This window comes from Gigantopelta aegis, chromosome 6 (genome assembly GCF_016097555.1).
Source record: "Gigantopelta aegis isolate Gae_Host chromosome 6, Gae_host_genome, whole genome shotgun sequence".
Lineage (NCBI taxonomy): Eukaryota > Metazoa > Mollusca > Gastropoda > Neomphalida > Peltospiridae > Gigantopelta > Gigantopelta aegis.
In genome coordinates, this window is record NC_054704.1 from 56892810 (window position 1) to 56964898 (window position 72089).

Consider the following 72089-nt stretch of genomic DNA (forward strand, 5'->3'; position numbering starts at 1 on the left):
GACGTAGCAAAGGGTTGACGACGTACGAGCCGAAGCAGGGCCCTGTCCGCGCGCTGTGACGTCATGCGCGGTCTCCCTGACCGTGGGAGATTCTTTACAGCATTGGTATGCCCGTGTTTTCGTATCAGTCTGCTGATTACAGTGTAATGATACCCCAGTTGACGTCCTATACTTTTGAAGGTCATGCCGGTCGCATGCATACCAATAATACGCCATCTTTGGGCCTCTGATAACCGTCGACGTGTCATATTCAATGATTAAACTTCAACAATGCAACACAGTGACGTTAAATGTCAACAATTGCAGTGTATTGATACTGCATTTTGAGCAAAGCATGGGTGGCAGGATGCACGTGCATGTCGTTCTGTTGTGGGATGTCACAGTTTTCATTGTACTCTCCTATTATTTTGATGGAACACCATTCTTGACATATTCGTCACGTAATTTGCAGTTTTTACGAATGGGGCTATTTCAGTACTGATTATATCTAGGGGTGCTTAACTTTTTTCTTTGTGTACATGTTATACATGTCAGATAATTACAAGGATTCCTCCCACAAACCGATGGTATTTGTCTTTTCTCCAGAAAGGATCGAACCACCTTGGTAGATCCATTCAACTGATTGGGGTTTTTTTCTCGTTCCAAACAGTGCACCACAACTGGTCAAAGACCGTGGTATGTGCTTTCCTGTCTGTGAAAAGTGGATATAAAAGATTGCTGCATTAAGAACAAATGTGTCAGAATTACCAAATGTCTGACATCCAATGTGCTCTAGTGGTGTCGTTAAACAGCACAGAGGCCTGATGCCAGTGTGACATTGTGTTAATCTACTCTCAGTACCACACTTACACATTATCAAACTTACACAGTGCATACTCCAAGCTATACCATTCATAATAATTGCGTTTTTGTCATTAGCATATTCATAAGCACAAGACAGAGTCCAACAGTTGTTATGACATAGTCGTGGGTATAAGCAGCTATAAATCACTGTCGGGAGTCAATAGGAAAACTCCGGTCCATCCACAATACAGTTTCTCAAGAATGATTGTCAATTTAACAAAAACACAACTTTTTATAGCTTTCATAAACGTCTGAATGGGCGTAGAATAATGTGTCAATAATTGGACAGAGTATTAGATTTAGAGAGGCCTTTTTGTTGGTTTCTTTTTTCATTTTCATTTATACTTATTTCCGTGCTTATATCCACTTACGGTTCAAGCATGCTGGCCTGGACAGATACCTCAACTATTTGGGCTGTCTGTGCAGGGTAGTGTGTTAATGGTTGGGTAGGACCTAGTACCGAGATGCGATACCACTGGCTACCAGACTAAAGTCCGATAGCATAATCACTATACCACTGAGGCCGATATATTGGTAGCATCTTGAAGTTTCTGTAGTAATATAATTAAACATAAAATAACACTTTTATAGTCATTAGCTTAAGTTGGAGTTGTTTTAAATCATTAGGTCTCCAAGTGCCTAACGGCGGAGACCTATTATAATCGTTAGTTTAATTATTGTTTTTATATCATGACCATATTTTTTTTTAATAAGGACGTTGTGGACGAAGATCACCAAAACAAGGGAAATCTCTCAGTGTCTCACATTTCACGACGACTAGGACGTTCCCAAAGAAATATTATGTGTATGAAAACGATATTGTTCGTCGTGTTTCTCACCAGATAATGGACAAAACAAACAACCCATCTTTAGACCATCTCCCCTCGTCACGGCGGGAACCCTCGAACCCAGACAGTTCCGATAAGCCGCCAGGGGTCGCATTTCATCTTGCACGCCAGCAGACCCAACCTGCTACAAATACTCAGTAGCCAATATGTAAACAGTTTGCTCGTTTTGTTGAGTGTTTCTTTTGTTTCCCATGTCTTCCGTGTAGGCAAGAAATTGACTGTAACTAGCGTTTGTTGATAGAGGCCGAGTATTTCACTTAACGTGCAATGCGAGCCATGTCGGTTTCCCTCGCCTCCGCGCGCGTGTGGCAAGCCTCTGCGTTTCATGTCAGCTGATCGCTGTAATAGACAACTCTGAAATCTCAATTATTATCAATAAACGGCTTTTTCGATTATTGTTGTGTTCGCGGTCTATATTAGGTGGCTCTCAGATGTTTTATTTAAATACACTGCTCAAATAACCTGTAAATCAGTCGAGGTATTGGTGTTGTAGCTACCGTGGGAAGTGTACGGAATAGCTAAACATAATTACGGTGCTATCCAACTGATTCTCCTCTGGATCAAAGCGTTGGCCATGCGATGGGTAGGATCCGGGGGAGATATGCCTGAACCTTGGAACGATATAGGCATGTACAACAAGTTTTAAGTTCAAGTACTTCCAAAACTGATCCACAAATGATCCGTTCTAAATAAAGTTAAAGTTTGTTTTGATTAACGACAGAACTAGAGCACATTGTTTAATTAATCATCGGCTATTGGATGTCAAACACTTGGTAACTGACACATAGTCTTTTTCCTAATGCAACAAGGGATCTTTTATATGCACTTTCGAACAAACAGGAAAGCACACACCACGGCATTTGTCCAGTTGTGGTGCACTGGTTGGAACGAGAAAAAAACTATCAGTTGAATGGATCCACCGAGGTGGTTCGATCCTGCGATGCAAGCACCTCGGGCGAGCACTCAACTGACTGAGCCAAATCGCGCCCCATAGTTCTAAATAAGACCGTCTGAACCGATACTGGGTAGGAGACAATGAGTCAGTCAGACTTGGGACGGGACGTAGCCCAGTGGTAAAGCGCTCGCTTGATGCGCGGTCGGTTTGGGATCGATCCCCGTCGGTGGGCCCATTGGGCTATTTTTCATTCCAGCCAGTGCACCACGACTGGTGTATCAAAGGCCGTGGTATGTGCTATCCTGTCTGTGGGAAAGTGCATATAAAAGATCCCTTGCTGCATTATAAAAAATGTAGCAGGTTTCCTCTCTATGACTGAGTCAAAATGACCATGTGTTTGGCATCCAATAGCCGATGATTAATAAATCAATGTGCTCTAATGGTGTCGTTAAACAAAACAAACTTTCAATGAGTCTTGTGCTTTGATCAACCGAGCCATACTCAAGGACACATTGATTTATTAATCATCGGCTATATTGTCTTTTTAACACATAGAGAGGAAAAACGCTACATTGTTCCATTAGCAGCTAGGGATCTTTTATATGCACCATCCCACAAATAGGATAGCACACACCACGGCCTTTGATATACCAGTCGTGGTGCACTGGCTGTGCCGGAAAAAAAAGTAAAGTTTGCTTTATTTAACGACGCCGCTAGAGCACAATGATTTTTTATCTTATCATCGGCTATTGGACGTCAAACATATGGTCATTCTGACACTGTTTTTAGAGGAAAACCGCTGTCGCCACATAGGCTACTCTTTTTACGACAGGCAGCAAGGGATCTTTATTTGCGCTTCCCACAGGCAGGATAGCACAAACCATGGCCTTTGTTGAACCAGTTATGGATCACTGGTCGGTGCAAGTGGTTTACACCTACCCATTGAGCCTTGCGGAGCACTCACTCAGGGTTTGGAGTCGGTATCTCGATTAAAAATCCCATGCCTCGACTGGGATCCGAACCCAGTACCTACCAGCCTGTAGACCGATGGCCTGCCACGACGCCACCGAGGCCGGTCTGGCTGTGACGAGAAATAGTCTAATGTGCCCACCGACGGGGATCGATCCCAGACCGACCGCGCATCAAGCGAGCGCTTTAACATTGGGCTACGTCCCGCCCTCAATTTTGGACCACCTAGAAATCCTTTTAGATATTATTAGCTAGAACACAGATGTCCATTTATCAATAATGCAATATATACATGTGTAGTTAACTTCAGAGTGCACAAATGTATATGAAAATAAATTAATATGAGTTTATATATAGTATATATATATATATATATATATATATATATATATATATATATATATATATATATATATATTTCACTGATACAATAATCAAGCATACGTAATCTGATTGGTTCATTCAAATGGACTAAAACAAGTAGTTATAAATAAGCTAACTGACTTCAGTCAGATTGCATACATATGGTTATTAATGCATTTTGACATCAATTATTAATAATGAATTTGATTTCAGAAACCGACTCCACCCCACCCCCAACCCCAAACCCCACATTCCACACCCACACCTCACCCCCTCCTACCACCCCACCACCCATTTTTTAAAAACAAATTGTTAGTAAATTAAAGAAACATCAATGAAAATATAATTTGTGACTTTTATATCTATATTTTCCATTCATTCATTCATTCCATATCTATATTATGTACATATTTCGTCTGAATACCAAACGTTCAATATCCATCACTACTTTAAAAGAAAACGTTTTAACACATGTGCTTAATTATTTTTTGTAAAACAAATTCTTGTAGGAAAGTTCATGTAAAAGATCCCTTGATGGTAATGAAAAAACGTAGCGGGTTTCCTGTGAAGTATATTTGTCAGAATTATCAATTGTTTGACATCCAATAACCGATGATTAAGAAATCAATATCCTCTAGTAGTGTCGTTAAACAAAGCAAACTTTAACATTTTGTATATACATCTATGATGTTTAACATATAGTTTTTTTATTTCTTTGTTTGCAAGCCACTCCAGTCTAGTCTAGCACACCCTGCTTAAAGATTTATTTGGAAAGAAAGAAAGAAATGTTTTATTTAGCGACGCACTCAACACATTTTATTTACGGTTATATGGCGTCAGACAAATGGTTAAGGACCACACAGATTTTGAGAGGAAACCCGCTGTCGCCACTTCATGGGCTACACTTTCCGATTAGCAGCAAGGGATCTTTTATTTGCGCTTCCCACATGCAGGATAGCACAAACCATGGCCTTTGTTGAACCAGTTATGGATCAATGGTCGGTGCAAGTGGTTTACACCTACCCATTGAGCCTTGCGGACCACTCACTCAGGGTTTGGAGCCGGTATCTGGATTAAAAATCCTATGCCTCGACTGGGATCCGAACCCAGTACCTACCAGCCTGTTGACCGATGGCCTAACCACGACGCCACCGAGGCCGGTAAAGATTTATTTAGGGTGATCCCAAAGAAATGTAAGGCTAGATATTTATTTATAGTGAGTTTGCTGGGAATGTTCTAACTTTATTTCATTGCTTGTCAGGTGTTGCCTAAACAAAACAACAACTATTATTGTTGTTGCCTTTTTCGTCTATTGTTTCGTTCATTTATTTACTCATTCATTCATTCATTCATTTAATCATTCATTCATTAATTTGCTATTTCTCGTTCCAGCCAGTGCTCCACAACTGGTGGAACAAAGGCTGTGGTATGTACTATCCTGTCTGTGGGATGGTGCATATAAAAGATTCCTTACTGCTAATCGAAGTGGCGACAGCGGGTTTCGTCTCTATATATATATGTGTGCTATATAACCATGTCTGACGCCATATAACTGTAAATAAAATGTGTTGAGTGCTTCGTTAAATAAAACATTCCCTTCCTTCATTTTTTTCTTCTATTTGTGACACCCAATAGCCGATGTGTATTTTTATGCTGGGGTGTCGTTAAACATGCATTCATTCATTCATTCATTCATTCGTTCGTTCGTTCGTTCGTTCGTTCGTTCATTTATTCATTCATTCATTCTATGTTTAGCATATGGTAGTACTAGTAATAGAATCAGTAGTAGTTGTTGTAACATTAGTAGTAGTAGTAATAGTAGAAGTCAATAAAAAGTTTCTTCGGTGTGAAAGCGATAACATCATTCTTATAACATAACGATATGTGTATTCAAACTGGAAATAAAATGTTTATCTTTTGACAAGGAAAGCACGACTGTGATTTCTTTTAACTTCACTACTACATGTAACTTAATTGCATTTACAGCTGACACAACATCGAGCACTTTCTGCGTGGTTTTAACAGATTCTACAGTCCCTGCTTCTTCTAACATGCATGTATATTAAGTTGTAACTTTTTTCCGCCCGTTTGACACAAAGCTCCGGTAAATATGTGAGATATCTCACTCTTGACTACGGGTGGTGATACAGGAGTTTGTTTTTCCATTAGCCAACACGCCTGACGTGTGTCAGTTTAACGCTGTTCAGAGTGCTGGGGATTTGTCAGTCGGGACTTGACGAGCGCATATCATTCCAGAGATACATGTATGTCCGTAGTTTATCAGATGGGGAAATATCAAACATGTTAATAGTGTCAAAACAATATCGATTGACACATTTGAGGGGAGAAGTGTCATGGAGGTAATTTATCAATTAAAGATAGTCTTTCAGTTTCATATATGTTTTATAATAAAACTGGTCACCCAGATGTGCAATGGGAATATTTGTGTGAAAACCAAAACACGTTCAGTTAATAGATCAGACTACATGAGCGGACGTTAGATACCATTCATCTTACAAAGAGTTGTTTTAAAACGAATCTAACGAGCGAAAGCGAGATGGATACATTTGTAAACAACGAGTTGAAAGATAAATGGTATTTAACTGACACTAGTGTAGTATATTTTGTAAAATGTAAAACTTATGAATGGCCCTAAAGCCTACGCTTATAGTTAACAAAAGAAAGAAAGAAATGTTTTATTTAACGACGCACTCAACACATTTTATTTACGGTTATATGGCGTCAGACATACCTGTATGGTTAAGGACCACACAGATATTGAGAAAGGAAACCCGCTGTCGCCACTTCATGGGCTACCCTTTTCGATTAGCAGCAAGGGATCTTTTATATGCACCATTCCACAGACAGGGTAGTACATACCACGGCCTTTGATATACCAGTCGTGATGCACTGGCTGGAACGAGAAATAGCCTAATGGGCCCACCGACGGGGATCGACCCCAGACCGACCGCGCATCGAGCGAGCGCTTTACCACTGGGCTACGTCCCCCCCCCCCCCCCCCCCCATAGTTAACAAGTCAATTTCAGGTTAACTTGTACGTCACAGAGTGATCGATTTCGACCGTCCTTTTTTTTTTCATTGAATGGTATGGCATTGATAACCTGGTGATCACCTGGGAGCACCCAATCGTATGTCTTTAAAATGTTATCGCACGTATCTGTATTAAAGGGACATTCCTGAGTTTGCTGCATTGTAAGATGTTTCCGACTAATAAAATATTTCTACGATTAAACTTACATATTAAATATATTTTCTTTTTTAGAATATCAGTGTCTGTATATTCAATGTGTTTCTGGTCGTCTTAATATTTGTAAGAAGCCCAAACTGGAATGAAATTTAACCTAATACAAATATTAGAATGATCAGAAACACATTTAATATACAGCCTCTAATATTTTATGTAGAAAAATATATTTGATATGTAATTACAATCGTTAAAAAGTCTCTGTTAGTCGATAACATCTTTAAAATTGCAGCAAACTCAAGAATGTCCCTTTAATAAATATGTGTTATCAAAAATAACGAATGATGTGTACCAACGGGTGTGTAAAATGTAAGTTATAACACCCAAGAAGACACTACGCGTAATTAAAAAAAATATATATATTCCCTTGTTCACCCTAATTTCTAGGAGAGTCCTTATTCTAACAGTACTGGGAAAATGAGAATCCAATATATTATTCATATCACCATATAATAAAACATTTAATACATTAATTAACTATGCAATGTGGAAATATTACCAATAGTTTTACATGAAAATACTTGGTGGCTTAATTACTTTTTTTCACATTTCATTTAGAAATAGTAGACTTACTTTATTCTTTAATCATTAAAGTTTTAAATAGGATACATGAGATTAATTAACATTGGAAAAACGAACTTTAAAAGTTTATAAACACAGCAGAATGTTTTAATGCGGTGTGAGCTTTTAAATAATTTACATATGTTAATTTCTGTAGTAAGACTGAAACCTAATTAGGCACATAGACAATAATTATGGTCACAGCAAAAAAAAAAAAAAGGTTGTAGAAAACGTCTTCTTAGTATATCGCAAATTAGTTTTGTGGTTAATGTGTTAACGATGTGTTTATTTTGTCAGTTTTGCACACAAAAAAAAATACAGTGACATAGAAAATGTCATGGCAAAATAAATGCCGAAGAAAACTGAACTTTTCCCGCGGCAGTCTTCACAGTATTGACTCGTCGCAGTTGGTGCGACAAGACAGAGTTGTGGATTTGGACATAGAAAAACAATAAAGTTTTCCTTTGTTTTGTTTTGATATTGTTGTGTTGGTGGTGGGGTTTTTTTTATTGTTATTGTTTGTTTGTTTGCTTGTTTGAGATTTGTTTGTTGGGTTTTTTTACTCCCTCTTTTAATTCGACAAAATTATTATTTTTAACCTTAGGTCAGGGAAAAGAACGGAGATGAGGCGGCTTGTTTGGGGTGGAACATTTTACACACAATACAAAATAAAGTTTACTTTTCTTGTCCGAGTTCGGGTCGGGACGTAGCCCAGTGGTAAAGCACTGGGATCTATCACCGTCAGTGGGATCATTGGGTTGTTTCTCGTTCCAGCCAGTGTACCACGACTGGTATATCAAAGGCCGTGGTATGTACTACCTTGTCTGAGGAATGGTACATATAAAGGATCCCTTGCTACTAATGGAAAATTGTAGCGGGTTTCCTCTCTAAGACTATATATCAAAATTTCCAAATATTTTACATCCAATAGCCGATGATGAATAAATCAATATGCTCTAGTGGTGTTGTTAAACAAAACAAACTCTAACTTTGTCAGAGTTCTTTCGTACGACATTCACCAGACTAAATGCGAATATTAGGCATTTTTGGTCCTGTCGCCTTAAAGCGAGGCATTTTAATCATTGTGTATCGATACATTGGTGTGTTGATACGCGCCTTGACGGCTCCTCTTCGTGGCGGGGCCGCTGGCATGTAGTTAGACGAGACCCGACAGGGTGGAAGTCGGTTACCGGGCACCCCGCCGTCCTGCCGCAATCCGTCGCCTTAGATACACGACTATTTATTAGCTGAAGACATTGAGTAATGATCTCCACCCTAGTGGACTGGTTCCGTCTGACAATGTACGCCTTGTTGACACTGGGCCGACCACCGAGCGGGCTGTTAGCGTGTTACCAGTCCAAGTTGTCACCCTTGACAGAACCGTGTTTCCGTGTAATGGATTGAGGAGACAGGGCGTCCTTACGCTTTCAAGTACTCTTGTTGCTAGAAGTGCAGATTTTGTTTTGGCAGTTAGGTGGATTAGATACCCGCCAATACGTGACCTCTTGCCTCTGGACATAATGCTATAGTGGTTTTCACGTGCATGGACACACGCTCTCACGCACACAACACAATACATGCACACATATAGACACACGTTTAATGGATTAAATCCTATTGATTTGTAATGTCAAATATATATATATGCATATATGTATGTATATGTATGTATGTATGTATGTATGTATGTATGTATGTATGTATGTATGTATGTATGTCTGTCTGTCTGTCTGTCTGTCTGTGTGTGTGTGTGTATGTTTGTGTGTGTGTGTGTGTGTGTGTGTGTGTGTGTGTGACATCTTATTTCAGTACATATTGTCTTGATTAGGGGTAGCGCCCTGTCAGAGGACCTATTGGATTATTTCTTGTCGCTGTCAATGCTCCACAGATGCTATATCAAAGAATGTGTTTTAATCCTCCGAAAATCTATACTTTTACATATTATGTTTCTGTTGGTGGACTGCTTTGAGTGTGCAAGTCTTGTTGCAATTTAACTATTGTGGATTTCTACTATTAAATAGAAACGAGTGTTTAGCAGAATAGAATCAGTGCACTATATATATTTGAATCCGGCCAACAGCCACTTTCTGTCTGTGGAAAAATGGCTGTAAAAGATTCCTTGCTGCAAAGAGTAGTCTGTGTTGCGGAAGTGGGATTTTTCTGAAATTGTTTAGATCAATATTGTCTTGCCATTATCATAATTAAGTTTCAAGTTTCAAGCAACTGCCCCCCCCCCCCCCCACACACACACACCGTCCACCTGCTAGATACAGTCCTGACTTGCAATAATACATACTTCAAACCTGAATCAATCACCTTTCCATGATGATGATGACGTACTATGATACAAATATGTTTTGCGTCTTAGCAATCTTGTCCGACCTCATCCCTTATCTTTGTAACAGTTGCTGTATTATCGCCATAACCACTGTTCCCACTGTTTAAGAAGAGCAACATATAAAGCAACAGAAACCGAAATCTGATAATATTACCCTTCCAGCTCGGAAAATACACTACGATCGCTTTGGCATCGCTTGGTAACATATCTGTAAGAATTCTGACATGCAGCGCCCTCTTGCAGCTGTTCTTTCAGCGGAAATGGCGCAGAATTGCCCATATTTTCTATATGCAGTAACCTATCGTGCTATTATCAAACCAGGCAGCTGTTTCGGGCCGGTGTCTTGAGACATTGGCGCATTCAGTATGGTACTTTGCGAGTTTGTTGGTTGGAATTCAAAAGTCCCGGTGGCTGGCCAAAGTGTATAATGAACTGTATTGGATGGCGAAGTTAATCCAAACGTATACTAATGAGAACCGTTCGTGGGATTTGTGGACGACATTTAGAGGCATATAAATACTCGTACATGTATTTTAGTTGAACACTGTTTAATCAAAGTACAACTATTTTCATGATAGTGTGTGTCAATATACAATATATGTGACAGTGGTTTCGCAAATAGTAATAATACGCTACTCATGCCATATAATGCAACCTTATTGTGTATACAATAGATACGACTGAACAAGCAATACCAAATACATCCGTCATTAGCTTAGCTTTTATCTGTTACATCCATTGTTCTCATCAATGATATGAAAAAGTATGACGTCAAATAAGGTATCTTGTCAAACGATTGTTTTAATCAGTGATATGTCATATCGTGAAATGACCTCTAGACGTCTGCCATTAAACTTTTAACGACTAATTAAACTGAATATTGTGTTTGTTGAGTTTGTAATATGTGAAAGTGTTTTTGGGTGGGGTTTTTTACTACTGTATGTGCATTCTTACTGTATCGTGGAACCTTTCTAAAGCTGTAATATTTTGAATTAAACAATATTAGAAAATAAGAAAATAACAGAAACAGATTAACATTTCATTAAGAATATGTGTATTGTATTTATTTGATGTGTTCTGCAATAACATGAAAAGAACCGACGTACCAATCGATAGACAGACAGATAATGGACAAATACAGACCGACACAATAGATACTATCGTCAGGTTTAGCGAAGTCAATGCATAGAAGCACCTTGTTTGATGCAGATCACAGATCTTATACAATGCGAAGAAAAGGACAACAAATGATGTTTGGGTTGTTTGTTTTAATTGCCAATCTGTAAACAATGATACCTGTGACACAAAGGAGCGCGTACCTGGCCACACCTGAGATAGAAGACCTGTGGGCACATCAAAAGTCCTGGCAATCACTTTGAAACACGAATTTCACAATGCGTCGGCCGATTCTCTTTTTTCTCCATTGGCTCGTGTTTGCAATAAAAGGAGTGCATTTCGCAAAGTAACGATAAGTGCCCACTTAAATGCGTATTGTGTCTAACTTTGCAAAGGTGTATAGTGTTACAGTCAAGTTAAACACTGACAAAAGCGTGGATCTATTTTCCCTGCTTACACTTGAATCGGCACATCCTCGTGGTTTTACCAGTAAAAATGATATTAGGCTATTGGCAACGTCCCGCCCAGGCGACTTCGTGCCGGCAGCCTGTTTACCAACATATTGTTAGGCGGAGACAGCGACCCAGCTTCCAGTCTCGAGCCCCGTTATCCGAACCACTAGAGTTCAACTCTTGCAATGAGGGGCTCGCAGCGACACACTGAACGTGTAAACACAGCCCGTCTACCGTGTGCTTGGACAGTGTGACAACTCGGAGAAACTGGGGTGTCAGGCGGTACCGCGCCCCAGACACCTACTTCGCCCCGCACACACGGCCCGGTTCGACTGTGTCAGGGAGTTCACGGGGAAAGACAGCGAACGTGATACGTGTGCTAATCCGGCCAGGAGGTATTGCACAACCCGCGGTGACGCCAGATGGAACGCAGAGACAAAGTTAGCCACCATGTCAAACGTGGGTCGGGTATCGGCAGAGTCTCGCTTAGTCTTTTTGTCACGAACGTATCTCAGTGACAGTGCCCGTGTTTGTGCTGGTTCTTTGTGTGCAGGCCCTCGATGTGAACACCATAGTCTGGTGTCGCGCAACACTATTCATAAATACATTATACACAATAACAATATTTATACAGCCATGTATGTACATGCTGTGTCCAATATACATTCATAATAGATATAAGGTTCTGGGACACGAGTCCACAACACTTTACTGTGTAATACCATTACGTGTTGAATGCTTTAAATGGAGCCTTAGTCTTCCTCCAGCTTTGTTGTACCTACACATCATCAACAAAGAATGAGCAATAATGATGTCTGTAGTATCTGTCCATCCAACACTTAAAGTGTTTAAACTTCTAAACGAGGTTCGGGCACGTATGTTCTGTGCACAACTTGTGAAATGGACAAGGAGTATCCATCTGGGACAGATAGTCCAGTTCTTGTCATACATCGCATTCAGCTCATCGTGAATTATACTGGTGCTTCGTCTGATAGGTCTCAAGTATAACAATTATTGGTTGTCCCATTCCTTCGGTAAACACCAGACTGTTACATTATTACATTATATGCATTAATAAACACAACACTGAGGAACAGATCTTGTATCTGTCAGTCGATGAGGAGTCTCCATACGAGCTGTCAGATGTGTGATCCAAGTCGGTTACACGGGTCTCAGATACCATTAACTGTGTCTTGCTTTACGAACTCACGACCCTGCTCCACCATTACCTTATTAATGGATGACACAATGAAGACAAGTATTTGTGATTTGTTTCCTCAATCTCCCTCTTTGACATCTTTAGGTGACGAGCCTTCGTCCCAGCTGTCAGATACATGATCCGAGTCAGTGAGGCCTGATTTCTCACTGTTTTTATCCGGGGTGCGACGAGCGGACGCTGGAACCATATCGGGAAACAAGCGGTACGGCTGGAACGAGAAGGGCGATGCCATCATGCCAGACAGACCGGCGGGGGAGATCCCCGCGAACCCGTTGTAAGGGAAATGATGTCCTAGACCTATGAGGTCACTTGTCCGAGAATGGTGCGGGAAGATGGGTCCTCTCAGACCGTCTGCCGGAAATGACGACAGGTGAGGGGTGAAGGCCGAGTGAAGCCCCTGGCTGATCGGCGGCGGCGGCAGTGGCGTGAACGCCGACTTGAGTCCACCGTACGACAGTTTGTTAGACGACGTAACGGGTCGTGCCGAGCTGAGGCTGGACATTCCTCCGTTCAGCCTGCCCAGGTATGGACTCGCCTTGCATCCTCCAGCCCTCGACTGGGCGTGGATCACCGCCTGCTGCTGGGCCATCACGGTGTCCTGGGCCGACAGGAAGTGTTCGATTGCCTTCACCAAGTCCCCGTTACAGCCCTGGAGAACAAGCTCCAGGACTGACTTCCTCTGCAGTGGGAAGACTCGCTCGAGGATCTCCAGCGGGGACAGCCTGCCTGGCCTGTAGGCGGTAGGTGTGTCCGCAACGTGGTGGGAGTCCTTGTGTCTGGTTTCTTGCCGTTCCTCGCGGGTCATCGTCACCGGGGTGGGTCGCTGGTCTCTGTGGCTGTCCGAGGCGGGACAGTCGCTGTCGCTGTCGTTAGAACTGTCCACGTCCAGTTTGTCGTTGCTGTCTGTAAAACAGAAATAGTTTAGGATTACGTTTTTCCTTGGTACGTATTATAAATGTATCAGATTTCGAATCAACTACGGAATGTTCAAGACAAACATATTTTTGTTTGGATGATGTTTCAAACACCAACTATCCATTTTAAAAATATATTCAAAGAAATAAAACAAATAAATAATTTTTTGTTAAATATAAGCACACATAATTGCATTAGAAATTTTTTGGACACAAAATTATCACCAATAGCCTATTCTACCCCTTGTGTTAACATCGTTAAATAAAACCAAACTTCAATTTTAACTTTATTCTTGAGCGGAAATATGTAGATATACTACTTGTATAAACATTGGTAATCCAAAAAAATTAAATATATATTTTACCAATATATCTCATCTGTACTGGGGGTTTTTCACAGACGAGGTCGGGTTTTCGACTGCATTGTTCGTACGTTAACTAGGTTTACTTCTTGTAATAGCATTTTACAACTGATTTCGTTTTAGAAAGTAGATGTCATTTTAGTATGTACAAAATGAAACATTATTTAAATCAAAATATTTACATGACATATTACTAATATTTAGTTTATTGCATTTTACAAGTAACAAATGTCTGGTTAAGGCACGAAGTCAGCAACCAAAACATAAAGGTAGTAGGAACTCGAGCGTCAAGCTGATTGTCATCGTCAGTTTAGAAACATATATTATTAGGTAACCACGTAATATTATACAAGTGAAGCGAAACTGCTAATTTTATCAGCTCGTGCGATACCAAGCAATGTATTCATATGGTAGTACAATACCAAATAACTTCCGGCTGGGTCAAAGTTCGAGGTGCACCGAACTTTTGATAGAGAAGTGAACACCACAAGTCCTGTGATTGGTTATAAATGTGAGTGTGTTGGTTGTAAAAAATAATAGTTTCATCTGGGTAAAATAAATGTGCAATTTTATTTCATCTAGTACCAATGTGTCAAGTAGCCTTGTGCTTGAAACATGTATGGGGTACCTGTAAAAAAAAGTACTCAAATTTTGTGCGAAACTAGGGTAGTCATAGACGCTACCCGTTATCTCAGAAACGAGCAGCTTGACCCCCATTTTTTTCTGATTCACTTTAAGTGTAAGGGGTGGTAGTATTTATATCCGTGGCGTTTATGTCGGTTGATACGTTGCAGGTAGGAGTTTTAGCCGTATATGTTACTATTGTCGTCTATGGGATTTGATTTGGTAGTGTACACCCTATAGCACATATTCAGTGCATAATAAATAATATTATGATTTTGTCATTTTATTTAATTAAACTATACTGGTTGATTAATTAGCCATCACTCGATCATGCAAGTTCACAATGACCTTGACCTTGACAATAATCTCTGTACATGGCTCTGAATGGAGTTTGAATCAAAGTTAGCACTGAAGAAAAGTTGGTTTTGGCCTATAATTCATACTGTAAAGATTTCAATAATATCTTTTTACATGGTATTTGACTTGCCATATACAACTGCTCTTAAATATGGTATTATATATAGGCAACCTGAACTAAGATTTTAATAGCAATTTATTTTTATATTAAAAATAGCATGTGCCAATAGTGGGTTAATGTCTTTAGTTTCCATTAACATTGTTAATTTTTTATGTTTGAAATTCTGAAAACTCAAATTTGTAAAGAAGTTGATTTTTATTGTCATTTTGACATATTTATAGGGTGCTAAGTTATATTTTAGACAAATTTGTAGTTTTATGCAAAATTTAAAGTAAATTTGAAGAAAAACTTTACCAAAAACATAATTAAATTTGTTGTCACTATTGTGCCTTCTGTTCTTATTTGTACATAACAATAAGGTTGTTAAACATATACTTAGATCTCCAGATCATTTTTGTTTCTTAATAATCACTTAGTTAGCTCTCATGAAAAGCATTTTGAGTTTATACTAGATTCAGAACCAATTTTTTCAGATTTGATTATCTGCCTTGGATTAAGTTGATAATTTATTTTATTGTTAAAGCTGTATTACCTAATGTTACTAGCTAAATAAAATGCTGGATTACAGATTGTAGGGAATACATCTAATGTAAATATTGTATTCATCCGGATTAGAAAATAATGCAAGAAAATAGATGTTCGGGTAATTTTGTCATTTAAAAATAGTTTTTTTTCGGTAATTAATCAAAAATAAATGTGTTAAAGCTGCATGATTATTCCAGATATCACAACTATTAAAACCTCCAACTACAGTAGGCTATAAATAAAATATAGTCAGGAATATTGGTGGCTGCCATTGGTTTTGATGGTTCATTATGAAAATCAGCATGGCCGATGGATTTGAAATTCCCACACCTGGTAACTTAAAGACACCCACACCCAGCATACAGGATTTCCTCCCAACACTAATGTTCAGGACATTAAGTCATTACTTCATACAGGTACAGTTATGTTTGTGTTTCCTTCCTCAGACAGTGTATTTTTTTAATACTGATATTTCTTTGATGTGCCTGTTAAGGTCTTCATAATCTAGGGGTCAATCAAGTGCATGTGTTTTAATGGATGGAATTCTTTAAAGGGGTAGAGGTACTCTGACTATCTTTGTTCTCTCTACATATATAACTGAGTACACACACCCAACTGAAAGTAAATATCTTCAGGAGTTTTATTTTAAAACATTTTGTTGTTTAATATGACATATTGCATTTGTACAAAACTATATGCAATATATATGCTTTTTGAGGGGTACATTATATTAGGTTGCACTGTAGAAACAACAGTTTCAGTGAGGTTGTCAGTTTATGTCAGAATACACCAGATCCTGGTTGTCATAAAGACACATAGCTGGACACTTTTTGAAAAATGTATGTTATCAGTATAGGTAGTACAATACCAAATAACTTCCGGCTGGGTCAAAGTTCGAGGTGCACCGAACTTTTGATAGAGAAGTGAACACCACAAGTCCTGTGATTGGTTATAAATGTGAGTGTGTTGGTTGTAAAAAATAATAGTTTCATCTGGGTAAAATAAATGTGCAATTTTATTTCATCTAGTACCAATGTGTCAAGTAGCCTTGTGCTTGAAACATGTATGGGGTACCTGTAAAAAAAAGTACTCAAATTTTGTGCGAAACTAGGGTAGTCATAGACGCTACCCGTTATCTCAGAAACGAGCAGCTTGACCCCCATTTTTTTCTGATTCACTTTAAGTGTAAGGGGTGGTAGTATTTATATCCGTGGCGTTTATGTCGGTTGATACGTTGCAGGTAGGAGTTTTAGCCGTATATGTTACTATTGTCGTCTATGGGATTTGATTTGGTAGTGTACACCCATATGCTGAACGAAAAAACCGTGTTCATTCATACGGGCTTTATTGCTCCAGGCGACAGAACAAAACGGTAAATGGTTTTGACAATGACAATAACATTGATTTATATTATATATATATATATATATATATATATATATATATATATATATATATATATATATATATATATATTACATTTGAAAAAAAAAACAAAAAACCTTTAGAGAGTGCATTACTGGATTTTCGTTTTAGCAAAGTGAAAAACAACACGACCTCACGTCGGATTTTACATAGGGAGTGATGCGATTTCGTAACAAAGAGTTTCATATATTATCATAAACTTATCATATGCTATTTGCGAACATCAGAGAGTCCACTTTAATATATTAGTTAATGTCAAAGGTATGTTGTACTAGATGTTGCAAGCACAATATGAATGCAGGTAACATAATTATAATATAAATTAGTTTAACAAAAATAAGTTTTTATATATCAAATAGATATACAAAATATAAAATAGATAAAAAATAAAATAATGAAATCAAAATACCAATTATTTTTTCGTTGCTGAAAACAAGTTAATTTTTCTTGTTTTGTTTATAATATTTGTATTAAATTCAAACGTTCTTTAGTTTATGCCTTGGAAGTTATAAATAATTTCATTTTTGTGAGTTGTCGCTAAAGTTCCCAGTTATAGAACTTACAATGCGGTTAAAATGTTGATATGACATTTATTGGTACGTATAGCAAACGACGTTAATAAATAGTAGAAAAGAAAATAAGGAATTACAAGAATGCCGTAAAATTTGACACTATTATGATTAACTAGGACTAACATAATTGTGTGTGTTTTCGGGACTTCAACCCTACCTGGAGAAAGGAGCTAACTCTAATTTTTCTGTATGTAATATGTAGGTGAAAAGTGTATACATGTATTCATAACATTTTATTTGAACCCCATGGGGTGAATGTATTTACAAAAATGTTTTAAAATAGCCGACCTATCTTATCCCATTTTTTCGACATGTTTTCTAAAACAAAAACAATTTTTAGTCCCTAATACATTAATAAAAATGCTAACGAATTTGAATATTGATAACATAATATTAATGTTAAAGATACATGTATGTCCAAACTATCTCCTGCCCCCAATCAGTCAGTTAAGATATCTGATGTCAAAGAATTTCGATTTTCGTGAAAATGTAGAAATTGTAATTTCAGAGGTCTGACGTTTCTCCTCTCACACTACGATACGATACTAGATGCACTTCTTTCAACTGTTTAACATCACGCATTTGCTCGTCTTTGTTCTATTGATAGTACTGTTACAGGGCATAATTATTGGTTAAACAAACCGGCCTCGGTGGCGTCGTGGTTAGGCCATCGGTCTACAGGCTGGTATTTTTAATCCAGATACCGACTCCAAACCCTGAGTGAGTGCTCCGCAAGGCTCAATGGGTAGGTGTAAACCACTTGCACCGACCAGTGATCCATAACTGGTTCAACAAAGGCCATGGTTTGTGCTATCCTGCCTGTGGGAAGCGCAAATAAAAGATCCCTTGCTGCTAATCGGAAAGAGTAGCCCATGTAGTGGCGACAGCGGGTTTCCTCTCAAAATCTGTGTGGTCCTTAACCATATGTCTGACGCCATATAACCGTAAATAAAATGTGTTGATTGCGTCATTTCTTCTTCTTCTTGGTTAAACAAAATCGTTCGAATTAAGTAGACATTAATTCAAACGGTCTTCTCTCTCTGTCTCTGTCTCTCTCCTTTCCCCCTCTTTATCTCTTTTTCTTTCTATTTCTCTTACTATTTTTTTTTCTTTCTTTATTCATCTACAGATTATGAGTGTTGTAATACTGTCACATTATCACGTTCAGTGAATAAATTACGTGACATTCGTAAGTGTCGATTGCGTGTTAAAACCACACTGTCATTGTGTCATAAACAGCACCCACCTCTCCACACACACTGGCTCTCTGAACAAAGCGGTGTCTATGACAACTCGTTTATTGGAAATAAATAAATAAATTCAGATCTATTTGTGAAACGCCTTTTTTGGAACTATTTGATACCCTTGTTTCGAACGTCAAACGTGGTCGAGAGTAGACCGATAGCGAGTCGATCGTTTGTATTAAGTAAAATCGCGTACTATTTGTAAGGTATCGGTTTACTGGATTTGTTTTACTCTTGTGTTTGTCAAGCCCTTTGTGACGTTATTGGAAGCAGTATCGGCAGAAACAAAACAAGACGCTGCCATTGGTTCATGCAACCATGGATACTGTAAACATGTGAGACGTGACACTCCAGTTTCGCCTTATGTTTCCGTTTTATTGATTTGTACCTCAGCGAATATTATATCTGTAATCATATCATTTGGTTCTTCAAAATTGTTCTTTGCTTGTTTTAAAGACACACTTTCACCTTATGTTTTCCGCCTTTTTTTTTAATTTAATTTTTTTTTTTTTTTTTTTTTTTTTAAAAGGTTGTGACAAAGCATAAATTTCGCGTTTTCACTAACATGCATATAAAATACTACATCTGTACCAAGTCATTTATTGTAGGGAAAACGTGCTTAAATTGAAGTAGTGTCAGTTGTTCACTCTCTCTTCGACTAGAATGTTTACACTTTTTCCCCGCCATTTCTTCTACCATGTTAAGTTCGTGACGTATTTTTGGTATTCGTATTCGTATTCGCAATTGTTGGGAAATTTTCTACATACACATTCTTATGGCTCATTACGTTTTTCATTTAGTTTATCTGTTTATTTATTTTTATTTTTTATTATTATTATTTTTTTTTATTAGTTTGTTTGGGGTTTTCTTTGTTTGTTTGGGGTTGTTTGTTTTTGTTTTTGTGTTTGTGTTTGTTTTGTTGGTTCTTTCTTTTTCTTTCTTTTTCTTTCGAATTTTCTTCTTTTTTTTTTCTTTTTTTTTAATATGATAAGTGTAAGTGTAAGATGGTACGATTTGCAGCTTTTGTCAAAATAAAATTTAAGAAATAATAATAATTTGATTTATGAGAAACAGCCGATAATAAAGAATATGCAAGGTGCTTCATTTCGTCTAAATATTCCTTAAATAGTGTAAAATGATAAAGAAACTGCGTCACTTTACGCATTTATTGTTTACATATTTTTCGTGCTGAGGTGTCGTTAAACATCTATTCTATCTATTATATTCACTTTACGCAATTATGGATTCAAGCACAGTTGAAGAAAACGTAACTAGATCTTAACAGATAAATCAACGTCCGCTGAAGTCATTCGAACCAGACCCTCTTTTTGTGTCCAGGGTTCTATCCACTGAGCCAGCAGGGAACTTCCCACTGGCTACTGCCTGGAGGAGCATTTATGCCAACATTGCTACACTTATATGGCAACCAGGTAGGCCCCACAAGCGTATCAGACGGGGGGGGGGGGGGGGGGGGGGGCAGATATTCAGGGAAAATGTGCTAACGTGATACCTTTTACCATGTATTTCCATAATTCTACCACCAATATTAGTTGTAATTCATGTAACAATGCGTAGTGATTATTTTATAACCCTATATAGCTGTTTGGTCATAACGCTAATATGAATAAGTGTTATTATCCACTTTCAGGCAATTTCGTTTAATTCGGGCAAAAATCAGCACGATTATGGCAGTTCGCACGCCTATGGCAGGCCCTTTCAAATAAATTGTGATGAGTGCGTCGGTAAATAAGCCATTTCTTTCTTGCCTTTCTCTCTAACGAAAAAAAGAAAATGTCTAAGTTTTCAAATATGTTCTATATGAGTGGGAGAAAATCTAATTGTATTGGAATTATTTACAATTTGTACACGACTATGTATCTTACAACATGTTGTTTCAAAACTTGTCCAAGTCGCTTTCGTTCGTGATAAAATTTTCAAACAACTCGTTGTGAGATAAATAGTATCTAATGACCACTCAAGTAGTATTCTGTAAGTATTAATAAAGGACTTCCAGTTCTTAAATTAATAAACTGCAATTAATTAAGAGAGAGAGAGAGAGAGAGAGAGAGAGAGAGAGAGAGAGAGAGAGAGAGAGAGAGTGTGTGTGTGTGTGTGTGTGTGTGTGTGTGTGTGTGGTGTATAATATATAGAGGATATTTCATGTTTTTGTCAAATATGATTTATATCTCATCGAGTGAAGTTTGCAATCATATCTCATGAGTCGCGCTTGCGCGACGAGTGTAATATGATTGCAAACTTCAAGAGATGAGATATATCATATTTGACAAAAACATGAAATTTTCTATTTATTATATAACTTTTGGCAATTTACCTTTATTTTAAAATGCCAGAAGCAAAATAGTTCCGGCTTTCTTGTGAAGATAACACTTTTTACAGTGACGATAACACACTAAATATGTTATCGTCACTGAGTGACTGGTAACACTTTTATTTCACTGATATTTTAAGATATTTCACTAAATGTTATATAATATATATATATATATATATATCTATATATATATATATATATATATATATATATATATATATATATATATATATATATATATATATATATATATATATATATATATGCTCCGTAATTCGTTTCACGGTTTTTCTTGTAAGTAAATTTGTTAATAAAGGTGAACACTACAATACCTTCATGATTTACTTTTTAAAACGTTTAATGATGTACCTACAAAACAATATTGTGCTTTGATAATGTGCGTGTCAGAAATGACACCGTGATAATTTAAAACTAGCATGTTTGGGATTATTACAATATCGAACTGTGCGGGCATCTGTGTGTTTGTTCAGACACGCCTGCTGATGACAAGCACACGTGTTTCTAGATATTTAATACCGTGCACAGGCAACGCGGTTAACAAGTATACACTTTTTTTAATTGTTGCCATTTTTGTTGGAAACGCAAAAGCACGTATAACGTTGGACGCAGCGGATTATTTCTGTTTTGACAGCTCTGGCTGGTTAAATATTTTCTCTAACGGTGTGTTAAATGTTATAGCAAATGGTCGGTGTAAATGAAGAGTTAGAACCGCTGCAAAAGCAACATTTGTGTGTATAAATAAGCAACGCAAACACCGAGTAACTGACGGCTCGAGCGGGGCCAGGCAAGGGTCGACAACTTGTGCTTGCTCGTTATTAAGGCGGAGCTCTTTAATTGAGAGGTTGATAACTTTGCAGCCAGGTGTAGCCGCCTCGTAATTAAGTTCTCGCCAACATTTGCGAGTACGTTTCACGAAGTCTGTCAGTTATTTACGAGGGTAAACTCCGTCTTATTGATACAGTCTTGCAGCACGGTCTGTGTCAGAAAAGCATGTTGCCTGCAACATTCTCAGATGTTGGACTTTTAAAATGTTGATACTGTGCAGGGAAGGGTGCAAAATTCAATAAAAGCGGAGTATGAAATGTTTGATGCACAGGAATTTAAAAAGGGTTGGGTAAAAAAAGAGCACGTTGATTTATTGAATTTTATTCATCATCGGCTATTGGGCCCATATTTTACAAGCGATCTTAGGGCTATGAAATCGTAAAACTATCGTAGGTTATGACGTCATTGTGGCGTATGCTGTGGTGGCGTCATGGCCTCCGACGGTTTTATGATTACGTAGCGCTAAGATAGCTTCGAAAATATGGGTCCTGGATGTGAAACATTTTCTAAATCTGACATATAGTTTTAGAGGAGACACACTAATTTTTTTTCATTATCAGCAGCGGGTTTTTATATGCACTTTTCCACTAACAGGTCAGCACTTACCACATCATTTGATATACCAGGCATGGGGCGGGAAAAAAAGCAATCAAATTACTTGAGATGAGTGCTCCATATGGATAATGAAATGTTTAGTGTGCTATAGATGAATGTACATTTTATTTTTAAAAAAGGATAAAGTGTGTAAAAAAAGGGGGTGGTGCGGAAATCGTGTACACCACCACTCCCTCATGTTCACATATGGTATGTACTTGAAGTAGTTTACATGACTTCATTTTAAAACGGCAACCTCGTCTCAACATCTTTTATCAAAGTTTCCTAATGAAAAATACAAACGCAGCTTGAATTCGCGTGTTTTCGCCATCAACGTGTTTGGCCAACATGATACGACAGACAAGTTTTTCGCCAGTTTAAACAGTGAAACGCATCTCGTGTTTTCAGCTTTGAGATTATTCATCACCATTAAGTTTCTATAGCATTTATTATATACATATTTAAATAATGGTATTGTTTTATAATAATTACAAATACTGTTAAAATAAAACAAACAAAGAAAAACAAAATTCTATGCCGACTATACGATGAAATAGCGCCGGATATAATTATAAACCATTTCCACAGATAGTTCAGCATATACAGTTCTAATTAAAAGACGAGACACGAAGCAATAATGCCAATCCGTAAAGACTCTTTTGTTATAAATGTTTGAATGGGTCGAAATGTTATAATGTGACTTTGTTTTAAAACCCAACTTTTATAACTCCATGAATCTCCGTTTAGCACTACTTTCGTCAAGGTATCGTTTCAAGTGTTGTCTTTATTGTATAACATTATTAAAATAACTGTTTGCATTATTTGTTAATGTGGAATCATTAACTGTTATTAATTGTTTATTTCTCGTTCCAGCCAGTGCACCACGACCAGTATATCAAAGGCCGTGGTATGTCCTATCCTGTCTGTGGGATGGTGCATAAAGAAGATCCCTTGCTACTAATAGAAAAATGTACGGGTTTCCTCTCTAAGACTATATGTCGAAATTACCAAATGTTTGACATCCAATAGCCGATGTTTAATAATTCAATGTGCTCTAGTGATGTCGTTAAACAAAACAAACGTTTTTAGTTGTTTATTGACATAACACGCAAACAATCCAAGTTGAATGTATTAAGCTTAATGTAGATAAAAATGTGAGAATTCCCTCATTCGATTTATTACAGGGAAAGCCGGACCGTAGAATGCGGATTTTCCACATGTATATTGACTTCCTATGAATAAAGAAGTAAACCAGCCTTGCTGGTGTCGCGGTTAAGCCATCGGACATAATGCTAGTAGGTACTGGGTTCGCAGCCCGGTACCGGCTCCCATCCAGAGCGAATGTTAACGACGTACGTGTAAAGCCATTACAACGACTTCTCTCTCATTACCAACTAACCATTAAAACTCTGTCCTGGACAGACAACCCAGATAGCTTGAACCTTAATCGGATATAAGCACGGAAATAAGTATGAATGAATGAATAAAAGAAGTAAGAAATTGCAGAAAGTGTTCAATTGTTATTTTATACTATTTTATATTGATGAAATAGTTATTTAAAAAATGTATCGTTCCAACCAGTGAACCACAACTGGTCAAAGGCCATGGTGTACTTTCCTGTCTATGGGAAAGTGCATATAAAAGATCCCTTCCTACTAATGGAAAAAAAATGTAACGGTTTCCTCTCTAAGACTGTCAGAGTTTGACATCCAATAGGCGATGATTGATTATTCAATGTGGTGTAGGGGTGTTGTTAAAACAAACTTTAAACTCGTTGAAGTATGAACGATTGAGTCGCTTTATACACGTCTGAACACATTCATACAGTGCAGAAAGAGGTTCTGAGGTTCATACTTCTTTGAACGTCGAAAATTGTCATATTCACTTCTTAAATTGTCTGTGTACTGAAAAAAATGTGTGTGGGTTTTTTGTGTGGGTTTTTGTTTTTTTGTGGTTGGGTTTGTTTTGGGTTTTTTTGAGAGGAGGGGTATTTTTTTTTTCTTTGTTGTTGTTGTTGTTGTTGCTGTTGTTCTTGTTGTTGTTCGAGTGGGGATTTTTTTTTTTTTTTTTTTTTTGTTTCTTTGGGATTTGTGTGTGTGTGCGTGCGTGCATGCGTGCATGCGTGCGTGTTTATCTGTTTTGGGGGTGTCGTGGGTTTTGGGGGCCTAACTTTTGAGCAGTGCTGTATGACGTTAAGACAGACACACACGCCTGGACGCGGTCCTGGGGAATACGACGACGTGTCAGAGACGTCATACCGGGAAACAACCGCCGCGCGCTCGTTTGTTTGCTTCCTTAAAAGCTTTCTCTGATACTTTTTAGGGCTGTTATCAAATACAGTGTCAGCGCGTATTTGAGGAGACTTGTCATATTTGACGCGTTTACCTTGTCCAGGTAAATTCATGCAGCAGTTGTTGACTCTGTGATACAGACGTTATATAGTACACTGAGTGTTCTTAACATCATACATGTTCCTGTGTCAAAACTTAATAGTGTCTGGCTTTTTATTCATAATTTGTACTTTTACTAAAAAAGAATTAACATGCGCACATTTCAGTTATAACTGTCACCTATACGCAGAGTGTTCGTTTATAACTGAACCTACATGCGCATCCATTTTGTTTATTATTGTCGCATGAATGAATGTTTAACGACACCCCAGCACACAAAAATACACCTCGGCTATTGGGTGTCAGAAAAGGTAAGTATATGGAAATAGTGATTATTGTTACATATGTATACAGAAATTTTCTTGTATAAGTCACTCACAAACACACGCATTTACAACAGTCGCCCACTATTCAGCGAACGTATTTATTTATAATAGTCACCTACACGCACACGCATTTATATACAAGTCATCTACACACACGCATTTATTTATAATAGTCATGGACACGCACACGCATTTATTTACAGGTCACCTACACGCACACGCATTGATTGATAATAGTCACCTACATGCACACGCATTGATTTATAATAGTACGATATATACACGTGTACGCATATATTTATAATAGTCTCATTATCGCGTACGCATTTATTTATAAGCCTCCTATACGTATACGCATTTATTTATAATAGTATCATTATCGCGTACGTATTTATTTATAATAGTCTCCTTAATGCGTACGAAATTATTGATGATAGTCTCCTATACGCGTACGCATTTATTTATAATAGTCTCCTTCACGCGTACGCATTTATTTATAATAGTCTACTGTATACTATGCATACGAATTTATTTATAATAGTCTCCTTAACGCGTACGGAATTATTGATAATAGTCTCCTATATGCGTACGCATTATTTATAATAGTCTCCTTCACGCGTACGCATTTATTTATAATAGTCTACTGTATGCATACAAATTTAGTTATAATAGTCTCCTACACGCATACGCATTTATTTATAATAGTCTACTGTATGCATACGCATTTATTTATAATAGACATGAACACGACAGACGTATTTATAGTCCCCTGCGTGTGCTGTAACCTCACCGTGGTGCAGGGGTGTAACATTCTCTTTGAGAATGGCCAATACAGCACAAATTGAAGTTTAGAGTAAAATTCGGCGTCCGTAAAATTCTATGATATTTGTATTTGTATTTTTGCACAGTTCTTTACACTGTTTTTGTTTAAACCTTGAATTTTTATATTGATGTTGATCATCACTTTATTTATTTGCATTTACCATAGTTTGACACCAAATAGCCGATGTATTTTTCGTGCTGGGGTGTCGTTAAACATTCATTCATTCGTATTTATAGTCACCAGATGAGTTTGTTTTGAAACGTTTTGTTTTAAACTAATCTATGTTTGCGTTACTACTTTGTGTTTTAATCTAAAACAGCGATCGACTTGGGAGGTTTTTAATTTGGCCCACGTGTCTGAATCGATGACTTCAGAGATGTAATAGTACGGGTTCAATTATAATGTTTACCACGTGAGTGCACCTTTCAGTCGACGTAATACATATGCAGGTTTTGTTGTTGTTTTTAATTTTACCTTAAGCACTGACGTAAGTAATTCTGGGTTTATGGATATATTATAACACGATGTACTGTATGACTTGATATCCCTCTACATGGTACGACTGCGCGTGTAAAAAGTGTTACATACTGTGTACTGAACAAAAAAGTAACGCGAAGAGTTTTGTACATATATGCATGTGCATGTATATTTTCATCATACAATTAATTCCGTAAATAGACTGTCAAACTGGGATTTTAACAATTCACAAGATATTGACAATTTTAATAGACACAAGAATTAATGGGATTCAGAGTGAATAACTTTAAACGAATTAAAGGAAACTAAAATAATATTTGCATTTCTTGTGTTGTTCAGTATATTTGTCGTAGAATGTTGGTACTTTTTTCACATTATCATATTTATACCAATTTAAGTCCATATGTCATTATTTCACAGCCGAGCTGCTTGTTTCCACGCTCGGGTGTCGTTAAAGATTTATTTATTGATATTGTCAATTATCCCGTTCATGTCTTAAGTGTAATTAAAACTAAATATCACAATGTTTTTTTAGAGAAAATATTGTACTCCCAGTCAAAAGAGATGCATCCGGTAACAAGATTCAAACTTACAAATTATTCAGACAGAATATTCAACTAGAACCATACTTATTACACTGTAAGGCAATATTTATTAAATTACGTCTCAGTGACCACAAACTGAAAACAGAGTGGGCGCCATACAAACCCCTACACTCCAGTGGAAGAACGGTCACTGCAGTTTAATTAAAGATGAATATCATTATATCACAATACGTAAGAAATAAAATACGCAACGTGTCAAATTATTAGAGTTCGTTCCGAATATTCGCTCGCTGATTTGCTATTCGAAATATTCGAATAGTATTTTAAAGTATTCGAATATTGGGGTGTGGGTTGGTTGTTGGGAAAAATTACTAAACTTGTCGTGCCAAAATAAATTTAAAATTACCGATCAAAATTGGTAGATGGTTTAACATTCCTAAAGAAAATAGCTATGTAAACTTTGTAATACTGATATTGATGATGAATACCTTTATTTTTGCAATCTAAAAAATCCAAATATTAAAAACGTTAGAAGAAAATATATTATATATAATATTATATTGAACTAATCCTAGCGTTTTTAAAATGAAAGGTATGATAGGTGTGGGGGATTTTTTGTGGGTTGTTTTTTTTTTTTTGGGGGGGGGGGGGGGGGGGGGTAATACACTATTATTGAAAATCCTTGCTATTTTTATATTTTTAAAAAATATCTAGTATTGTGAATTGATTTTTCTCCTTCGCACTTTTTAGCTTTTTTGGAAAAAAATGGTTTTCAATTCTTTTTTTTTTTTATTCTTTTTTTTTTGGCCATACTGTTTTAGGGTTTTTCATAATTTATAATTAAATAATACTAGACGAGAAGTCATAATGTAGAGCTAGATTAGCTACCATGCAGTCACTTATGACTTTTATTTGTTTTCTGTAGTCACTTTCTTGTTCGTTTTTCCTTTTCGTTTTTCGTTTTTTGTTTTTTCTTTCTTTCTTTCTTGTTTTTTTTTGGGGGGGGGGGAGGGGAGGGTGGGTATTAATAGTTCATTAACCAGCTATTTTTATAAATAAACGTTAGTTTGGGTCGGTTGTTATTTAGTTTAGTTAGTATTCGAATATTCGCTTGTCATTTCCATAGAATATTCGAATACCATTTTCCCACCGAATACTACAAATTATATGCATATCCAACTTTCCATAATTACCTATTTACAAGTATGAGTACGCAAGTAAAAGTTATATTCATTATGCAAACCAAAATACAGCCTGCGCTGGTGAGGTATGCAAGTTTATTCATGATTGTATATGCATTGCCAATAATTAGTCATTTAGTCATTTAGAATAATATAATGTTTGTATGTGTTTTGTTTCTACATATATGTAACATGATTTGCATACAAGTTCCGTACATGGAATCTTTACATACAATAAAGTTTTTTAAATCTTCTTACTGAGGTGTTTTACGTTTTACTTGGGTTTTGTTTTTGTTTGTTTGGTTGTGGGTTTTTGTTTCGGGATGGGGGATGGGTGTGTGATCGTTACTTATTTGCAGTTTACTCAACTGTTGAAAATAATCTGGAACTAAAAGGGAATTGGCTTTACCTAGAAATTAAATTTGTATATTTTATTCTGTTTTTAATGTATATCTTTTTTTTATTGTTTTCATTTTATTTTATTTTATTTTATTTTATATTAATTATTATTATTATTATTATTATTATTATTAACAACAGTTTTCTAACAAACTTATTAAAGTTCTAATTATTTAAGCTAATAACCTTTGAATTGTCCGAAGTTGTTAAATTGCTGCTGAATAAGTTGAATGAAAACTAAACAACCCAACGTTTGTTCCATCCCTGTTGATCAGTCTCTAGACGTCATGTTTGGGAATGTGTGCTCGGGATGTGTTATATCACGTGTTTAACAGTATCTAAACAGTAAATCATACGCATATCGTGGTAACTATAGATATTTAAAATCAAAGAGTAATGAAGCATTTTGAGTCTGTACGTGAGGAAAGTAAATTTTGTGTTCATAAAGTTAAAGTTAAAATTTGTTTTTGTTCAACACTACTAGAGCAAATTGATTTATTAATCGTAATTTGGTAATTTTGACATGTTGTTTTAGAAAGGAAACCCGCTATATTTTTCCATTAGCAACAAGGGATCATTTATATGCCCCACCCCACTTACAGGATAGCACATACCACGGCCTTTGACATACCAGTTGTGGTGTACTAGCAGGATTAAGAAGTAGCCCAAATGTGGCCACCAACAGAGATCGCATCAAGTTTGTTTTGTTTAACGACACCACTAGAGCACATTGATTTATTAATCATCGGCTGTTGGATGTCAAACATATGGTCATTTTCACTCAGTCGTAGAGAGGAAACCCGCTACATTTTTCCATTAGTAGCGAGGGATCTTTTATACGCACCATCCCACAGACAGGATAGCGCATACCACGGCCTTTGATATATACCAGTCATGGTGCACTGGCTGGAACGATCCTAGATTGACCGCGCATCAGGCGTACGCTTTACCACTGGGCTACGTCTCGCCCCAGACCGCGCATCAGGCGAGCGCTTTACCACTGGGCTACGTCTCGCCCCAGACCGCGCATCAGGCGAGCGCTTTAGTGAGAAGACTTAAGATGGATAATGGTATTAGAGATAACAAACCTAAAATATACTGACCAACAAGAGGAACGCGAATACTAGGATACAATTATTTTGGTATATAGGCTGTCAAAATGGGCCTAAACTGTTCACAAGATATTGATAATTTCAGTAGATATAAAGACTAATGGCGTTCAAAGTGAATAATTTAAAATAAATTAAAGAAATCTATATTAATATTTGTATTTCTTCTGTCGTTCATTACATTATTTGTCTTCTTGCTAAATAAAATAGTTTGTGATCACGCAGTGCACTGCGAAAAGTCATACACAGACATTGTGATGTTGCTATAGGGTGTATACTACCAAATCAAATCCCATAGACGACAATAGTAACATATGTGGCTAAAACTCCTACCTGCAACTTATCAATCGACATAAACGCCACGGATATAAATACTACCACCCCTCACCCTTAAAGTGAATCACAAAAAGTGGGTGTCAAGCTGCTCATTTCTGAGATAACGGGTAGCGTCTATGACTATCCTAGTTCCGCACAAAATTTGAGTACTTTTTTTTACAGGTACCCCATACATGTTCCAAGCACAAGGCTACTTGACACAGTGGTACTAGATGACGTAAAATTGCATACATTTTTAGCCCAGATGAAACTAATTTTTTTTACAACCAACACACTTACATTTATAACCAATCACAGGACTTGTGGTGTTCACTTCTCTATCAAAAGTTGGGTGCACCTCGAACTTTGACCCAGCCGGAAGTTATTTGGTTTAGTACTACCTATACTGATAATATACATTTTTCAAAAAGTGTCCAGCTATGTGTTTTTATGACAACCAGGATCTGGTGTATTCTGACATAAAGTGACAGCCTCACTGAAACTGTTGTTTCTACAGTGCAACCTAATATAATGTACACCTCATAAGGCATATATATTGTATACAGTTTTGTACAAATGCAATATGTCATATTAAACAACAAAATGTTTTAAAATAAAACTCCTGAAGATATTTACTGTCAGTTTGGTGTGTGTACTCAGGTATTTATGTAGAGACAACAAAGATAGTCAGAGTACCTCTACTCCTTTAAAGTATTCCATTAAAACACATGCACTTGACTGACCCCTAGATTAGGAGACCTGAACAGGTACATCAAAGAAATATCAGTATTAACAAAATACACTGTCTGAGGAAGGAAACACCAACATGACTGTACCTGTATGAAGTAATAACTTAATGTTCTGGACATTAGTGTTGGGAGGAAATCCTGTATGCAGGGTGTGGCCGTCTTCAAGTTACCAGGTGTGGGAATTTCAAATCCATCGGCCATGCTGATTTTCATAATGAACCATCAAAACCATTGGAAGCCACCCATATTCCTGACTATATTTTATTTGTAGCCTACTGTAGTTGGAGCTTTTAATATTTGTGATATCTGGAATTATCATCCAGCTTTCACACATTTATTTTTGATTAATTACTTTTAAAAAAACTACTTTTAAATGACATAATTACCTGAACATCTATTTTATTGCATTATTTTCTAATCCAGATCAATACAATATGTATATTGGATGTATTTCTACAATCAGTAATCCAGCATTTTATTTAGCTAGTAACATTGGGTAATACAGCTTTAACAATAAAATAAATTACCAACTTACTCCAGATAATCAATCTGAAAATAATTGGTTCCTAATCCAGTATAAACCTAAAATGGTCTTCATGAGAGCAAACTAAGTGATTATTAAAAAAAATATTTGATCTGGAGATCTAAAGGTATGTTTAACAAGATTATTGTTATGTATAACTAAGAACAGAAGGCACAATAGTGACAACAAATTTAATTATGTCTTTGGTGAAGTTTTTCTTTAAATTTATTTTAAATTTTGCATAAAACTACAAACTTGTCTAAAATATAACTTAGCACCCTATAAATATGTCAAAATGACAATAAAAATCAAGTTCCTTACAAATTTGAGTTTTCAGAATTTCATACATGAAAAATTAACTATGTTAATGGAAACTAAAGACATTAACCCACTATTGACACATGTTATTTTTAATATAGAAATAAATTGCTATTAAAATCTTAATTCAGGTTGCCTATATATAACACCATATTTAAGAGCAGTTGTATATGGCAAGTCAAATACCATGTAAAAAGAAATTATTGAAATATTTCCAGTATCAATTATAGGCCAAAACCAACTTTCCTCAGTGCTAACTTTGATTCAAACTCCATTCAGAGCCATGTACAGTGATTAGTGTCAAGGTCAAGGTCATTGTGAACTTGTGTGGTCCAGTGACAGCTAATTAATCAACCAGTATAGTTTAATTAAATAGAATCACAAAATCGTAATATTTTTTATTATGCACTGAATATGTGCTATTGGGTGTATACTACCAAATCAAATCCCATAGACGACAATAGTAACATACGTGGCTAAAACTCCTACCTGCAACGTATCAATCGACATAAACGCCACGGATATAAATACTACCACCCCTCACCCTTAAAGTGAATCACAAAAAAGTGGGTGTCAAGCTGCTCATTTCTGAGATAACGGGTAGCGTCTATGACTACCCTAGTTCCGCACAAAATTTGAGTACTTTTTTTGACAGGTACCCCATACATGTTCCAAGCACAAGGCTACTTGACACAGTGGTACTAGATGAAATAAAATTGCATACATTTTTAGCCTAGATGAAACTAATTTTTTTTACAACCAACACACTCACATTTATAACCAATCACAGGACTTGTGGTGTTCACTTCTCTATCAAAAGTTGGGTGCACCTCGAATTTTGACCCAGCCGGAAGTTATATGGTTTAGTACTACCTTTAGAGAGCTTAAGAGAGCTCTGTGATTAAGGCGCCTAGTCTCAATATTCTGTTTCCTGCGCCGATATAAAATCAGCGGAAACTGTATGAAATAGCAAAAAACGAAAAATTTCAATAATATAATTCATTGACAAAAATGGAGTATACCCGAGACTTGGTTGAAATACAAAACATTGAAGAAAACATAGAAACCACACCAGTATAGAGCACATTGATTTATTAATCATCGGCTATTGGATGTCAAACATTCGATAATTCTGACTTAGTTTTAGAGAGGAAACCCTTTACATTTTTCCATTATTAGCAAGGGATCTTTTATATGCACTATCTCAGAGACGGGATAGCACATACCACGGCCTTTGATAGACCAATCGTGGTACACTGACTGGAACGAGATATTGCCTAATGGGCCTACCGATGGGGATAGATCCTAGACAGATCGCGTATTAGGCGAGCGTTTTACCACTGGGAGTAAAGATGAAAGAAAAACAGCAATTGATAATTTATTGGATGAAATATGCTGAGTTGCCGTTAAACATTCTTTTTTCACGTGTACATGTATTTAAATTTCGATTCATGGCATCCTTTTGCTTCAAAAACACATTATTGTCCAAAACTGGATACTGAAATGTTAAAAGTTTATTTTGATCAACGACATATCTAGAGAATATTGATGTATTAGTCATCGGCTATTGGATGTCAAACATTTAAACATTCTGATGTTTAGTTTTAGAGGAAACTGCTACATTTTTTTCCCATCAGTCTTTTATATGCACTTCTCACAGACAGGACATCACATACCTTGGCCTTTGATATACCAGTCGTGAGGCACTGGTTAATATTGGAATGTATATAGGAGAAAGAAGTCCAAAATGATATATCACTGGCTGCTGCTGAGTTAAATGACAGTGAAGACAGGCATTATAATGAATGGACGGACGGACGGACGACAGTACGAATGAATGGTTAACATTACCCCGACATCAACGAAAAATCGATTAATTATATATTTATTAAAATTGTCATTTGGCGTCTTTACGTTTGTGGTCATTGTTGTTGGTGTTCTGGGGGTTGTTTTTTGTTGTTTATTTTGTTTGTTTTTGTCTGTTTTGTGTTGTTGTTGTTGTTTTGGCTTGTTTGTTTGTTTGTTTGTTTGTTGTTGTTGTTGTTTTTGTGGGGCTTTTGTGTTTTGTGTTGGGGATGTTTTGTTGGTGTTTTTTTTTTGGGGGGGGGGGATCCTCTATTTTCCAAGTTCTATGTGGCAATGGTTAATGTTACATTATAATACATTATATCTGTTACAGCCACGGAGTTGGTTCTTGTTCAGCTCCTACTGTGACGTGGAGGTGGTCCTGTCGATACGGAAAACGGCCATCTTGAAGAAATGCAGAACAATGCGTTGTAAATGGTTCCTGCATATGGAACAAATTGGTATCAGTCGCGATACAAGAAGCAGTAGACACATGCAGGATTCTGCGAACAAATTCCTCGAATTGTGAGAGAAAACAAAAAGGCGAGGGTATTTTGTAGCGTTATCAAGCCTTCTTGGATGCCGGAAAAGGATTCCTGGAGAATGGAGTCGGCAAGTGATAGGGGAATTGCAACAAAAGATTAAAGGAAGCCGCGATTTGAACTAATATCCGAGATACAAAACAGTGACCTCCGATATTCAGAGAGTAGACGCACGCACATATGAAGAAGAAACCAGTCAGTTTTTGTTTCTTGTTTCTTCACTTCGTCGTTGCAGAAACAGGAACATGTATGACCTTTATCGCGCCATGTTGCTGGAAATGCCACGTTTTTTTTACTGATGCTTTTATGATTGTCGTTCAGTTTCGTTCACATGAGAATAGTTCATCACAAATCATAACTTTTCTATCATATTTTTTTTATTCATCTGTTATTTTCTTGCAGTTTGATGTTCACACCATGAGGGCAGAGTTTAGCTCATTCGGTAGAGTGCTCCACGAATAGTTCATCACAGACTGCCCTGTCTGTGAGACAGAGCTTATAACAGATCACCAGCTACTTCAGCAATAGGAGTAGAATAGCTGTTTAAACAAACATTCCTTTCCTTTCCTTTAAAACCAGCTTGCTCTTTACGAACCTGTTTCTAGATCCAGTATGGACAAGAATTAAAATGTTATTTTTATCGGTATAAACACTTGTAGAAAGAAACGGAATGTCTGGCTAACGACACCACGGCACATGTGTTTGGACTCTCCTGTTTAGCATATAATTATTGGTCGAAATAGATTCCTCCTACAAAAACAGCAGCGAGGAATCTTTTATATGCATATGCATTTATAAAATCCCCACAGACAGAACAGTACATATCAGTGTCTCTGGTATGTCAAGTATGGGGCATTTACATGTACTCGTTTTTAAGAAATCAGTATAAGTAATTAAACTGATTCGTTTATGATGTTATTTGAAAAAAAAATCAAGTATTTCTCAGTTCTACATTTATTATAATTATAAAAACTGCGCAATGAATACACGTTGCAATTGTAATGAAGCATAGTGGTCTGATTAAGGATGTCATTTTGCGATTTCTAGGAAAGAAAACGATAACATGTCAATCTCTCAATAGTGTGACGATTGATCATAAGACTAATTTCTTCAACAATTAAGGGCGGTGACGAACAGGCATGGAAACATGAGAGACATATGAGTCAATACAACACGTGTAATTGTCATGTCTGGTGGATCTACGGGTCGTCTAACAGAACAGAGTTCTTTCTGAAGAGTTTAGTCCATGGGCAAACATCTACAACATACACTTACACCCGATAGTAAAAGCCACATGCAGGGAATAGAAACTTCGACCTCTATAGAAAGTAATATATATATATATATCTATATATATATATATATATATATATATATATATATATATATATATATATATATATATATATATATATACATACTGAACAACAAAAGAAACGCGATTATTTACTTCTTTGGGTTTTGTTTTAGTGGGTTTTTTGTTGTTGTTGTTGTTGTTTGGGGGGGGGGGGGGGTATTGTTCAGTTTGAATCTCGTTAGTTAGTGGGGGTAAGAGGATTGTGTATTAAAATTATCAATCTCTTGCGAACAATTTTAGGCCAGTTTAGTCTATATACCGAATTAATTTTTGCAAGGAAAAAAAGATATATTAAAATATACGCCGTTTTTTTTTTTCTTTCTTTCTTTCTTTCTTTCTTTCTTTCTTTTTTTGATGTAATGTCGTTTGTAGATAATGTGTTTGTTATACAAGATGTCCTTTATGGCTGGTTAGAGTGTACATACTATTCTCTGTCCAGACTTGACCATGTCAACATCCACTGTCTCATTTCATAAATATTTATTGCTTTTACTGTTAGAGCTAATGAATTGCTCCCTCGTGTGTGTTTATAATATCTATATACACGTCGACTCCACGCCCTTAGCGCCGTAATGGCTGATATACTGACGAAAGTCGTAAAGTCTGGAGTTAATGTAACTATAACCGTCCAGTCCCACTTACGGCAGTGTTTCCGCCCGTGTTTAGTAAACATAAATCCATGTGTGCAGTCAGTCAGTTATATTGTACAAAGTAAGACAGCAGTCTTGACGATATTGTATATTTTTATTATTATGACTACAATGATGATGATGATGATGATGATGACGACGACGATGACGATGATGTTTATTAATATGAAGAGTTTTGGGTGTTTTCTTGTTTTTTATATTTATTTATTTATTTATTCATTTATTCATTCATTTATTTATTCAGTAATACTCCTGTATCAAATTAAAAGTAAATTTCTTTTGGAAGTTTTTTTGTTGTTTATTATTGGGGAGTTTGGGGTTGTGGGGTTGGGGGGTTTTTGTTGTTGTTTTTTTGTTGTTGTTTTTTAACTTTTGTTTTTGTTTTGTTTTGGGTTTTTATGTTTGTTGGTTGTTCTTTTGTTGTTGTTTTTTGCAATTTGCTTCGGGTTTTTTTTCGTTTTTTCTTCTTTTTTTTCAATTGTTTAAAAAAAGAAGTTTTTGTTTAGATGTTAAAGCGAGTCTACTTTTAAAGATATATTCTAGATATTCTATTCTGCGTTAGCAATATTGGTTATGCTTGTGCGATTAAAACATAATTGATAATATCTTATGTAACAATTTATACGTTTTAAACATGCCCTTTTTGTCTAGCTATAGAAGATGCTCTATTGCTGTGCCTTCATTCTTGTTATACTGTCACCCCACTCATTTTAGGCCAGGTCCCGCCTTAATGTATTTTACTGGCGTAGCTAGAATGTTATACTGGGGGGCGGGGTGGGGGGGGGGGCAACCACACCGTAGGAGTTCTGTTATGGGGCGACATATAGTTTATATCAGAGATGGTAGGAGAAAAAGTTGTTATTTGGGGAGGGTATATTTTAAATATCGTCAAAAATGTAACGTGATAATATTCACGTCTAATGAAATATGAACCACAGAACCACTTTATACTCTATATTTTTTAAAACATTGCAGGGCGTAATCGTTGATCAAAGTGTCATTCCAAACGGCTATGGGTAAACATACTCCAACGGATCGTTAATCATTTCAAATATTTCAATTACATTCACTCACTGTAGGAGCGGGACGTAGCCCAGTGCGGGCGGGAGCTCGCTCACTTGGTGGAGCTCTTACCCGAGGTGCTTCGGTCGCTGGGTCGAACCTCCTCGGTGGGCCCATTTTCTGATATTTTTTCCCGTCCCATCCAGAGCACCAGATATGTGTGCTGTCCTGTGTGTGGGAAAGTGCATATACAAGATCCCATGCTGCTAAGTAAAACTATGTAGCGTGTTTTCTCTGAAGACGAGTCAAAATTACCAAATGTCTGACATCCAGTAACTAATGATTAATTAACCAATGTGCTCTAGTGGTGTCAAAGTTTTAACTGTTTCAACTACAAGACAGTAATAAAGCGTTCGACAACTGGAGTAACAAAGGTTGTAATAGATTCTGTCCCGTCTGTGGAGTAGTGCATATAAAAGAGCCCTTGCTGTTAATCAAAACAGGAAGGAAGGAAGGAAATGTTTTATTTAACGACGCACTCAACACATTTTATTTACGGATATATGGCGTCAGACATATAGCTAAGGACCACACACATATATAGAGAGGAAACCCGCTGTCGCCACTTCATGGGCTATTCTTTTCGATTAGCATCAAGGGATGTTTTATATGCACCATCCCACAGACAGGGTAGTACATACCACAGCCTTTGATATACTAGTCGTGGTGCACTGGCTGGAACGAGAGATAACCCAATGGGCCCACCGACGGGGATCGATCCCAGACCGACCGCGCATCGAGCGAACGCTTTACCACTGAGCTACGTCCTGCCTCTAATCGAAACAGAGTATTTCATGCAGTGGTAGCAGTGGGTTTCCTCTCTATAATTATTTTTGTGGTCCTTAACAATATGTCCGACGTCTCATAACCGTAAGTTAAATGTGTTGAGTGCGTGGTTAAATGCAACATTTCCTTCTTTGTGTCACCCATTACACACCCTGTGTAATCATTTGTGGATTAAACTTTAATCTATGTTCTTCAACTATTTTAATTTTGAAATAAATGTGCGTCTGCGACAAAATTATGACCGGCTTCAATATCATATCTCTGTATCAGACAGATTCTTCAATCTCAGGCAAAAAAACAACTAATGAAGAATCTACAAGGTATCATTTAAAAGAAAATGGTGAAACAGCCAATTGTTTTAATCTAGTGGGCCGCGAATCACCCGTGCGCACTTGGAAGTCACGTGATTATTGTTCCTATAAACAATCTACGGAAACCCGGGTGGTAACTGGGAGGGGCAGGCCTTTTTTTGCTCACCCCCGGCGCCCTTAGTTATTGTTTCTACCGCCATCGACGCCGCGTCTTGACGACCAACTTAACGCAATGTTACAGTGCGCCCCGACGGTTACGTCGAATCACTTCCTCTCGCTCCCAACGATAGCCACGTGTCAAGGAAATGCTTTTACAATTGATAGTTTTTTCTAAAATACGAGAAAGCTGTACTGTTGACGTAGTGCAATGTATTTTATTTTTAAATTATGTTTGTAAAAAGTTGTATAGTTCACAGTAATACAACAAAATAACTGTTTATTGTTTTTGTTTGTTTTTCGAATTGACGTTAATAGTTCTTTGATGATATCATACATCTTGACTTTGGGTTTGTTTGTCGTAAATATGTAGGTGAATGGATTAAAAACAAATTATTTAAAAGGCCAACGCGAACAAAAAGTAAAAGATTTTTTAACGAAATATTTTCTCTTTTTTTCTAAAACAAAATGACAAAATGATAAGACAAAATGATTTGTTAGTATTATTGTCGCCACCAGACGTTTGTCTAATGGTGACAACTTTATTCGTTTTTGTACATTTTATGGCTAATATTTATTTTATTTAAAGTTAAGAAATTGAAAAACAAATTGCCAAGTGCTGACGGTGGTCTGATATTATTACGGAAAAGTCATTGTTTGAAAGAAAAATATGTTATTAAACATGAATTTTCAAACTGGGTGAAACGATTTTTGTTTGTAAATTAGTATGCTTTTTTTCTTCTTCTTTTTTTTATGGTTCTTTAAACGTCAGTCAAAAGTTGAAAAAAATAACACAAAATATGTTCAGGCTTAAAAAGAATTGTGCGTTTTCAGGAACATGCCGGGGATAAAATTAGGTTAGGTTGGCTTTTTAACAATTTATTTAATTATTATTATTATAGTCACCCCTAGAGTTCAGGTAAAATATTATATCTGTACTATATTCGCCTACATATTATTTTTTTTAAATCGAAAACAATTTATTACTTCCACATTTTTAATATATATGTTCATTATTAATATATTGCTAAATATAATTTTTTTAAATGTAATCTGCAAATATTTCGTTGTTTGATGTTTTTAGTTTTGTCAGGTTTATAACTTCAAATGCATTTAAGATAATAAAAATAATATTTTACAAATGCAATGCAAACTATTGTGAGATGTTCTTGTAACATTCTACATGAAAAGGTTACAATTGGTGAGTGGCGTATGATAAGCATTAAGAAAAATATTCGAATATTAAGCCTAGCAAATCGAATTTTGGGATATTTGGGGTGGAGAAAATCTTGTCTAACATCCTCCGGAAACGATCCCGCGGATGCCAATATTACGGTACAATATTTAATACTAAAATTGCTTGTATAATCATATACATTGGGAAAAACTCATGGTGTCTTTATGTATTTTACAAAGGGAATCTCTAGTACCGTTACTTATGTTTACTATTTTATTACATCTCCTGTTAGATTCATGGCTATAATTTTATCAAGCATTTTTATAATTTTATCAAGCATTTTTTTTAAATTTTATCAAGCTTATTTTGCTTCAAATTTCGTTTTTCATGTGCACACGTGTTCAAAAACGGTACAAACGTTGAATTACGTAATTGGAACCAACATAATTTATTTTGTAACTGTTAAATGTTGAATTCTTTCAAATATTTTAACTATATTTATCAACGTTATTTGCAGACCAAATATTAATTCGGGGGGGGGGGGGGGGGGGTTTCAGGTTTTTCTATAACTATATGTTTTGTTGTTATTATTTGGTTTTAGTTTGTAATTTATATATAACATAATAGGCCTACATACCCATACATCACTTAATATAATTTTAACATCACAAAATATATCACACTTAAAAGCAATCTCAGAATAATGGTATAAATGTGTGCATATAGCACCCAATCGTAAACAAAAGCTACATGATAAAACATCTTGCACCATTTAAACAGCTATGTAAACGTCTTTCCACAAAGAAAGGTGACGTCACAGTCCCATACGTTTAACATTTACTGTTTAATCGACTGTGTCAGTGGTGGTGTTACGCAATACATTTAAGCGTTGTCAATAAACAATCACTTTCTGACGTTCACCAAGTGGTTACCAAATGTTACTGTACCAGTCTATGCAAACTATCGTTGGTATGTTTCTGAATGTACTATTTCCAGTTAGGATTTGTTCCTTTGCCCTTACTGTATTTACGTTATAATACATAAAAGTTTATTTTCAAGAATAACAATAAGAATTATAATGCAACTGTAATAATGTTAATAGTGGATGCCGAATATTGTTCACATTTAGACCTACTTTATTTCTTCATTAGTTCAAACTCCATTAAATTTTATTTGTTTATAATATTATATTTCTAAATTGTACAATTGCAGAAAGAACATAAAAGTTATATTTCACTGATCTTACAAACTGTTAATTATAAAAAAAAATTAAATAAGAGAAATTAAAGAAAATAATTATTAATGATACAGTTGGGGTTTTGTGTGGATTTTTCTTTGGCAAAATTCTAACTACATTTCACAGAATTGTAATACAAGTAGTTAAATATTTAGAAATAATCAATATAAACCACTTAGTCTTAGCATTGTCACTCCCGCAAGACAAAACCATAAAATAATTAAGCAATATATTTTATACATTTAATTATCTGGAATGGATTTAACGACAATAAGCGCAACATCATAATCATAATTAAGGGATAATTTATTGCAATATAGAAAAACGTATATCATTTACTAGCGTAAATGCGACTAGATTAAGTTTGATAAATAGTGGTTGGATCGTCAAAAATATCTTCTGAAGTAGGACAAAGACCGTAACATTACCAACGTGTTATTTTCTAGGGGCAATAAACATCAAACAAAACTACACGTTTATGCATTCTGTTTCCTTTCATAAAATAATTGTACTTTTGTATATTATTATACCGTTATATCGCTATTTGTGCGTTACGAATATGTACTGAACCACAAAAGAAACGCGACTATTAATTTAGTTTTCTTTAATTTCTTTAGTTTTAATTCCATTAGTTTTTGTGTCTGTTAAAATTATCAATGTTTTGTGAACATTATGGGTCCGTTTTCACTGTCGATTTATCGGATTAATTGTATCGTGGAAAAATATGTGTTAAAATATTATCGGTTTGTTGTTGTTGTTGTTGTTGTTGTTCAGAGTATTATATATAATTGTTAGTAAAGCTTAGTTCCTTTATAATTAACAAAATATAAATAATTTAAATGTGTTGTAAGTCAATTATATAGAGATATTGTGCAGTAGCTATAATTGTAAACCATTTTACTCATTATTCTTCTCTTACATAATCTAAAATACACATAAATGTTATTAACTCCATTTCCCAAAAAGATCATATTTTTTTAATTACTTAATTTGTTTCTTGTAACCGTAATTCTTTTGTTATTAGCAGAAGGAAAACCTAACATAAATGAAGATTAAATAAATAAGTTATATCACATATTTATAACGTTGTAGCGTATATATTTTAGCTAAACAGATTTTGCCAAATTCGATGAATAGTTCTGATAAAATACATAAATATTACATACATGAATTTAATTTGTTTCTTCTTTTTTCTATACTGAACGGAGAAATATACTTGCAATTGTTTTTATTTTATTTTAATTTTTAAACTATTATTTTCAGCGCGGGTTTAGGCGTTGACAAAGTCACCAGATTAAAATACCTCGGTTAGTAAACGAATTAGTAGTAATACGTTTTGTACGACAAAACAACTTTCAATTAATATACTAGTAGATTAATATAGATATTATGTTTAATAACATCGCTAGTTTGCTAATGGCATGTACACGTTCTTGTTAGTCATACACACATTATATTTTTCATTTGTAAAAATAATATTGTTTTGTACATGTGCCTAGAACTTGTGAGTATTTTCACAAATAATTTCAATGGAAACTAATTGTGTATAATTTATGTATAATAATTATTGATGATAATTAAGTTGTATCTATATGAACAACGGTATTGCTTCCAATTTTATAAATAATGTTATTATCATAACATTATTTATCAAATTGTAAACAATTTAGCTTATGAGTTAAGCATTTTTACAAATTCAAGTAGCTATTTTGAAAATGATTTATAGTGTTTTATGTTAATATTATTAGTATTACAATTCTAAAATAAAGAGGAACATATGCATGATCACATTGTACATCGTTAATAGTAACACACAACACTAAATAAATTTAATCCTTAAAATATGAAAAAAGAAAAAAATGCGAAAGCACCTTGAAACGTTTCCCTTTTGTATTTATATTTTTAAAAGCAAATCTTGACAATTCAAAAAAGTAAAATACTAATAATGTTATTATTTGAAAACATACATATACAGGTTAATATAACAAAACATTTAATCAAATAACTATTAAAATAAGTGTTTATTTATTTATTTTTATTATTTACTTATTTATTTATAAATAATTGTTTGTTTTATGGGGACACAACCTTTACCTCTTGTCGTGCATTATCATGCGGGAAATTACAACACAAATTAATGATCGAGTCTGAATAAATCAATCACAATGTTATGTAAATAATTATATATTAGTATTTATAGATATACGGCTACAGATGTTTTAAACATGTACATGGAGTCAGTCAGTCTTTTCTCTCTCTCTCTCTCTCTCTCTCTCTCTCTCTCTCTCTCTCTCTCTCTCTCTCTCTCTCTCTCTCTCTCTCTCTCTCTCTCTCTCTCTGTGTGTGTGTGTTAAAATAGACGCAAAACATTATTATCACGAATTTAATTTCTTCCAGGTTAACAAATAAATGTTAGAACGGTCAACATAATTTACGTTAGTTTTGGTCTCTGAGTACTACAGTTGATCATTAATATTAATATATAATCGGAATATGAAGTATATACGTTTCTTTAACTAGGTTTTGTATCGAGAATTGAAGTAACATTAATTGCGACTTACATTAAATGCTTAATTTCGTTCATGGGGTATGCTATTGAAGTATTCAAGATTAGTTAAAATACATTATATACCACCAAAGAATCGTGGCATTTATTTTTGTTTCTCTTTGAGAACTTAAACTATTTAAATAATTCAGTTGTAAATACTTGCCGTAGCAGTGTGAATGCGATTTAAAAACATATTAATATTAATCTCGAAGAAAAGTAAAAAAACACATTTATAATATATATAATTAAAACGTTATATTGAGTGAAAACAGATCTTATACAAGTATATTTTAGGTTTTTTAAAATCGGTTTACCCTAAACTTATATATTTTCTGTTTTGATAAATTTAACTTTTCTGTTAGTCATAACTGAATTACACTATTGCGTTGTAATAACTTTGTCTTATTTTATTGTGAATAGAAGTGTGTTAACTTTTGAAATTAACAACTAATTTACAAATGAACAGTTTAATTTTCAATCGGATACTACTATCTAAAATACATGCACTGTCACTTTCTGCACGAACACTGTCAATTTGCACAGACCACGGGTAACTTCGGCGTCTGGGATATTTCGGGTACGGGTTTGAATGAGACCAAATATTTGATACGTCTTTTATAGTCGGTAAGAAAACAGCTCTGTGGTTGAAACCAGTTATAGAGCATGTGCGAACAAACAGCTCTTATTTGTCCAAGTATTTACTGGGCTCGGGGAAGCGGTCTGTCTTGTTTGCGGACATTACGCGTACGGTAAGCACTTTTTGTGTGTGTGTGACTATAAAATGCCGACGTCTCACCTGTCTCGTCCGGCCTTGACGTCGCCGACGACCGTTCGTGCTCCGTTATCTGCGGCGCTGTTACGGTCCCCGGGCCCCACAGCGGCCCCGCCGTCATCACCGGAATGGGCGCCTCCGTGACGCAGGCCCTCAGGCCCATGGCTATGGCGTCCTCGGCCGCCTGCTGTCTCTTGAGAGCGACCTGGGCAGCCATAACCCTCTGCCTCTCGGCGATCAGGTTACACTTGGGACAGTTGCAGTCCTTGTAGCCGCAGTGGCGCTTGTGGCCCTTCAGCCACGACACCATGCCGTGGTTACGACAGCGCGCACACTTGGGTTTGCGACTCCCCTTCTCCGTGAGGGGATACAACGTCATCGAATTCATTCTCCACGTACTATTAAATGTATTATATTATACCGCTTCCGACTCTTGCTACTTCTTGGTGGTGTGGTAAAGTGCTATCTCATATTTTTACACTTTTTAATTGTATCTTACTTTGGAAGGTAGCCGGGTGGTAACGCCCCCCGCCCAACAGAGGGCGCGACCACGGCAATGTCACTGCATGGAAACTATTTGTTTAATTGGCTGTTCTCCAGAATTTGCCGATATCTTTCTCGCCCTGCCGCTAGCCGATTGGCCAATGCCAATGTAAACATGCCAGTGATGGAAACATAGTTTTAATGCCGCGGTGAATGGCGTGTCAGGTTTGTGACAGACAGGCTATGGTTTGTTTTCCTTTGATAAAACACTTGCAGACTTCGTACACCAACCATGGAGAATGGATCGGACCAACAGGAACACCTAGGAGAAATACTCGATCATTCAATGGCCTGCTGAGAAACTCGTTTCAGTTTCACAGCGAAAAAATAGCAAACGCGAAGGATAAATTCTGCAAAAGCCGTCTTCAGTTTCACCAACGCATCCTTGGTAAATGCAGGTAATGTCACGGAGTAGTATCGAACCGGCAGGCACTGAATGCTTTCATGTTTTCACCACCCGCATTGTCCACCAGTCCTCAACTTGGCAAAAACCGATTCTGGATGGAAGGAGGTTTTGTTTGCTGTCCTCAATGAATTTAATTTGATAATTTCGATTTTCTGCTGTGTCGAGGTATCAGCACAATGGAATATTATCAACCGAAGGTAGTCATGTCTGAAGCATCTCCGTACAGCAATATTTTATAGTCGTTACGTGCTGCAACAACTAACATACATACAATGTAATCTGGTGATTACGGAACTAGTAGGCAGACAGACAAACAGAAAATAGCGAGAGAGAGAGAGAGAGAAAGAGAGACTTAGCGTGCATATGATTGTAAAACAAGATTACGAAAAACAGGTGCCCAACCCTCTTTTGTGTTTACAATTAATACAATATGTCTGAAATAAATTTCTTTGCACAAGATTTCTGGCAAAGTCAGAATATTTGAATGTCGACCGTGTAACATGGCATCTTAAAAGAATGAATGAACGAACTGACGAATGAATGATTGAACGGACGGACGGACGGACGAAAGCACGAAAGAAAGATTGACTGAATCAATCAATCAACCAATCAACCAATCAATCAATCAATACTTAATGATAACTAAGCACAAAAGCATGTATTAGCTATTGGGTGTCAAACAAAAGTAACTTGATGAAAATTGATTATCAACATCAACACAAAGATTGTAAAATTATTCATAAGAGATAGTATAAATAGCTGTGACAGACCCATTGAGGCACAGCAACATAAAATAACCAAAACCTATTAAAGTGTAAAAAAAAACCTACACATAGCACAGAACTATCTATCAACACAGTTTTTGACAAATTTTAAAAACGAAAACCATAACTAGAATTGAAATCATTATAATATTTTAAAGAAAGAAATGTTTTATTTAACGACGCACTCAACACATTTTATTTACGGTTATATGGCGTCAGACATGGTTAAGGACCACACAGATTTTGAGAGGAAACCCGCTGTCGCCACTATATGGGCTACTCTTCCGATTAGCAGCAAGGGATCTTTTATTTGCGCTTCCCACAGGCAGAATAGCACAAACCATGGCCTTTGTTGAACCAGTTATGGATCACTGGTCGGTGCAAGTGGTTTACACCTACCCATTGAGCCTTGCGGAGCACTCACTCAGGTTTTGGATTCGGTATCTGGATTAAAAATACCATGCCTCGACTGGGATCCGAACCCAGTACCTACCCGCCTGTAGACCGATGGCCTACCACGACGCCACCGAGGCCGGTAATATTTTAAAGATTTACGAGATTTCAGTTCAAACGTAGATCAATTTGGCAAATAAATTTTATGCTTCACTGAGGAGCTTCGCAATTTAATAGTTTCATGTGTTTGATTTCTTCTTACTACAAATCAAGCTGAGTTGTTTATTTTCACTTTTAAGGCGTGAGTATGGGAGAAAAAAACATTTACCGTCAGGAGATTAGCATAAAAGTGTAACTAATTAAAACATTTTTTTTTTAATGGTTTTTTTTTTTTTTTTTTTTTTTGGGGGGGGGGGGGATTTCTGTATTACTAGTACAATGACAATTACTTTTCAAAAATATAATTTGTTTCTAAAATATATTTTTTACTATTTGACATGAAATTACATCTACACTAAGTTAACATACTAATTTAGATGAATAACCAAAGTTTGTTTTGTTTAACGACACCATTAAAGCACACCAATTTATTAATCGTCGGCTATTGGATGTCAAACATTTGGTAATTTGTACCACAACATTTTTCTGTTAGCAGCAAGGGATCTTTTTATGCATTTTCCAAGACAGGACAGAACATGCCAGTAGTTGGGCGCTGATAGGAAAAGAAGGGAAGAATGTCGTCTCCCCCCCCCCCCCCCCCCCCCCCCATATTCCATGGATTTACGTAGCATCTAGGCATATTTTACTAGTGACGTGCCGAGGAATAGAATATAATAGAATATAATAGATGTTTAACGACACCCCAGCACGAAAAATACATCGGCTGTTGGGTGTCAAACTATGGTAAATGCAAAAAGTAATTGATGATCAACGTCAATATAAAAATGCAAGAGGTCATCGTGCCGACGAGGGCGAGCGCTCGTGAACAAGTCGTGTCGTGTTATCGCTCGCTCTCCTAAACGTGTCTCAGATGTTTGGAGCTGGGGCACAACGGATCAAAATAGTATTTAATGTAAATTGTATAAGGTTACGAAATGCCACTGTTTGAAAATCCACTTTTATTACATGTATTTATGCTGCAGTGACAAAATCGATGAAATAAAATAATCTTCTAGTTCTGGTATCTCGCGTTCTAGTTCTTGTTTGTCCTGGAAGTGTTACAATACCACATGACAACAAATACGTTGATATCACACTCGGTTTAGCGTATTATACAAGAAACTCGTTGTTAGTTTAATAGCAAGGAATCTTTTATATGTACTTTCCTATAGACAAAGTAGCACATTATACCATGGCGTTATGTATGTAAGTTGTGGAACTACTGTTAATAGCTCAATTTGTCCTCCTACAACCCATTTGAAAAGTTCAAATGTGTATATAAGTTATAGATACCAAAAATTATACAATACCATGGGATGTAATTTTATTTTTACATATCTTTTTTAGTATTATTATTTTCTTCTTTTTCTCTTTTCTTCTTTTTAAGGGTACTTTTAAAGGGACATTCCTGAGTTTGCTGCAATTTTTAAGATGTTATCGACAAACAGAGACTTTTTAACGATTGTAATTACATATCAAATATATGTTTTCTGCATAAAATATTAGTTGCTGTATATTAAACGTGTTTCTGATCATTCTAATATTCTTACTAGGTTAAATGTCATTTTATTTTGCTAAAATATGTTTTTTCGTACATACGAAATTATTTGAAGACAAAATCCAGTTTGGGCTTCTTACAAATAGGCCCCTATTAAGACAACCAGAAACACATTGAATATACAGATACTGATATTCTAAACAAGAAAATATATTTAATATGTAAGTTTAATCGAAGAAATATTTTATTAGTCGGAAACATCTTACAATGCAGCAATGCAGCAACTCAGGAATGTCCCTTTAATATTCGTAGACTAGAGTTTGATCAGACCTACCTATATGTACAAGAAGGAGAGGTTTTGCTAATGACGAACGCCGGTCTACAAAAATTCAAATACAAATTACGTGCACAAAATGAACGCCGCATTGATCACGTAAATCAAACAGGGTGCATACTATTGTACACTTTTAATATCGTTCTCATAAATGCAAAACAAGTATTCTAGTAACAGTGTTTTATTCCAAAGGCTATGTGATCGAATACCAGCCTAGCCACGGTCATATAGAGTTTTAAAAATGAATTTGCATTTATGTAATGCAAGTTCATTTCTAGTTGAATCCAACAATTTGGTATGTGAATGTCTAGGGATATTTCGCAACACAATTGATAACTGGAAAATACCATTTGAAGATGTGTCATATGTGAGTTAGATGATACAGAATGTAGGCATAAACGTGTGCACTCAATTCCAGTGCTATGATGACGATACTGTATATTTATGCACGAGCGCTAATCCATAGTGCGTTCCATGTGAAAAGGCGGATTTAAAATGTTTTGTACACGTAACTTAGACAATTATTCTGTTAACATACTAGTATGTTCTTGTTGTAACAATTATTCTGTTAACATACTAGTATCTTCTTCTTGTAACAATTATTGAGTTAACATACTAGTATCTTCTTGTTGTAACAATTATTCTCTTAACATACTAGTATCTTCTTGTAACAATTATTCTGTTTGTAAGGCATAATGTGCTGACCTACAAAATAACCTACCAAAGTGTTACCTAGATACATACATTTAATTTACAATATCAAAAAGTACTTTATTTAACCAGCTACATAGTCGCATCTGTCTTCCAGTCACTTTCATCGGGACCATCAGGATTTCTGATTAGACAACTCGAAGAAAACTTGAATATCCTTAATCAACACTGCAAGATGATACTACAGTGGATTCCCGCAAACGTCGGAGTTGTAGGCAACGAAAAGGCAGCGGCCTCTCTCAACCTAACTCGTTCATGCCATACAGTGAAGCTGAAACACTTATAAAGCGGGAGCTGAGCGTAGTCCAATGGTAGAGGGGGAGCCTGATCCGCGGTCGGTCCAGGATCGATCCGCGTCGGTGGGCCCATCGGGTTATTTTTTTTTCCAGTCAGTGCACCACGACTGGTATATCAAATGCCGTGGTGTGTGCTATCCTGCTTGTGGGATGGTGCATATAAAAGATTCCTTGCTACTAATAGAAAGGTGTAGCAGGTTTCCTCTCTAAACTCTGTGTCAAAGTTACCAAAAGTTAGACATTCAATAGTCGATGATTAACAAATCAATGTGCTTTAGTGTTGTCGTTACACAAAATACACTTTAACTTTTAACTTATAAAGTGAAAATTCCAATGTGATTGAAAGACAATGAGTGGTGGATACAGCTCTGATCTTGACAGCATTAACCAACTAGACAGACGAGATCAAACTTCAGTCGTCCCTCTTTGCCCTGACCGTCACATCATTAACCAACTAGACAGACGAGATCAAACTTCAGTCGTCGGTCTTCGCCCTGACCGTGACATCATTAACCGACTAGACAGACGAGATCAAACTTCAGTCGCCTGTCTTCGCCCTGACCGCCATATCATTAACCAACTAGACAGACGAGATCAAACTCAGTCGTCGGTCTACGCCCTGACCGTCACATCATTAACCAACTAGACAGACGAGATCAAACTTCTGTCGTCCCTCTTTGCTCTGACCGTCCCATCATTAACCAATTAGACAGACGAGATCAAACTTCAGTCGTCCGTCTTCGCCCTGACCGTCACATCATTAACCAACTAGACAGACGAGATCAAACTTTAGTCGTCGGTCTTCGCCCTGACCGTCACATCATTAACCAACTAGACAGACGAGATCAAACTTCAGTCGTCCGTCTTCACCCTGACCGTCACATCATTAACCAACTAGATAGACGAGATCAAACTTCAGTCGTCCGTCTTCGCCCTGACCGTCACATCATTAACCAACCAGACAGACGAGATCAAACTTCAGTCATCCATCTTCGCCCTGACATTGTAGTCTAAATTAACACCTGTAAAGGATAGGACTTGCAGAGATTGCTCAACTTGAATGTGGTGCTGAAGATCAAACACCGGAGCACCTTCTTCCTAGACCTACGAGAAATTCGACAGAAAGTTTGGACGGAAGACATACCCATCAACACCAAACTCAATGTTTTCTCTAGACATTGGCAAGGCATTGTAGACTAGACATGTTTGGGTCATTTCACCATTTTCAAGGCACTTTATTTTTCATCAAAGACAAAACAAATAATAGAAATATATATAAATGTAATTAATTTGCTTGCTTTTATAAATGTTATAATGTATATTAAACATATTTTAAAAATTAATAATATATTTTAACTCTGGGGACCTGTTGTCGACCTCCGCAACGTCATTTCCACATCCGAATTACTGATATGACGGCCGTAAAAAACACTGAACGCAGAAGAAGAAGAAGAAGAAGTTACCCGTTAATAATATTTTTGTATATAAATAAATTATGTCTACGAAGCTATAAATCATAGTATCAAGGATATAATTTTCGTTTACCTATCCTGTGCAAAATAACCGATCCGATCTGCCCTCGACACCAACATCGCTTCCTAGGTGTGATCCCTGCTAGATCCCTGCCAGATCCCTGCCACTTATTTGGAGAAAATAGACTAAAGACTCGGTTACAACACGCTGATATGTCAATACCCGGTAAGTCCGAAAGTCTGCTATCTGCAACATGCACTTCGTTTCGTCATCCAAAGCCGTAACGTCTCGGACGACCTCAGCAAGCTGTTGTCGAACTGCCGACACGTTGTTAAGTAGACGGCAACAGACGTATTGAAACAGTGTTTATATCTTTTAATCGTCGTTACTCCAAACATGATTCTCAATAATTTACCAGCGCCATCTTGAGACACTTTTAGAGATCAATTACCCAACACTTATTACAGGCGTCGTAGGTCAGTCGGTTTTTAACATCTGTTCTTGTTTAGTAGAAAGATCTTCCTGGTTTCAACTTCGAGTCTTGCATCCTACATTTGGAAAAAACTAAAGAGACCAGATCAACATATATATGTCAAATGATAACAAAAACATTAATATTTTCGAAATAATATCTCTGCTCAACATAGTCAAAAATACACTTTTACAATATTACCACTGCTCACATGAATCACTGTCGGATTGTTCGCTCTTAGGACAACACTTCCCAAGACTGCTGCTTAGTCAAATCGATTTTTCTTTTTAATTTTTTAATTTTAATTTTTTTACAAATTCATAATATTTGATATATTAAATTTACATAACAGATCCAATGTTTATAAATGAATATATAAATGTGAAATGTATACAAAAAATATTAATAACAATATCAGTAATAGTCCTGGCTTTAAAAAAAATTCCTAAAATCAGTGTTCAGAACACAGAACGAAAGTCCACCCCCACAAAATATGAACATTATAAATTAAAAAAGATATATACAGCCAAACTTCGTTATCTCGATCTCTGTTAACTCGTCAGCTTAGAAAATCTCGAGGAATGGTCCCACGACATCATTTCATAAACAAAATCTTCAAATAAAAACTTGGGTAAGAGAGCACAGTTATGCTACTCCTAATCAAAAGCAGCGAGGGATTATTTATGTGCGCTTTGTCATATACAGGTCAGTGCATACCACGGTCTTTGATATACCAGTTGGGACAAGAAATAAGTTGAGTCAATGAAGTCGATCGATCCTAAAACTCTCGGGCCAGTCGTCTGATTCTGAGTTATAACCCGCCCAACTGATTAGCCGTTGCGGTGAGGTCGATGTTTGAACATTAAAAAGCACTTTGGGCAGTAGTATATTATATTATAGTTATACCACTGGACTAAACCTCCATCGTGTTCAGTGTACAACGACGTACTTATATTCAAAAAGCACTTTGGGCAGTAGTATATTATATTATAGTTATACCACTGGACTAAACCTCCAGCGTGTTCAGTGTACAACGACGTACTTATATTCAAAAATTTTGATTTTTAATGTCTAATAAAAATATTATTTTTAATCCTGCAAAAAAACCTGTATATTTGTATCTACATGTATTTTAAAATACAGACCAAAAAAAAAAGAAAGAAAGAAAAAAATAATAACAAAACAAAAAAGACAAGACAAGACCAAACAAGACCTAGCAAAACAAAACAAAAGCATGTATATAGTTATTTGATGTTAATATGCCAAAACGTAATGTAGATGTGTATTTGTATGTATTTCGTTTTAGATACATATATATACACTTGTTGTTAATATGTTGGCACTTTTAATCTACATGTATATCTATCACTTTTAAGGATGTTATATCAATATATACGATACTTATATACGCGTGTACATGTCTCTGGCATTTCCTGCAGTGAAAGGCCTCTATAGTTACAGGCTGTATTTTATACACCCAGGCTGTATTTTATACACCCATACTGTATTTTATACACACAGGCTGTATTTTATACACATAGGCTGTATTTTATATTTTATTTTAAAATGACGTGAATATCGTCACCCTTGAATAAAATGTCGGTCTCTCTGTCTATGTGGCGTCTAGCTCTGTCGGTAGAGCGCTCTGTGTTTGTCGGGCCCGGTGGCGTCTAGCTCTGTCGGTAGAGCGCTCTGTGTTTGTCGGCCCCGGTGGCGTCTAGCTCTGTCGGTAGAGCGCTCTGTGTTTGTCGACCCCGGTGGCGTCTAGCTCTGTCGGTAGAGCGCTCTGTATTTGTCGGGCCTGGTGGCGTCTAGCTCTGTCGGTAGAGCACTATGTGTGTTTGTCGGGCCCAGTGACGTCTAGCTTTGTTGGTAGAACGCTCTGTGTTTGTCGGGTCCGGTGGCGTCTAGCTCTGTCGGTAGAGCGCTCTTTGTTTGTCGGCCCCGGTGGCGTCTAGCTCTGTCGGTAGAGCGCTCTGTGTTTGTCGGGCCCGGTGGCGTCTAGCTCTGTCGGTAGAGCGCTATGTGTGTTTGTCGGGCCCAGTGACGTCTAGCTTTGTTGGTAGAACGTTCTGTGTTTGTCGAGTCCGGTGGCGTCTACCTCTGTCGGTAGAACGCTCTGTGTTTGTCAGGCCCGGTGGCGTCTACCTCTGTCGGTAGAGCGCTATGTGTGTTTGTCGGGCCCAGTGACGTCTAGCTTTGTTGGTAGAACGCTCAGTGTTTGTCGGGCCCGGTGGCGTCTAGCTCTGTCGGTAGAGCGCTATGTGTGTTTGTCGGGCCCAGTGACCTCTAGCTTTGTTGGTAGAACGCTCTGTGTTTGTCTGGTCCGGTGGCGTCTAGCTCTGTCGGTAGAGTGCTTTGTGTGTTTGTCGGGCCCGGTGGCGTCTACCTCTGTCGGTAGAGCGCTATGTGTGTTTGTCGGGCCCAGTGACCTCTAGCTTTGTTGGTAGAACGCTCTGTGTTTGTCTGGTCCGGTGGCGTCTAGCTCTGTCGGTAGAGTGCTTTGTGTGTTTGTCGGGCCCGGTGGCGTCTACCTCTGTCGGTAGAGCGCTATGTGTGTTTGTCGGGCCCAGTGAGCTTTGTGGTAGAACGCTTTGTTGGTAGAACGCTCTGTGTTTCTTTGTGTGTTTGTCGGGTCCGGTGGCGTCTAGCTTTGTCGGTAGCGCTAGCGCCCTCTGCTTTGTTTGTCTGTGGGTCCGGTGGCGTCTAGCTCTGTCGGTAGAGCGCTCTGTGTTTTACGGGCCCGGTGGCGTCTACCTCTGTCTGTAGAACGCTCTGTGTTTGTCGGGTCCGGTGGCGTCTAGCTTTGTCGGTATAGCGCTCTGTGTTTGTCGGGTCCGGTGGCGTCTAGCTCTGTCGGTAGAGCGCTCTGTGTTTGTCGGGCCCGGTGGCGTCTAGCTCTGTCGAAAGAGCGCTCTGTGTTTGTAGGGCCCGGTGGCGTCTAGCTCTGTCGAAAGAGCGCTCTGTGTTTGTCGGGCCCGGTGGTGTCTAGCTCTGTCGGTAGAGAGTTCGCTTGAGGTTCCTGGGTCAAGGGATCGAACCCTCTCGGTGAGCCTTTCCTGTTCAAACCAGTGCTTCGCGACTGGTATAACAAAGACCATTAAACACAACAAACTTCTTGGTGTCTTATACTACATATATCATCATTACATTCAGTTACGAGGCAGCCTATCGAGTACTTAATACGGTAGATCAGTTACCTAGGTAATTCGTCATCGTTTGTTTCAAATATGGCTAGTATTGATACGCCGCGTGTTCATGTTTACTTATCCATAGTTTGTTGATAAAAGACTTCAAAGAATTCCTTTTCTCTGCCAAAGGAATATTAATTGGTTTTAATTTATGTTTTTAGTTTTACACATAAATCTTCACTTCAAGACTTTTCTGCAATACGTTTTGACAGCTTCATTTTGATTTAACGAACGATATATATATGTTCTCGAAGACAGACAGACAGGCAGGCAGGCAGGCAGGCAGGCAGGCAGGCAGATAGACAGCTATCTGTCTGTTTTCTTTCTCTCTTTTGTTTTCTTAATTAATTTTTTTAATTATTATTATTTTAATATTACTGTTAGGAAAACATAGTAGTAGTGGTGGTAGTGGTGGTGGTGGTGGTGGTCGTATTGGTGGTAGTGGTAGTGGTGTTAGTGGTGGTAGTAGTAGTAGTAGTAGTAGTAGTAGTAGTAGTAGTAGTAGTAGTAGTAGTAGTAGTAGTAGTAGTAGTAGTAGTAGTAGCAGTAGTAGCAGCAGCAGCAGCGTTACTGTCATTGTTCTGTTTTTCCTTTTGTAATTGGCTTTATTTTGTGTGCATAAACTGAGATTATAATACAGATTCAGTCGGTCGGTTTGTGTGTCTGCCTTCGTGTTTGCGACTTAAAATGTATCATCCAATTACATTTGTTAAAACTCAAGAGTAAACTAGTTTTTCAGACGACTAGGACACAAGAAATAAGATCGACCGAGTTGTGCTCTGTACACAGTCTAGTTACTATACCTGTTGTATTCTCAGTACATCAAGGGAAGAAAGAAAACGATACTTTAGTCAAACTGCACTAATTTACTCATAGTACACAATGTGTCTCATAATGTCTGTATGATCCTGCTTTGAATGTAAAACCAATCTGATTAAAATTAGCTCTACTACGGTCTGCCAGTAGATCTAACAGCATTGCGTGGACTCCCATGTCCAGGTGACATTTCATCTATAAATAACAATTTAAATATCGACCAATTACACTTCGCCTTTTATAGCGTTATTTGGGAGCATACAAATCCAAACAATATCGGGCGAGACTAGTTATGCAATAGCCGAACTTGTTGGTCTATTTCAACATTGAAAAACGGGGGGGGGGGGGGGGGGGGGGGGGGGGGAGTGCAGTAATAAACTCTGGATTGTATACTAGTATAACCAGATTGTATGACTATACCATCACGGGTTTTTTTTTCCGTCTTGAAACGAATTTTATATAAAATTTTATATTGAAATTAGTTTCCGGCATACTTTGTAATTCACCTGAATTATTTCGTATACCCTCGGCATAATCTCGAATGTTTCTAAATTCTTTTCAAATCGCTGGCATGATTTTGCAAGTAAGGTTTTGATTGGTCGAATGAAAGGTCAACTGGACATGAGCTCCAACGGGCTGCTGTTAGATCCACATGTAATAGTGGAGCTAATTTTAATTAGATTGATGTAAACCCGACCTCGGTGGTGTAGCGGTTAAGCTTTATATTTGTTACATAAGTTAAGATTATAATACAGATTCTGGGTTCGCAGCCCGGTACCGGCTGCCACCCAAAGCGAGTTTAGTGGCTCAATGGGTAGATGTAAGGCAATACACCGATTACTCTCTCACTAACTGCTAACAACCAACTCACTGTTCTGGATAGACAGCCCAGATAGCTCAGATGTGTGTCCACGACAGCGTGCTTGAGCCTTAATTGGATATAAACATGAAAATAACTATAAATAAATGAATGTAAAGCTAGCCAGCAGTTCGAAAGTCTGCAGTCTGCGACTGTTACCTTTGAAAGCTGCGTAATATCGACACGTGCTGACTGTATGTTGATCTAATTGAAAACATTTGCGGCACGTCGTGATTTACTTGGAAATCACTCCACGATAGCATACCAAACAAGGCTTTAATTCGCACGCTTGTTGTAAAGTCACAGAAAGTAATCTTTTGATGTACTACTCGAGTTCGAGAGGCCCGTAGATCGATCTTCGTAAACGGGCGTATCCAAAAAGTTATCGGAAGGGTGCCGGTCAGTGAGTTTCGGTAATTTTATCGTAAATCCCGTTTTGGTGTACTCTGGGGTTGTATTAGTCTGGACTATGATGTGCAGCCTAGAAACGCCGACTGGCCCCTTCCAAGTCTGCTCCTAATAAACGAGAAGTCTTTGAAAACAGACCCCAGTTCAGCCAGCTAACACACACCGAGTTTAGGTCTGCGTCTGGAAAGTGTGGCAGAGACGCCATGTCTGCTGTATTTTGACGTCTGGGTCTGTAACTATTACGTGTTATCAATATAAGTGAGCCCATTGGGCTATTTCTCGTTCCAGCCAGTGCACCACGACTGGCATATCAAATGCCGTGATATGTACTACCCTGTCTGTGGGGTGGTGCATATAAAAGATCCCTTGCTGCTAATCGAAAAGAGTAGCCCATGAAGTGGCAACAGCGGGTTTCCTCTCTCAATATCTGTGTGGTTTCTAACCATATGTCTGATGCCATATAACCGTAAATAAAATGTGTTGAGTGCGTCGTTAAATAAAACATTTCTTTTTTGTTTCAATATAACTGACTTCGTTAATATCTTTTGATATAGTTTCTTCTATAAGTATCAACATTAATTACGATTATTCCACATTGCTTAATATATATCTTTTCTGCTGTTTATTAAGAAAAACTTTTAAAAAAATCAGACTCGAGCATTGTGCAGCTGCAAATCTGGCCGTGTGAAAATATAGCGCATGTTCAATGACGTCTGTTGCCAGATCTGTAGTTGACGCCAGGACAGACACATTCGATTCAATGCGTTTTATTTTGGATCGGTACCATACTCACCAAACCCAGACCCAGAACTGGTGTGTTTTTGGGTCCAACGTTTCAATAACGCACCAGAACTATTTGATTGGTTCCCGACGTTACCATTTGGTTTACCGTGAAGCGCATAAACCAGTCTAGCGGACGTTTTGTTTTCTGCTCGGTCTGGCTGAAATCGGCCCAGTTACTAGCCACTTCTGCCCCATGTCCAGCCACTGATTAAGGACATAGGAAATTGTTCGGATTTGGGGTTGGGGTGTAACTGTCCCTTGCCCACTGTAGTTAGCAATATGCTGTTATAAAAATAAAACTTATATCTAAACGTCTAGGGTTTACACAACCGTTACCAGTTTCGGATCCATCGTGAAATCAAGTAGAGATCACAACTAGTGGGTGGGGAAGGCGAGTGAGTAGTATTTCATTTTATGCTACACGTAATTTACTTCTGTCCAGGGGAAAACAGAGGCGGTTGGTCAATATGACCAAGAAGTAAAATATTTTTACATATCTGTGAGTTTAAAATCAACAAGAACACACACACACACACACACACAGAGACAGAGAGAGAGAGAGAGAGAGAGAGAGAGAGAGAGAGAGAGAGAGAGAGAGAGAGAGAGAGAGAGAGAGAGAGAGAGAGAGAGAGAGAGAGAGAGAGAGAGATGCTAAAAGGCAACTGTATGTTGTTGTGTGCATTTTTAACATGCATGTGCATTTATACGTATTAGATATATACTAGTATATATGGACACGTAAACATGTTTTTGAGACTGTCGAAATCTGGTAAACAAGTGATTGTAATTTAAATTCCTAGGTGTTTTCACGAACAAGGCAGTGATAATTAGCCCATGTAGTATTAGATTTATTACGTTTGTTTCTATTAAATGTGATCTATACAATATTGTTTTATAGGGATGGGGTGCTGTCACGGGGATCCTATAATACCCGTAACTGAATGAAACACGATTATCCAAATATCTCTCCTAACTGTATATCTATTAGATCTCTCTGTATCGGGCAGTATATACCCGCGTGGCTCGTCTAGGTTCAGAGATGATCTTATATAAAGTATGTATTATTATAGCACGTTTAGTTCACTAGAAAACACAACAAAAACACAATACACTTTGGAATCTGTATTAACCTACGCTGACAAATGTACTGCCGCAGTAGTTAATTAACAACAACAATTAATAACAGCCCAGAACAGATCACTTAATTAGTTAATCTCTAGGTGTCTAGTTTACACAATATTCTAATCACTTCACCGTGGCACAACACCCACACGTGTGATAATTGAGAAACGCTTCCAGGGGAACTTAATTAATAAAGGAATTACAACTCTATTCCTAACTGGTTAATTTTTAATTAACCCTTAACAACTCATTCAGTAACCTTGTAATACAGAATTAATACTGGTACCTATCACAATAAAGACAATAACCTACAGTTTACCTAGGTCCTCTAGGATGACTGGTTAAGCTTTATATATATTAGATTACAGTGCAACCGTCTAAATAATATTGGCAGCACCGTCTAAATAGAGCAGAAAATATTGGTATAATACAGTATTCAAAATATACAGAATTAAAGTACCACATCAATAATCACCTAGGTCCTCAAGGTTATACAACACAGCACCGAAATTGGTATAATACAGTATTAAAATATTTTTACCAAGTCCAAACGGACGCGTTCCCTGGAGGCCTTCCAATATGTTTCTCCCTGATATCTCTAAAATCCTATCTATTTATCATAAAAGCCGAATATCGCCTGGGGATACAACGCTGTCCTCCCCCTATCAAGTGATATTTCCACAGCGACCAAGCCGGCATATTTTTCTTAGATGGTCAGACTTGCTGACGCCTAGTCGTAAAAACCGCACTCGCGGAGGTATTACGTAACTACTGGCCACATGGTCTCCGCACCTGGTCTGGGTGTGTATTGGAAAGAGCACGACCACTGTCGCGCAGAGGTATTATGTAACAAAGTGCCCACCAGGGCTTAAGTGCATATTGGAACTGCACACGGCCCTCTAAAACAATTATTATCGCCACAGGCGAAAACAAAATTAAGAGCATGTTCCGTCACACACCCCCACCTCAAAAAGGATATTTCCTCTACTCTAGGAATAGGGAAATATACTACATTAAAACAAAAAGTGCGTTAACCGACGCATCCGGGCATTTATTACACATGTAATAAGGTGACTACCAGTAATCACACTGAGTCTCTGAGTCCCTGGTATACAAATAAAATATATAAAAACAAAACAGAAATCAAGAATGTCAACACATTATGATAACGTTCAACTTCGGGACAGGGCATCAGCGATTACATTGGATGTGCCCTTGATATGTTCAATGGTAATTGGGAATTCCTGCAGAAGAAGACTCCATCTCAAAACTCTATGGTTGGTGGCTTTCATTCTGTGAATGAAGGTAAGCGGATTATGATCAGTAAGGACCACGACTTGATGCACTGCCGATTTCACGTTTTCAGAGCTTGTACCATGGCCAAAGCTTCCTTCTCTATAGTGGAATAGTTCACCTGGTGTTTGTCAAACTTTTTGGAGAAGAAACTTACAGGATGGTTCAGTCCATTTTCGTCTTCCTGGAACAGCACAGCTCCAGCTCCCACGTTCACTGGCATCCACAGCTAGCTTGAAAGGCATTCGGCAGTCTGGTGCTGCCATCACGGGAGACGAGGAGCGCATCTGCTTGAGACGGTTGAATGACTTCTCGCATTCATCTGACCACTGGAACTTTGTTTCCTTCTTTTTCAGTGTCGCACGTTTTCCAGGTTTTCTCCGATAGGCATGCTGTCGAATCAGTGTAGCGTTGGGTTCCATGCGCACATCCTGGCTTAAGGTATTGGTACCCGTTGGAAGGTCCTGACAAATGGAAACATTGTCTTGTTTCAACGTAGTCAACTTTTCTCGCTGGGGGTTCAAGTCTGCTAGAATCTGGCTGTTTGTTAATTTGATCTCTGCAGTCTTGACGTCATCACAGGAAATTGAGTGACTCTCAGTTTGAATCGGTAACTCTGGAACTATCGGCAGTCTGTCAAAATAACCTTTTAGCAAATTGATGTGACAATACCTACTTTTCCTAACCCTATCAGGAGTGTTTATCACATACCCTGTCTCATTAACCAGTTTGTGCACAACATAGGGCCCGAAATACCTGTTCTGCACAGAAAGAAAGAAATGTTTTATTTAACGACGCACTCAACACATTTTATTTTACGGTTATATGGCGTCAGACATATGGTTCAGGACCACACAGATTTTGAGAGGAAACCCGCTGTCGCCACTACATGGGCTACTGTTCCGATTGGCAGCAAGGGATCTTTTATTTGCACTTCCCACAGGCAGGATAGCACAAACCATGGCCTTTGTTGAACCAGTTATGGATCACTGGTCGGTGCAAGTGGTTTACACCTACCCATTGAGCCTTGCGAAGCACTCACTCAGGGTTTGGAGTCGGTATCTGGATTAAAAATCCCATGCCTCGACTGGGATCCGAACCCAGTACCTACCAGCCTGTAGACCGATGGCCTGCCACGACGCCACCGAGGCCGGCTGTTCTGCACAGAGCCCCGTTTTATGGGAAGGTACAGCAGCACCTTATCCCCTGGTTTAAATTCCCGACTCCTAGCCTTCCTATCAAACATTGATTTTATTTTGCTCTGAGCATGGCTCGGTTGCTTCCTAGCTAGTTCGGTCGTCTGCCACCTCCTATCTCTAACTCTCTTATTCATTAATACTCTCTCAGTTAACAATGTAGTGCGAGCTGCCAACAAATTTGGATCAGCCCCCTGCTCTAGGATTAACTCTTGTCTATTACAAGGTAAGTCCCCTCTATCAAACACAACTGGTTCATTTACCCTCTGCGGGTGGTCAACAGGTTCCACCACATTTAGTTCCTCAGTTGACGTATCTACCATTTTACTGATAACCTCATCCACTCCAATTTCATGGCTCACACACGTATCAGACAAATCACAAATATCCTCTGGGTCTCGTGCTACCCTTCTGGCCATAGCCCTAGTCATTACACACGCAGGATATCTAATCTCATCAACCTCACACACTTTTATGGGTAAAGGGCTGTCTTCAATTAACAATTGGTCTCATTTCGGCTGACAACACTTGACTAGTCAAATCATTACCCAACAAAACTGCTATGATTTCAACAAGCAAGTCCTTTACAACACCCATAATTACTGGTCCCGTCACAAACTTCGAACACAAGAAAACGTTATGTAACAGAACAACCATATTTTCTCCAGTAACTGAGGTTAAAGCCAAACTGCGTCCTGTATCTGAATTCTTAATACCAGCTAAACACTCTGACGTTATCAGCGACTAACTACACCCGGTATCTCGATAGATTGATATTGCCGTAGAACTCAATTCTTGTTTCACATCACAAACCATACCAGTGGGCACATACGGGTTTACTTTCTCTGCCATTAACTCTCTCGCTAGCGGAGCTGACCTCACTAAACCGACCACTTGCGCATTATCGCGTTTCCTTTTAAAACAGTCCCCGACAAGATGGTTATCCTTTTTACAGTAACTGCAATGTGGACGAAAAGTTCGTGCATTGGCTGATATGCAGGTTTATCCTTACTTTGCCCACCAGGTACATTCCTTGCCTGACTAGCTGACCAACTAGAAGACTCTCCCCGATAGTTACTTTCCCGGGAAAAACCTGGCTGAAATTTCTTCTTATCACCCTGTTGTAAAGAGCTACCCTGTACTGCCTGAGCTTTGTGTATTAACACGTAATCATCTGCCACTATGCCTGCCTCCTCTATCTTTTTGACATCACGATCCTCTAAATGAATACGTAAGCTAACTGGTAATCCATTTTTAATGTCCTGTAAGATCAACAACTCCCATAACTCGGTATATGACTCTACCTGATGAGACACCACCCATTTATCAAACATCCCTGCCTTCTTAGCCACAAACTCACTATAAGACTGACCCTGCGTTTTTCTCAACTCGCTATACCGTAAACGATAATCCTCAGGTCGTAATTCATACGCCCTCAACACTGCCGCCGTAACTAGGTCGTACTGACTTGCTCGCTCATCACTCATTGAATTATAAGCTACACTAGCCTTCCCCTTAAACTTAGACACGCCTAGCAATGTCCACTTAGACTGCTGCCAATTTAGCTGCTTAGCGGCCCGTTCAAAAAGTTGGAAGAACATATCTACCTCCTGGTCATCAAATACAGGCACTGATCTATAAGCCTCCAACATGTTAAACCCATTTCCTGCTTCTCGTCTAACTTCTTCAGTATTCAATTTTAACTCATGTTCCACTTTTAATTTTGCTAACTGGAATTCTCTATCCCACTCTTCTCTCTCTCTCTCTCTCTCTCTCTCTCTCTCTCTCTCTCTCTCTCTCTCTCTCTCTCTCTCTCTCTCTCTCTCTCTCTCTCTCTCTCTCTCTCTCTCTCTCTCTCTCTCTATCTTCTCTATCTCTATCTCTCTCTTCTCTATCCCTCTCTTCTCTTTCTCTCTCTCTCTCTCTATCTCTATCTTCTTTTTCTCTTTCTCTCTCTCTCTCTAATGCACGTTCTTCTCTTTCGTACTCAAGTTTTTTAAAAGCTAATTGTTGTTCCACACTTAACTCATTTATCTCTATCTCTGGAACAATCTCACTGTCTTCCATAACAGGCCTATCACCAAAAACTTCCTGGATAATAATTGTCTTTATATCACCTAAGGTTTTAGTTGATGTTAAATCAATTTCTCGCTCACCCGCGATTTCATCTAATTCGGCCTTACGTGCTCGCTTAATCTCCACTACACTGAGCGTAGGCCTATCCAGTAAATTCTTATCCATGTTTAGATATGACGCACTTATTATTAATTAATTTTTCTAGTGAACAACGTTGCTACTTCTGGTAATTTGTAAAAATAATTTATAAAGCCCCCATTTACAAACAATACTTTTTTAAATATGCATGTCCCGTTTCAAATCCGGGATGAGCGCCCCAATTTTCACTCCTGTAAAATAAAACTTATATCTAAACGTCTAGGGTTTACACAACCGTTACCAGTGGCGGATCCATCGTGAAATCAAGTAGAGATCACAACTAGTGGGTGGGGAAGGCGAGTGAGTAGTATTTCATTTTATGCTACACGTAATTTACTTCTGTCCAGGGGAAAACAGAGGCGGTTGGTCAATATGACCCAGAAGTAAAATATTTTACATATCTGTGAGTTTAAAATCAACAAGAACACACACACACACACACACACACACACACACACACACACACACACACACACAGAGAGAGAGAGAGAGAGAGAGAGAGAGGAGAGCTACAAGAGAGAGTGACGGAGAGAGAGATGAGAGAGAGAGAGATGCTAAAAGGCAACTGTATGTTGTTGTGTGCATTTTTAACATGCATGTGCATTTATACGTACTAGATATATACTAGTATATATGGACACGTAAACATGTTTTTGAGACTGTCGAAATCTGGTAAACAAGTGATTGTAATTTAAATTCCTAGGTGTTTTCACGAACAAGGCAGTGATAATTAGCCCATGTAGTATTAGATTTATTACGTTTGTTTCTATTAAATGTGATCTATACAATATTGTTTTATAGGGATGGGGTGCTGTCACGGGGATCCTATAATACCCGTATCTGAATGAAACACGATTATCCAAATATCTCTCCTAACTGTATATCTATTAGATCTCTCTGTATCGGGCAGTATATACCCGCGTGGCTCGTCTAGGTATGATCAGAGATAAGATCTTATATAAAGCACGTTTAGTTCACTAGAAAACACAACAAAAACACAATACACTTTGGAATCTGTATTAACCTACGCTGACAAATGTACTGCCGCAGTAGTTAATTAACAACAACAATTAATAACCCAGAACAGATCACTTAATTAGTTAATCTCTAGGTGTCTAGTTTACACAATATTCTAATCACTTCACCGTGGCACAACACCCACACGTGTGATAATTGAGAAACGCTTCCAGGGGAACTTAATTAATAAAGGAATTACAACTCTATTCCTAACTGGTTAATTTTTAATTAACCCTTAATTACTCATTCAGTAACCTTGTAATACAGAATTAATACTGGTACCTATCACAATAAAGACAATAACCTACAGTTTACCTAGGTCCTCTACGATGACTGGTTAAGCGTTATATATATATTAGAAAAGTGAGCCTACAGTTTACTGCGTCAGATTACCGGCAGCACCGTCTAAATAATATTGGTATAATACAGTATTAAAATATTTAAAGTCACTTCAGTCACATCAAGGTTATACAACACAGCAGAAATAATATTTACAAAGTCCAAACGGACGCGTTCCCTGGAAGCCTTCCAATATGTTTCTCCCTGATATCTCTAAAATCCTATCTATTTATCATAAAAGCCAAATATCGCCTGGGGGTACAACGCGGTCCTCCCCCTATCAAGTGATATTTCCACAGCGACCAAGCCGGCATATTTTTCTTAGATGGCTAGACTTGCTGACGCCTAGTCGCCAAAATCACGGTCGTAAAAACCGCACTCGCGGAGGTATTACGTAACTATTGGCCACATGGCCTCCGCACCTGGTCTGGGTGTGTATTGGAAAAGGCACGACCACCGTCGCGCAGAGGTATTACGTAACAAAGTGCCCACCTGGGCTTAAGTGCATATTGGAACTGCACACGGCCCTCTAAAACAATTAATATCGCCACAGGCGAAAACAAAATTAAGAGCATGTTCCGTCACAGGTGCAATGTTTTAAAAAATCCAATGAATGCATTATGTTCATCTGCTAAACACTGGATGTTTTCGGGTCACTTCGAATTTCGGGACTGGTGCGCACCCTTAACACTATCATCTTTGGATCCAAGCTTGCAGGACCGTTTTTATTGGTTACGCTGATGTATAACGTGAACTGTACTGGATTAACCTCATGAACATTTTTTGTACAGTCTAATGCTTGGCGCACACCTACCGATTAACGTCGACTCGTTCTGCACACACCAGCGAACGCGACTAATCGGGGCAAAACTGGAGATTAGACGCCACTGTTGCGACTTTGCCCTGTACATACCTACCGATTAACACCGACGCGACTGTTAAGCTGGCGTCAATCGGTATGTGTGTGCCAAGCATTATTAATATGCATTGGCTTAGCCTTCGCCCTCGGTAGAGATTTAGAGAATACGCAACGAGCTACGCGTGTGCAAGATAAACTGTATTGCCGAGTAGCGAGTTGGGTATTCTATTAATTACCCATTTTCAATATTTATCATTTTTTGAAAGATTTTGGAACAATATTGTTAAAAATAAAGTTTGCAAGTTGAGAACAAGAGACAGCGTTGCGTCATAGCTGTGACGTACGTATCGCTGATGATGTACGTTAGTTGTTGACATGACTTGCACCATGGAAACCATTCTTACACACAACCGCCTATATAATGAAGAACTGTTTATGACGTCAACACGTATGTAGTGGAAGAAATGGGGGGGGGGGGGGGGGGTCTTTCCCTAGGGAAAGATCACTTTTCTTTTCCCACTTCTCTCTGTTCATATGGATAATAAATCTCTCTCCCCCCCCCCCCCCCCACCCCCTCCACTTTATATTTTTGGCCTGTCTCTATAATGTTAACAGGATTTACTGGGGTGGAGGTTGGGTTGGGTGCCACCCCAAATAAAATCATGGTTTTGCGAGTGCCAAGATGATAATTTCACTAAGCCACCTGACTATTTGGAATTTCCACAAATATATTAGGGGGTATGGCCCCTACGCAGACTGGCGTAGTCATATAAAATCCGGACTCCCCCAATGTCTACGCACCTTCACATCCAACTCCAAAGGTTCTGATAAACAAACGAACACTTGTAGAACAGTTCAGTAGTTAGCAGTCGTCATTAGGTAGTATTAGATCCATGCCCATTGTTCACTTAAATACACATTTAAAATAAATATGATTATAAGTGTCAAACAGCGATTTTGTTGGCACATTTCTGACGTTAAACTATAATAATGTACGTAGTATCGCTTCGACATCAATAAGCATATTAAAACGTCAAATCATTGTTGACGTCACGTCAATCAAAATAATACTCTCTCTCTCTCTCTCTCTCTCTCTCTCTCTCTCTCTCTCTCTCTCTCTCTCTCTCTCTCTCTCTCTCTCTCTCTCTCTCCTCATTAACCGGTGTAAACACCTGTCCTCACTGATAGCCCTCTTTCTTTCTCCGTTATTTCAAATGTGATCATAATAAATTACTTCCCATCAGAACCCGGACGTAGTTATGTGATCTTGGGTAATAACATGAATGTTCCTCATCGCACTGTATCACACATTGACGGTTCGCTTTTCTCGTAGCTACGACCGCTAATCACTAGTGTTAAATTCATGTAATTAATTAAACAGCGAACAACATGAACAGAGGACTGTCGTTTACGCTTGTTTGCATGTGTTCATGTTATTATTTACATTTGTCATTAACCAAAGGTATGTTGATAAAAATTTATTTGTGTATTTGTGTCTGTCTGCCAAACTATAAGTGTTTCAGATTTTCAAGTTTTAATATTTAGTTACCTGTGATATTTGTATTTTACACAGCTCTCTATCCTTTTTGACATATCGATAAAAAAAAATTCTCATGTTCTTACCTTTGTTTGACATCTAATAGCATGGCGAGTCGTTTATCATAAATATAAACTGGGTGGGAGGTATCCTCTACTAACGATAAATGAATTTAATATTTTGTTATTATAAAGGCCGTTCCACACTAGCGTAGCGCGTCAGCAGCGCGTTGGCAGCAGAAAAAGCACGTCCAATTAATTACCATATACATACGCGTCAACGTCGGGTTTTTTCGATCGTTCCAAAAGCTATTTTTGCTGCTTGCTGCTCTGACGCGCACAGAAACCCTCAGTTTATGATTTCATAATGTTGTAATACTTTAGGTCTTCCACCCAAAAAAACCCCACACGATTGACGAATATCTTTATTTTACTGAAAAACAATGCCAAAACACAATATTAACGAAGAAAGGTTGATCATAGAGGTGCAGAAACACCCATGCGTATACGACATCCAATCGGTTAGTTACAAAAACACGGAAATGGCAGTCAATGCCTGGTCAACGATGTCGTGTACCCAAAACTTCTTCTTGCGTTTTTTATCAAGTAATCTCATTCTATACAAATACATTAAAACCAGTTTACTCCTAGGAGCCATGTTTTCAAATCAAATCCGTTTTTCCCCACCTTTTTCTCAGCTTTTTTTTCTCTCTTTTATTTCTGCTTGACACGCTGCGTATATGTGGGTATTATTGACGCTTCACTGCTGACGCGCTGCCGACGCGCTGCTGATGCGCTGCCGAAGCGCTGCGCTAGTGTGGGACGGCCGTAATGATTATATACCGACGTCGGCGGCGTAGTGGTTAAACTTTTGCTCATAAGACTGGCAACAACTGGGTTCGTATCCCGATACCGACTCCCACACATAGTTAATGTTAACGTTTCAGTAGGAAGGTATAAACTTTGTTAAACGTTTTGTTTTATTTAATGACACACTAAAGCATTTATTCATCATCGGCTGTTGGGTGTCAAACATTTTGTAACTTTTACTTAGTCTTAGAGAGAAAACCGGCTACATTTTTCCGTTAGTAGCAACGGATCTTTTATATCCACCATCCCACAGCACACACCACCGCCTTTGATATATCAGTCGTGGTGCACTGGCTGGAACGAGAAATAGCCCGAGGGTGGGGAGGTGTAAGTCATTAACAATTAACAACGTATCGTCGATCCTTTGTTCAGGATAGTGTTTGTACTGAACAGAGTGCTTGAACCTTAATTAGATATAAACATGCAAATGAACCATTAGAAAACAAATAAACAACTATAAATATGCATTCGATTATTTTCTACTGCCTATGTATTAAATAGAGAATACTAAACAAGTTCCCGTGAGAGACCGCTTATATTACGAGTATGTTTTCAATCGTACATCACGAGCGAAAGTGAGATTCAAATTAACGTGAACGCGGCATCGTACCACTACCTATGATTGCGATGATACGTAGAAAACGTATAGAGTTTGTGGCACAAAAAAAGTTTATTTTGTTTAACGACACCACTAGATCACATTGAATTATTAATCATCGGCTAATGGATGTCAAACATTTGGTAATTTTGACAACATATAGTCAAAGAGACGAAACCCGCCACATTTTTTTCATTAGTAGCAAGGTATCTTTTATATGTACTATCCCACAGACAGAATAGCTCATACCACGGCCTTTGATATACCAGTCGTGGTGCACGGGCTGGGACGAGAGATAGCCCAAAGAGCCCACCGACGAAGATCGATCCTAGACCGACCGCGCATCAAGCGAGCGTTTTACCACTGGCTACGTCCCGCCCCCAGTTTGTGGCTCTAGGGTACATTTACGACCCCATGTGTGGACATTATTAAGAGGGAAAGGTTACGCAACATTTATTTGTGGTTGGTTAACCTTGAGAAATGTCTTAATGAAGTTCTTTTTTTAATGCAGTTCTGCCGAATGTTACAGTACAAGTACGAACTTTTGTACCTATGCCTATATTTGGAAATCTTCATCACGTGAAAAATGAAATGGTGAGTACAGTTATGTACTTTTTATCCCATGTTAGGGTAGCTTTCCATGGGCTACGTTTTGGCGCAGTTAGGGCGCTACGTATACGTTTTTATCCCATGTTAGGCTAGCTTTCCATGGGCTACGTTTTGGCGCAGTTAGGGCGCTACGTATACGTTTTTATCCCATGTTAGGCTAGCTTTCCATGGGCTACGTTTTGGCGCAGTTAGGGCGCTACGTATACTTTTTATCCCATGTTAGGCTAGCTTTCCATGGGTTACGTTTTGGCGCAGTTAGGGCGCTACGTATACTTTTTATCCCATGTTAGGCTAGCTTTCCATGGGCTACGTTTTGGCGCAGTTAGGGCGCTACGTATACTTTTTATCCCATGTTAGGCTAGCTTTCCATGGGTTACGTTTTGGCGCAGTTAGGGCGCTACGTATACTTTTTATCCCATGTTAGGCTAGCTTTCCATGGGCTACGTTTTGGCGCAGCTAGGGCGCGACGTATACTTTTTATCCCATGTTAGGGTAGCTTTCCATGGGCTACGTTTTGGCGCAGCTAGGGCGCGACGTATACTTTTTATCCCATGTTAGGCTAGCTTTCCATGGGCTACGTTTTGGCGCAGTTAGGGCGCGACGTATACTTTTTATCCCATGTTAGGGTAGCTTTCCATGGGCTACGTTTTGGCGCAGCTAGGGCGCGACGTATACTTTTTATCCCATGTTAGGCTAGCTTTCCATGGGCTACGTTTTGGCGCAGCTAGGGCGCGACGTATACTTTTTATCCCATGTTAGGGTAGCTTTCCATGGGTTACGTTTTGGCGCAGCTAGGGCGCGACGTATACTTTTTTCTCCTTTTTTATTATTATTTGTTATTATTATTATTCACTGCGCTCGAATATTGTGCGTAAAAACATCAAAATTTGATTTCTACGCGGTATTTCTAGTGGTTATATTAGTATTCATGCGCACAAATTCAAGCGAAAATTACGTATTTCAGGTTTTGTATATTTATTAAAGAGGTGTATTCTGATGTAAAACAAAAAAGAAAGAAATGTTTTATTTTACGACGCACTCAACACATTTTATTTACGGTTATATGGCATCAGACATATGGTTAAGGACCACACAGATTTTGAGAGGAAACCCGCTGTCGCCCCTACATGGGCTACTCTTTCCGATTAGCAGCAATGGATCTTTTATTTGCGCTTTCCACAGGCAGGATAGCACAAACCATGGCCTTTGTTGAACCAGTTATGGATCACTGGTCGGTGCAAGTGGTTTACACCTACGCATTGAGCCTTGCGGAGCACTCACTCAGGGTTTGGAGTCGGTATCTGGATTAAAAATCCCATGCCTCGACTGGGATCCGAACCCAGTACCTACCAGCCTGTAGACCGATGGCCTAACCACGACGCCACCGAGGCCGGTGTATTCTGATGTATTCTGTATAAAAATATGAAGAGAATGAGAAACAGTAAGAAAACTAATAATACCTAATAAACATATAATTAACAGGTGCCGCCTGGACGAGAATTAGATCGAGCGGAAATGACGTTACCGCCTGGACTGTGGATTGCAAAGTCTAAAATAGATCCGGACGGAAACATTGGTTTGTGGACGGACACCTACATCCCTAGCCGGACACTTTTTGGGCCACTAGAAGGCGTCGTTGTTTCTTCTGCGATTCACAAGCTGAATCAATATTATGTTTGGAAGGTAATTCATACAATACTTAAATATAAATTATAAATTATCTTCACATTTAGTTTTAAAAAATTATGTTTCTACAAGAGTTTACGCGCGTGCGTGTGTATGTGTGAATCGTTTTTGTTGCTGGCTTTGGTGGGGTGTTTGTTGGTTGGCTGTTTGTTTATTAGAGGTTTTTGTGATTTTTTATTGTTATTGAGAGTTGGGTTAATATTTGAAATTGTTTTTTTGTTTGGTTTGTTTGTTTTTGTGTTGTTTGTTTATTTGTGTTTGTTTTGGGGGGGTTTTGTTGATGTTTTTATTGAAAAAAAATTCCTTCTTCTTTTTTGTTTTTTTTGTTGGGTTTTTTGTTGCAGTTGTTTTTTTGTTGAGGAGTTGGGGCTTTTTAACAAGTTTTATTCAAAAATTATTTTTATAAATGGTGGTAAGTGAAAATGGAAAATGGATGGATGGATGGATGGATGAATGGACAAACCGAAGGATGAACGAATTAACGGACTAGTGGATATAATGGGAGAGAATATTTCCGTCCGTCAGTGGGTAGTTTATCAGTGAACTGATGGATAAACGGAACAATAAGACAGTCTTTTTATCTCTTTTTTTCAAAGCAACAAAAAAAAAAAAACCCACTTCACGAAAGTGTCGGAACTGATTAAAGTGCTTTGTAAACGTGTTTCAGATAACGGTGAACGCGACGTCGCACCACTACCTGGACGTGTTGTCGCAGCCTAACAGCAACTGGCTGAGATACCCGGCGTTCGCGCTCACACCTCGTCAGCACAACCTCGTCCGCGTCGTCATAGGCGGCCACCTCTACTTCTACACCCGCAAGGCAATCAAGGCAGGTTCAGAGTTGGCCGTGGCCATTGACGACGAGCATATGGAACGACTGCAACTTAACAGTACTACATGGAGTCTGAATCCAGTGTGTGATGGTATGACTTAAACTTAACAGTACTACATGGAGTCTGAATCCAGTGTGTGATGGTATGACTTGAACTTAACAGTATTACATTGAGTCTGAATCCAGTGTTTGATGGTATGACTTAAACTTAACAGTACTACATTGAGTCTGAATCCAGTGTTTGATGGTATGGTTTAAATTTAACAGTACTACATGGAGTCTGAATCCAGTGTTTGACGGTATGACTTAAACGTAACAGTACTACATTGAGTCTGAATCTAGTGTTTGATGGTATGAGCTAAACGTAACATTACTACATGGAGTCTTAACCCGGTGTTCGATGGTATGACTTATCAGCACTACATTTAA

The 72089-nt window shown here is 37.8% G+C and overlaps 1 protein-coding gene across 1 annotated transcript; it reads right to left on the minus strand.

Annotated features, from left to right (window-relative positions):
• Positions 1-12653: 12653 nt before the first annotated feature.
• LOC121374642 (doublesex and mab-3 related transcription factor 3, truncated-like) lies at positions 12654-44771 on the minus strand. The gene is made up of 2 exons (XM_041501750.1): positions 44428-44771; positions 12654-13768 (listed from the first exon to the last, which is right to left on the minus strand). Exons 1-2 carry the CDS (start codon positions 44769-44771, stop codon positions 12928-12930), a joined length of 1185 nt encoding a protein of 394 aa, XP_041357684.1. The 3' UTR covers positions 12654-12927.
• Between the last annotated feature and the right edge of the window lie 27318 nt (positions 44772-72089).

Excerpts from the sequence above, each read along its gene's own strand:
- LOC121374642 (XM_041501750.1), bottom strand. The coding sequence starts at position 44,771 with ATGAATTCGATGACGTTGTATCCCCTCACGGAGAAGGGGAGTCGCAAA. Across the intron at positions 13,769-44,427 it reads CACGAACGGTCGTCGGCGAC|CAACGACAAACTGGACGTGG; the intron begins GTCAAGGCCGGA and ends TTTTACAGACAG.